The 55,238-nt window shown below is 45.0% G+C and overlaps 3 protein-coding genes and 1 pseudogene across 8 annotated transcripts; 2 read left to right on the forward strand and 2 right to left on the reverse strand.

Annotated features, from left to right (window-relative positions):
• The first annotated feature begins 3,401 nt into the window (after window positions 1-3,401).
• On the forward strand, window positions 3,402-11,370 carry MPI (mannose phosphate isomerase). Its single transcript, XM_006087889.3, has 8 exons — window positions 3,402-3,496; window positions 3,981-4,108; window positions 5,479-5,679; window positions 6,612-6,753; window positions 7,097-7,279; window positions 9,295-9,468; window positions 10,138-10,346; window positions 10,653-11,370. The coding sequence occupies exons 1-8, from the start codon at window positions 3,481-3,483 to the stop codon at window positions 10,869-10,871; spliced, it is 1,272 nt and encodes a 423-aa protein (XP_006087951.1). The 5' UTR covers window positions 3,402-3,480; the 3' UTR covers window positions 10,872-11,370.
• A 1,343-nt stretch (window positions 11,371-12,713) lies between these two features.
• FAM219B (family with sequence similarity 219 member B) lies at window positions 12,714-18,544 on the reverse strand. Of its 6 annotated transcripts, none has more exons than XR_002828999.1 (6): window positions 18,307-18,544; window positions 18,031-18,115; window positions 17,417-17,494; window positions 16,922-16,970; window positions 16,605-16,772; window positions 15,197-15,332 (listed from the first exon to the last, which is right to left on the reverse strand). XR_002828999.1 is itself a non-coding variant. In XM_014455035.2 (6 exons), the coding sequence occupies exons 1-5, from the start codon at window positions 18,461-18,463 to the stop codon at window positions 16,968-16,970; spliced, it is 540 nt and encodes a 179-aa protein (XP_014310521.1). In that variant the 5' UTR covers window positions 18,464-18,544; the 3' UTR covers window positions 15,260-15,332; window positions 16,922-16,967. The 6 variants fall into 6 exon arrangements, 4 of the variants coding, with proteins under 4 accessions (XP_006087950.1, XP_006087949.1, XP_014310521.1 ...); XR_002828998.1 differs by having other exon boundaries at window positions 16,605-16,775; XM_014455035.2 differs by lacking the exon at window positions 16,605-16,772 and adding an exon at window positions 17,087-17,303 and having other exon boundaries at window positions 15,260-15,332.
• Window positions 18,545-28,289: 9,745 nt separating this feature from the next.
• On the forward strand, window positions 28,290-33,352 carry LOC102438393 (annotated as a pseudogene).
• Window positions 33,353-35,880: 2,528 nt separating this feature from the next.
• On the reverse strand, window positions 35,881-52,645 carry LOC102442031 (cytochrome c oxidase subunit 5A, mitochondrial). The gene is made up of 5 exons (XM_006087890.3): window positions 52,454-52,645; window positions 44,045-44,161; window positions 40,907-41,028; window positions 39,558-39,680; window positions 35,881-36,047 (listed from the first exon to the last, which is right to left on the reverse strand). The coding sequence occupies exons 1-4, from the start codon at window positions 52,557-52,559 to the stop codon at window positions 39,567-39,569; spliced, it is 459 nt and encodes a 152-aa protein (XP_006087952.1). The 5' UTR covers window positions 52,560-52,645; the 3' UTR covers window positions 35,881-36,047; window positions 39,558-39,566.
• Between the last annotated feature and the right edge of the window lie 2,593 nt (window positions 52,646-55,238).

Raw genomic sequence — 55,238 nt, forward strand, 5'->3', positions numbered from 1 at the left:
AAACATCCACAACCTTAAATTTTTAAGTCAATGGGCAATTCAGAGTTCAAATCATCATGGACCTACCTCACAACTGTCCTGCAGGCCCTGATCAACCTGAGATCCCTCCACATAACCTCCTCCAGACTGGCAAGACCCGATTGCCCCAGCCCTGATCAGCCCTGCTCACCAGCCAGGCCTAGGGCCCCCACCTGTGCATGAAATTCATGCACTGGGCCTCTAGTATATAGATAATATCATAGGAGATATACAGAGATATTTGCTGTCTGCAGCCTGAGAAAACAGTCTATACAGCATGAGGCTGTCCTGCCTCCTCCTTGTCTGACCAACCTAGTAAAATGGTGGACTGGTGAAGAAAGAATGGAACTTGTTATTATCAGTGTAGAGCTGGCCCACTTATCTGTCTTTGAAGTCTCCTGGGATCTGTCCACATTTCCTGTGAAAGATACATCATGCATTTATTTATTCACTCACATATTCAACAAGGGAGGAGGTATAGTAGACCAGAACTCTATGTTCTTGGACCAGTTACTTCATCTCTCCAAGATCCATTTTTCTCATCTCTAAAATGGGGCTCATGACAGTACCTATCCCATAGGGTTATCTTGAGAATGAAGTGAGAGAATTCTTGAGAGAGGCTTAGTACAGGATTTAGTAGAAAATAAATGATAGCTGGCCCTAGCTGGTTTTGCTCAGTGGATAGAGCGTTGGCCTTTGGATTGAAGGGTCACAGGTTCGATTCCAGTCAAGGGCATATGCCCAGGTTTCGGGCTCTATCCCCAGTAGGGGGCATGCAGGAGGCTCTGATCAATGGTTCTCTCTCATCATTCATGTTTCTATCTCTCTCTCTCTCCCTCTCCCTTCTTCTCTGAAATCAATAAAAAAAATTTTTTTAAAAAGGAAATGAAAATAAATGTTAGCTGCTATTATAGCTTAAGCCTCAGCTGGGCACTGGCAGATATGTGATGGCGAATTAGACACATGGTCTAGTTGAGAAGAGAGAGGAAAACAGATCATCACTGGATAATAAAGTGTGATCAGTTCCGCTAGAGATAGACAAGCAAGAGGTAAGGGTGAAAGGCTCTACGTTCTCTGAACACCTCAGTTTTCCTTATAGATATGTTTTTCGGTATGTAGGGAGGGTAGCATGGGGTGGAGGCTCTGTCCCAGCAATCTAAGTTCTTCCCTCCCATAGAAATACTATGAGAAAGTGACTCTGTCATCTGTGGTGGTCATAGTGGGAGGTGCTCTAAGAACCCTCAGTACCTAATCTAATCCCTCTTTTTTGTTTTGTTTTTTAATCCTCACCTGAGGATATTTTTCCATTGATTTTTAGAGAGAGTGGACGAGAGAGGGAAAGTCAGAGAGAAATATCAATCTGAGGGAAACACATCCATTGGTTGCCTCCTGCATGTGCCCCAACCAGGGCCCAGGCCAGGGAGGAGCCTGCAACCAATGTATGTGCCCTTGACCAGAATCGAACCCAGGACCCTCCAGTCCGCAGGCCGATGCTCTAACCACTGAGCAAAAAAAGGCTAGGGGGAGATATGCTGTTAGTATGATTCTTTTTTAAAAATATATTTTTATTGATTTCAGAGAGGAAGGGAAAGGGAGAGAGAGATAGAAACATCAATGATGAAAGAGAATCATTGATCGGCTGCCTCCTGCACGCCCCCCACGAGGGATCAAGTCCACAACCCGGGCACGTGCCCTTGACTGGAATCGAACCTAGGATCCTTCAGTCCCCAGGCCGATGCTCTATCCACTGAGCCAAACCAGCTAGGACTGTTTGTATGATTCTTATTTTTCTGTTTTATTATTCCTTAGTATATGGCGAAGCTTCCTTTGAAATGCAGGCTGATTTATCTGAGCCAGGGGACCCCAGGGAAGGTTGATGTTTACAGATGGACATAACATAACAGAGAAAACAGTACCCCTCTTTTCCTGGGCATGTGTGGTAGAGGCTGTGGGAATCAGTGTAGGGGAGGCAGAGTCAGATTGTAGCCCCCTCACACAAGGTTCCCTGGAGCTTTGGCTACTGTGTTCTTGGACCCCTCCAGCTGGCTGCCCACCTCCTGGGCTGTTGACTGTGGAGGTCCAGATGTCAGAGCCTTTCTCCACAGGATATATATAGTAAGATTATTCCACATCCAAGGCCCAGGCTAGCCTTTGCCATACAGGGCTCCTGGTGACTCTCCTTGACTTCTGTGTGTTGTGACTTGTGAGCAGTTCAGCCTGGAGGAGAGGCTGGGGTTCTGCGTGCTGTAGAACTTAGGGCAGGGAGGATGAGAGGAGACCCCAGAACTGACTGCCTTCCTGAATCCCACATCATCCCATCTGACCCTCCAACAAGCTTGTCAGTCCAGCATTATCCCATTTTACAGATTAAGAAAGAGAAGCTCAGGCAGGTTAAGGGCCTTGCATGTGATATTTGCCATCATGATCAAGCATCAATGAGTCCCTGCTTAGATCACAGTAATTCTTTGTTCAAACCTGCTAATGATTGTGATGCTCAGAGTAAAACCTGGTCTTCACAATGACCTCCAAAGTTCTGCTCACTGCCTTTCCCCTCTGACCACCCCTGTCCTGCTCACCAGCTCTCCCCACACTGGCCTCTTTGCTATTTACTCCAGAACACGGCAGGCACATTCCCACATTCCTACCTTAGGGCCTTCCCTCTAGCTGTTTCTTTTGCCCAGAACCCTCTCTTGTCCTCACCTCCAAGTTTGTGCTTAGATGTCAGCTTCTCAATGAGGCTTACTTAGACAACATTTTAAATTCTGCAGCCCTGGCTAGTTTGGTTCAGTGGATAGAGCGTCGGCCTGCGGACCAAAGGGTCCCGGGTCCCGGTCAAGGGCACATGCCCGGGGTTGCGGCTCGATCCCCAGTGGGAGGCGTGCAGGAGGCGGCCTATCAGTGATTCTCTCTCATCACTGATGTTTCTATCTCTCTCTCCCTCTCCCTTCCTCTCTGAAATCAATAAAAATATATTTAAAAATAAATAAATAAATAAATAAATAAATAAATAAATAAATTCTGCAAACTGCTACCCACCCCCTTTTTGTAGCACTTATTTTTCAACATACTATACGATTTATTTATTATTCTTGTTTGACTATTTTCCCTTCACAAGAATGTAAACTCTACAGAGACAGAGGGATCAGTATCTTGTCCTCCGATGTATCTCCAGCCCTTTGAACAGTCCTGGCATTTAGCAGGTTCTCAAAAAATGTGTCCAGTGGAGGACGAATGAACACTTAGATCTAAGGATTGCAGACTGGAAGCCTCAGAACTGGTGGAGGCTTCTGGTTACTTGAGAGCGGGAGAGCGATTGCAGGAATGGCCGCAGGGGGCTCCCGCGCCTCCCAGGCTCTCCCTCTCGAGGAACTACGTTTCCCATGAAGCTCTGGGCGCAGAGGGGCCGCGCGGTTGCTGCCGGGAAGGGCATACGTGCGAGAAGTCAGGTCCGGTGCTGCCGGGATGGCCTCTCAGCAAGGTGGGCTTTGCGTCGGGGTGCAGGCGAGCGAGGGTGTGGATCGCGTCCTGGGGACCCTTCCTGACTTGATATGGCAGGTCGAACCCACCCTCGGGACTTTGCGGAAAGATGGATGGGCGTCAGGAAGGGGAGGGGTACCTGCGATGGGGACTGAGTCGTTACTGCAGCCCTCAAGGAAGGTCGTTAGGGAAAAGGCCGCACGAGGGTCGCTTTGAGACCGCGTGCAGTGGAAAAGGTTCCTTCCTCTCCCTTCCCGTCATCTCGGTGCAGCCATCTGCCCCACGTCAGCAGAGGAGCCTCATTGCCCGTTTTATAAATAGGAACACTGGGGCCTGCAGAGGAGCAGGGTCTCAGCTAACAGCCTACAAACCCCTTATGTGACTTTGCCCCTCAGACAAAACCCGCAGCTGGTGTCAAGTTTCCCCGGGACAGTAGAGTCAGGCCTCGGGTGGAGTGGAAGCTGACCCTCTGTCTGTGCCCCCAGTGTTCCCACTTTCCTGTGTGGTGCAGCAGTATGCCTGGGGGAAGATGGGTTCAAACAGTGAAGTGGCTCGGCTACTGGCCAGCAGTGACCCACTGGCCCGGATCTCAGAGGACAAGCCATATGCAGAGGTGAGAGCCCGGCAGCCCACTTAGACTCCTCCGCTCAACAGGACCTGAGGCAAGGCACGTGGATCACCTGGGAGGGGGAAGCTGCACCCAAAGAAGAAAGGTTTTCTCATAATAGGCTGGGGCTTCCAGTATCTCCTTCCTCAAAGAACTCTTAGCACTTACTGAATTTTATTCAGTCTTCTTTGACAATTAAAATTTTTACTTTGACTTTTACATTTTTATTTTATTTAAAAAAATTATTTATTGCCCTGCCAGTGTTTCTAAGTGGTTAGTCTTGATCCCCACCGGCACTGAAGGGTCGAAAGGTCGTGGGTTCTAGTTCCTGTCAAGGGTGGGTACCTGGGTTGCAGGTTCAATCCTCTGCTTGCAGGAGGCAACCAAGCCATGTATTTCTCACACTGATGTCTGTCTATCTCCCTTCCTCTCTCCCTCCCTTCCACTCTCTCTAAAAAATGAATGGGGGAAAAATATCCTCTGGTGAGGATTAACAAAATAAAAGTATTTATTGATTAGAGAGACATTGATTTGTTCCACTTGTTTATGCATTAATTGGTCGCTTCTATTTTTTATTTATGTATTTTATTTTTATTTTTAATTTCAGAGAGGAAAGGAGAGGGAGAGAGACAGACATCAATGATGAGAGAGAATGGCTCATCAGCTGCCTACTGTATACCCCATACTAGGGATGGAGCCCGCATCCCGGGCATATGCCAACTGGGAATGGAACTGTGAACTCCTGATTCATAGGTCGACGCTCAATCAATGAGCCATGCCGGCAAGGCATTGGTTACTTCTTGTATGTGCCTTGACTGGGGATCAAACCCACAACCTTGGAGAACTGGGATGATGCTCTAACTAACTGAGCTACCCGGCCAGGGCACTAACTTTTACATTTTTAAACCTAAAATTATAGGTTTAAGTTATATTTCTGCCCATTTAGTAGAGAAAAAGCCAAAAGCATAGGGAGGCTTTAGCCTCTAAATCTGAGACTGGCATAAATGAATGCTAACACCTCATGGAGCTATTTGAGCTTCAGAGATTTCTAGTGACCGTGACAGTGCAGGTGTTATTCTCCTTGTTGGGCAGATGAGAAAACTGAGACCCAGAGACAGGAAATAAGTAGTCTAAGCCTCCACAGCTGGTTAGAGGCAGAACCTGGACTAGACCCTGGGTCTCCTGACTCCTGGTATTCTGGGGTCCGCTGCTTTACTTTAGGTCCATGATTGCATGAGGATTTATACCCAGTGCTGGGAGGCCTGTCTTGGGATTCAACTGCCCTATGGGGAACACAGGGTAACTCTGGCATTGGGGCAGGCAAACTGGTGGTGTATGTTTTTCTCTCTTTCCTCCCAAATTTCCTGTTTTTCCAGCTGTGGATGGGGACTCACCCCCGGGGAGATGCCAAGATTCTTGACAGTCGAATCTCTCAGAGGACCTTAGGGCAGTGGATTGCTGAGAACCAGGACTGCTTAGGCTCAAAGGTCAAGGACACCTTTAGTGGCAAGCTGCCCTTCCTCTTCAAAGTGCTCTCGGTTGAAACAGCCCTCTCCATCCAGGCACACCCTAACAAGGTATAGGATCAGAATGGGGTACAATCAGGGTAGAGAAGAGCTTACTTTTAAGGCCCTCTAACGATTTTTTTTAAAAATATATTTTTTATTGATTTCAGAGAAGGGAGAGGGAGAGATAGAAACATTAATTATGAGACAGAATCATTCCCCACACTGGGAATTGAGCTCGCAATACGGGCATGTGCCCTGACCAGGAATGGAACCGTGACCTCCTGGTTCATATGTCGATGCTCAACCACTGAGCATGCCAGTCTGGCCCTTTTGACAACTTTTACTGCTGCTTTTACCCTACCTATACTAGGCTTCAGCTCAAAGCTAAATCCAGGCCTGACAACTCGGCAAGGCCAGATGATGGTGACACATGCTGGCAGCTAAGTCTAAGTGAACAGCTGACCAGCCTGTGCCAGGGGAGTTTCTCTCACTTTACCCAGCCCAGGACTATTCATATCTGACATTTTCCTATTTGGTTCTTTTAGAGAATTCACCTTTTAGGGCAGGGCAGGTACCCTAGCTGTTGCCTCAGCTCCACCCCCGGGAGTCTTCCTGCAACAAGCCCATGAGTAACATCATAAGTATTTGCCTATCCAAACTCATTTCTAGATGAGCAAAGTAAGACCCAGAGAAGTGAGGGATTTACCCAAAGTCACACAGCTTGTGTCAGAGTGTGGCTTGGTGTTTGGGTTTCCTGATTCGCAGTCCAGGCCTCTTAAAGACTGCCCCAGTTCTCCTCCAGCTTTGGCCCATGTCTCTGCCCTGGGTTGGCTGAACCTGGAATTTCTGCATTATGCCTTGACTGGGCTTGTTGCTAGAAGTAGGAAGCTACTGCTTTCTGGGGCCTGGGAGGGTAGGGAGCAAGGCCTGGGTGGGACTGGTATCCTGCTAGGTGATGGCTGCACCTTGACCTTCCTCCTCTTCCCCTGGCCATCCCACAGGAATTGGCAGAGAAGCTGCACCTCCAGGCTCCACAGCACTACCCTGATTCCAACCATAAGCCAGAAATGGCCATTGCCCTCACCTCCTTTCAGGGCTTATGTGGCTTCCGGCCAGTTGAGGAAATTGTGACCTTTCTGACAAGTAAGGTTGAGCAAAATTCGGACAGCATGCATATTGGGGCTAGAATACACGGGCAACCCAGGGCTGAGCTAGAACAGTGGCCAAGAACAGAGGTTGGATGTCACAGGAACTGAAAGGCTGGTTAGCCTCATGAATTCTTGAAGCCACTGGGATAATCCCATGAGACCAGGCTTAGGTGTGGTTGCTGAGGGCTGGTGGTGAGCAGTCGGTTTTCACTGCAGTTTGCTTAGCACCGCCTGACTTCTTGGTTAGGGATGGGATGGATAGGCCTCCTGCAACTTCCCACTTCTGTGGGTTCCATCTTGCCATTCCTGATATGGGCCCTGGCCTGGCCTTCCTGCAGAAGTGCCTGAGTTCCAGTTCCTAGTTGGAGATAATGCAACAACCCAGCTGAAGCAGAGCCTAAGCCAGGACTCCCAAGCCATGGCCTCTGCTCTGCAGAGCGGTTTCTCCCACCTGATGGAGAGCAAGAAGCAGCTGGTGGTGGAGCAGCTCAACCTGCTGGTGAAGCGGATCTCCCAGCAAGGTGGGTGTCACCATGGGCTGGGGCCAGCATCCTGTCCTAGGTCCCCGGCACACACACTGGGCTGTGGGGACAGGGTTCTCAACCGGAACACTAAAACAGGCCCAGCTTAGGTGGCCTGTTGGTGACTTGGCATTTCTTTCTTAACCTTTGTGGAGCAGGGCCCTAACTGGCCATCTTCTCTAGATGGCTGGAGACTGATTGGCCTGGAAGACAATAAGGATGTTTTTCACCCAGGCATTCTGAGATTTCCACAGCCATACAGCTGCCCCCTATGGATGGATTTGCACTTTGGAGCTAGATAGCAGGAAGAAGGAAGGGAATTTTCTCTCTCCTCCATAAGCCTGATGCTCAGAGCTCTCAATTAGTATATCTTAAATACCTGCCCTGTGCCCAACCTTGTGCTAATTAAGGAGAGTTCAGGAAATGACTGTGGTGGGTGTGGTCATCTTTGGGTTAGAGAATCAATAGTGAAAAACAAGGCAGAATGGACTCTCACCTATGAGCTAATATGACACACATGAGGCCCCAGCTCCTTCTCCAGGTAACCCCAGAACTCTCCTGATTCTGTCTCTACACATTTCCCCTGCTACTTTTGAGCCACAAGTAACTGTTTTACCTAAGTCTACCAATTGTTTTGTTTTTTTGGTGTTTTCTCTGCTTGTATGCCTGTCCCTTTAGGGATTTTTGCACTCACAGCAGAAGTGATTCCTTCTACCTGGAAATCCCACAGCACCCTGTTCATATGTCAGGTATAGCCCTTGACACCTGTGAGTCTATATCCTGTGCACACACAGGCCATAGACCTGTCTCCTTGACCTTTCTGTGTCCCAAGTGCTTAGCCCAGAGTAGGCATTCAGCTGTATGAACTCAGAACCCTCCAATGTAGACCAGCTGGTTTCTTCATGTGACACTGACACACCCTGCTTTTACTTACAAATACCCTCCCCTCCAGTACATTTAAGACAACTCAGCTGCTATCCCCCACTCCCTGCCCATTTCTAAAAACCTTCCCTCACCACTCTAGCCCAAGCTGAACTCACATTTTGGGCCTTGGTGCATTCTGTCTCATGCTATCTGTGGTGACCAACCTGGGACTGAGTAATTTTCTGAGATGCAGTACTTTCAGTGCTAAAAAAGGGAAAGGCTGAATTCTTGTGTTATCTCTTAATTAGATTTTGAGCTCCTAGAACAGTGGTTCTCAACTAGGGGACATTGGCAATTACCTGGAGACATTTTTCCTTGTCAAAACCTGGGTTGAGCCCTAACCAGTTTGGCTCAGTGGATAGAGCATCGGCCTGCGGACTGAAAGGTCCCAGGTTCGATTCCGGTCTAGGGCACATGCCCAGGTTGTGGGCTCGATCCCCAGTGGGGGCATGCAGGAGGCAGCAGATCAATGATTCTCTCATGGTTGATGTTTCTATCTCTCTCTCCCTCTCTGATTAAAAAAATAATTAAAAAAACACACAAAAAAAACCTGGGTTGAGGTGCTAGTGGTATCTTGTGGGTAGAACTTAGGGATGCTGCTAAACATCCTACAATGCACAGAACAGCCCCCATAACAAAGAATCACCTGGCCCAAATTGTCAATAGTGCTGAGGGTGAGAAACAAACACTCTAGCTTTAAAAAAAACACACACACACAATGTTTTTATTGACTTTTTAGAGAGGGAGGGAGGGAAACGTGATGAGAAACATCCATTGGTTGCCTCCTGCAAGCCCCCTCCTGGGGATCAAGCCCCCAACCCGTGCATGTGCCCTGACTGGGAATCGAACAGGCATGGGATGAGGTTCAACCAATTGAGCCACACTCTAGCTCTTTTAATGCCTAGTGTAGTGCTAGGCATACAGAAAAATTGCCATCTGTGCAAGCTGGAATATCAAGGAAGGCTGGTCTCCAAGAGGTTGAGCATGTGGCTGGTTTAGATTCTTGTGGGCAGGCACTTGACTCTCTAAGGTGGGGCTGTGAATACCACTGAGTGTCCGTAAATGCTCTTGGGGTGCTCTGTGATTCTCAGTGGCTGCCGGAAACAATGTGGAAGACATCTGTGGGGAGCTCCTACTGCAGCTGCACCAGCAGTATCCAGGTGATATTGGATGCTTTGCCATCTACTTCCTGAACCTGCTTACCCTGAAGCCAGGGGAAGCCATGTTTCTTGAGGCCAATGTGCCCCATGCCTACCTGAAAGGAGGTGAGCCACATTTTAGCAGTGAGCCCCACTGCCATTTCCCTTGGGCCCTGTTTCCCCATCCAGACAAATGACAGAGAGGGTGGTTGAGGGGACCTTTAAGGTCCCATCCAGCTCCCAGGGTTCCAGAGTTCCTGAGTCAGCAGGGAAGATGAATACTAAGACGATGTCAGACACTGCTTGAATCATCACACCAACTCCTTGAGGTCATGATACTCATGTTAAACCCTGTCAATGTGTGGGGACCAACCACAATTTGAACCTAGGCTATATTGGATCAAGTCTGCTGTTCTCTCCCCTGCATCACACTGCCTTCATTTTCGTCCTATTAACCTAAGGATTTTACATTAAAATACATGTTGCCACGGAAGGGTGCTCCATTTTGATTGCTGGCCCTATATCCATTCTTGGACAGGAATTTCTGGGAGAATTAAGAGTCTGAGGAGGGTTGGGGCTCCCCAAAGGTGAACATGACTACCCCTAACAACAGTGGGTGAACTGTCACCTGTTTTTGGTGTCCAATGTTTTAACTTATTCTCCCCGAGAATGCAATTCACACATTTTTACCTAGCTGCTGTGGATTTGTAGTGCTCAAGTTTGAAGGACCAGCCTTGGAGAGCCAAACACCAAGGCATCCTTCATCAGCTTAGCATGACAATTCTCTGTCCTCAGACTGTGTGGAGTGCATGGCGTGTTCAGACAACACAGTACGTGCTGGCCTGACATCAAAGTTCATCGATGTGCCAACTCTGTGTGAAATGCTCAGCTATACCCCCAGCCCCAGTAAGGACAGGCTCTTTCCTCCAAAATGGAGTCAGGAAGACCCCTACCTTTCTCTCTATGCACCCCCTGTACCAGACTTCGCTGTTATGAAGATGGAGGTGAGTAGGGGGCCATGGTGGGTGTCCTTTTTGTGTGTGTGTGTGGGGGGCGGGGCATGATAAACCTGGCAAGATACACATTGTGGGCTATACTTGGGGCTGGGTTTCCTTTTCTTGTTAAGTTCATTTGGTGAGAGATGGCCCAGGGCCTGCCCACTCCTCTCTGTACCAGGGTCCAGATGTAGGCCTCCATGCTGACAAGAGCCTGAGCAGTGGGAGAGAAGGCGGTCCTTGGGGTTGTCCTGTGCCTGTGAACTGTAGGAGCAGAGTCTGAACTACATCATTCTTTTGTTTCTTCCCACCCAGGTCCCTGGTTCAGTCACTGAGTATAAAGTCTCAGCATTGGACTCTGCCAGCATCCTCTTAATGGTGCAGGGTACAGTGACAGCCAGCACTCCCACAGCCCAGGCAGAAATCCCCCTGAAGCGTGGTGGAGTGCTCTTCATTGGGGCCAATGAGAGTGTCTCACTGAAGCTCACTGTGCCTGAGGACCTGCTGATATTTCGTGCTTGCTGTCTGTTGTAGAGGGCATAGCCATCCTGGCTCTCCTGCCCAGTCATCTTAAATCCTGGCCAGTCTTAACTCCTCAGGTCCAGCCCAAACTCCTTCCCTGCTCTGGACTCTGAGTACTTCCTAGAAGAGCTGGTATAGAGCAGTGAACTCAAAAGGTAGTGACTCCTAAGCAAGCCTTGGCTGAACCATCTTCCTGGGAGGAGGGGCTCGTGTGAGGAGTAAGGGCCAATACTCCACTTGTATTCTCACCACACCTGAGACAGACTCAATGCAGGATAGAGCAGCTATTTCACCTACAGTATTAGACAGGTTGGTGAAATCTATGGTTAGCTCAGTATCAGTTATAGCAAAAGGGTAGTAACTAATTTCTAAGAACAGGGTTCTGGCCCTGGGAGTGCCCATTTCTTCAGTGGCAGAGGAGTGAAAGGTTAGGCCTGTGGACCAGTATTGCTCCTCGTCACTCTCTTGCTTTGTCAAAGCAATTAAAGATCACTTGTATTAAGGCACTGAATCTTTGGTATTTCAGTCTCTGAAGTGGGTAGGCTGGACTCTCGAGCACTTTTATAGGAAGGTGTGGCCAGCTTCAGCCTCAGATGCAGAGCCTACAGGCAGGCCTTGGGCCCTTCAGCCCTGCAGACAGTGGAAAGTGGGTATAAAAGAGCAAGATTCTTAAGCAGTGGTTCTCAACCTGTGGGTCGCGACCATCGGAAAACATACATAGCATATCAGATATTTACATTACGATTCATAACAGTAGCAAAATTACAGTTATGAAGTAGCAACAAAAATAATTTTATGGTTGGGTCACAACATGAGGAACTGTATTTAAAGGGTCGCGGCATTAGGAAGGTTGAGAACCACTGTTTAAGGATGTGATCTGGCCTTTGGGCTGAGATTAGCTTGCTAAAACCAGCAGGCTAGGTTTGGCCACACCTACTCATTTACATACTTCTTTGCCTGCTCTCAGGTTACAAAGTTGAGTAGATATGTCAGACTGTATAGCCTGCAAAGTACTGACTGGCCCTTCACAGAGAAAGTTTGTTAGCCACTTCTCTGGAGCACAGTCAGTCATTACAGAGACAGGGACAAGATAATAAAATTTGTCTTGTGAAGAGCAACCTAGGTACTTTTTCTAAACTGGCAGGAAGTACCTTGGAGGGCATATAATTTTCCCTGTGCCTACCATCTCAGGGGACACACTTCTGCAGGAGGCTGCACAGTTGTTTTACCACTGAAGATTCTGACCAACAGTCTTAGAGCTTATCACTCCAGACTAAGCAGAAACCCAGGCTATTGGTTCCTTCCTGTGGGATAAGGGTTGGGACTCTCACAAAAGGATCTTTCTGGGCTACTGCCCACACCAGACTCCCTGTTCAAGTGAATTCTAGGAAACTACTTTCAAAAAAAGTTCTGGTCAATCTGTTCTGGGTTTTCTTGGCCCCCAAATGTCCTTGGCTTAAAAAACAAACAAAAAACCTGGGAAGAAAGTGTCTGTTAAAGGGAGCTTATTCTAAAGAGAAGTGATGTGCAAAGGCTAATTCCATCCATGGTCTCCAGTGAAGCGGGTCTGAAAATAAAGCCTACTGGGAAGAGTAGAGAGGAGCTCCTAGGAGGAATGGTCACAGTTGGGGCTATTACGCTATTTCTTTTCTATATTTTTATTAATTTCAGAGAGGATGGGAGGGAGAGAGAGACAGAAACATCAATGATGAGAGAATTATTGATCAGCTGCCTCCTGCATGCCCCACACTGGGGATTAAGCCCGAAACCCAGGCATGTGCCCTGACTGGGAATCAAATCGTGACCTCCTCGTTCACAGGTTGACACTCAACCACTGAGCCACACTGGCCAGGCTATTTGGATATTTCTTTATTTCAGAATTTAGAAGTAGCAATGACTGTGGCCTGGACCTTTCTTAAAAATCCTATTGCAACAGAAAGCTCAATTAGCATGACTATTTATTATAAACTTACAGAGCTGTGGAAACCTAAGCCAAGAGTTCTGTAGAGTACTCTGTAAACACCATAGAGCACCACTCCCATCAGTCAAGTAAAGCCTGAATACACCCGTCCCCAGGGTACTGTCACCTACAGAATACCCAGCACTCTCAATAAGGCAGTTTGGTTCTGGGCATCTTGGTGCCTTTTGGTGATACGTTAGCTTCTGGCCCCAAACAAATGACCATACCTATCCTGCCTCACTACACACTGTCCCCTATTTCAGGTTCCTGCAACTTTCCCCACAAAGATAATGCCTCCCACTCAGGGTCAACCAGCTCTGGAACATCCTCTTCAGGAACAGCTGCAGCCAAATATACTAGTGTTAACAGCAACAATGATCCAGAGGGCCTTGGTCTTGGGTTCCTGTAGCCACCTTCAGCACACACCAGCAGTTTCCACTGTCCTAACCACCTCCCCCACAGAAAATTGTCCCACATTTGGCTGTCACAGCCACTTTCTGGCCCCCACTGGGTTTCCTGTTACCACTGTCTTCCTTTACACTGTCCTACATCTGACACCCTTTGTGTACATTTTGCCACCTCTGCAGAAGCCAGAAAGGCCTGGATATATCTGTGGGTGGGCAAGGGGGTCAGAATGGAGATGTCCTCACTCCCTGCAAGCATTTTCAAAGTGCTCAGAAAGTGGGCACCTATGTAGAGTTGCAGAGCCCCATTCCAGAAAAGAATGACCATGTGCCTCCCTTATCCCAGAAGTGCCTCTGGTCCCTGTCCCCTCTCTGTCTTGCTGTGTGCACTGTGAGATCATATAATAAGTTAGCCACGGCCCCCTGGATATTGTATTTCTCTCAGCTTTCTGAGATTTGAGAAAAGCACCAATATAGATGCCAATCAAGCTAATAGGATTACCCTCATGAGGCTAGTCCTCTGACAAATATGGCCTTTTAATCTGACATTCTCAGTCTTTCAATCACCTCATGTAGTAGTAGAGCAAAAAAAAGAGTCCATGCCTTCCCTCATATACCCCTAGTAGTTGTAGGGCATCAAATAAGTCAAGAGACCAGGCACTTTCCCTGTGGGGCCCACATCCAATCCTGGCTATCATACCCCTTGGGCTAGGAACCCTGCCCACTCCCATTCAGTTCTCACCACGGTTCCAGGTAAGGCAAAACACACAAAAACACTAAAACTAAATTCTAGGGAGACGTGTGGTTTAGCAAGGTATGCTGTCTAGTAGGGGTCATGGAGGGGATTATGTGTCTGCTGTGTTCACAATGGGGGCTGAGAGGCTGTGTTGCACACAAAGGTTTATTGTAAAAAGTCCAATCCTGAGTATCCACTGTGAGGCCCATGCTGTGGTCAGAAGAATCTCGACAGCTGGACACAATGGAATGGTCCACATTGGGTTGAAGGGAGGCCCTCTGCCTCAGGCAGAGGCCTTGGGAGCTGGCACAGGTCCCTAATCCCCATTCTGTCTGTGAGTCTCTGTCTGTCAGAGCCCACACACAGCTCAGCCAGTATACTTCTCACCCATTGCTACTTCTCAAGTTTACAAGGCTATTAAATAGAAAGACATTTGAATGCTCCCTGTAGCTCCCTCTCCTGGTAACCAAAATCTGCAGGCTTCTGGGCCAACATTTAGCTCCAAGACTGGATGGAGAAACTAGCTAAGACCAAGGTGGAGAATGGCAACCAAGGAACGACAAATAAACCTACTCATACAGATCATTTGGGGATGCTCTGGGTCCAGGGATTCTGGAACCTGCTGTGTCATCAAGCAAGCTGCTATCCTCCCTGCAACAGTCAGACAGGCACAACCAGAAGAGGGCCAAAGCTTTATCCTTTCTTGAAGGGCAAACCCGTCTTGGAGCTAGAAAGGAGAGCTTAAGGAATTTCTTGAACTGGTCCCACATAAATTCTTTTTCAAAGATTCCCAGCTGCAAGCCACAAATTTTCTGCCTCCACACAACACCGTCCAGCACAATCTGGGCACAAAAGCTCTTTTTCCATCCAAAGAGCATGACAACAAATACCAGTCAAGCTGTTTTCAAGTGTTTTTCTTAGCCAGCATTATCACTCACCCTAAGAAACAGAATTCCTCTATTCCCCCCCTTATTAAATGGTTTCAAACTCTGCTCCAACAGCAGAGGAAAACTGCAGAATTCCATATATCACCCTATCACCCAGATGGGGGCCTCCTGCCTGAGAAGCACCAGGTAAGGGGTAACTACAGGTCACTGACTTCCCAGAAGGCCAGTACCTCAAGTGATTCTGGGAATGCAGTCTGACCTATGAAGAGCCAAAAGGGATCTGCAGGCATGGCAAGCAGGGCCCATTTTAGGGGCTTATGTCTACTGGATGGTACAAGAGAAAGAGTCCCCAAGACAGCACCAGCAGCAGGAGCACGTTGAAGCCATAGGCTTGGGGGGAATGAGGTCCAAGTCCTCATCATCTGGAATCTCATCTAGGTGATACCCATCCTGGAGCAGCTGGCGGCTCACATCCTGGTTCACCTGCTAAGAGCAGGAGAGAAAACTATAAGCCAGCCTGCAAAGCAGAAACAACTGCTGCCCAAAATGCAGACTCACATTCCCTTTACAGAGCTTCCTGTCCATTCTCCACCCTCAGGTCAACCCCATACATTCCTGGACTGCAGGTGGAAATGCCAGCTTTTTCTACCTGTGCTTCAGCCAGCAGTGAGGGGCACCCAGGAGCTTGAGCCAGTACTGTCCAGACTGCACTGTCACAAACCCCCAGGGGAGCTGCTCTCACTAAAGAATATGGAGGAATCTGATGTAAATACCAGATTCTAGAATATGTTTGAAAATCAATGCTCTGACCATTCCCACTGGGAACCCAGACTGGTCCCTATGAAGGCTGAAAAATATGGGACAATGACACCAGAATGGTGGGGTAAAATAGTAAAGGAATATAAGTTATACAACAGGGTAGAGAGCCACTTTGTCAGCACTACCATTAGACATACTGTTCTTTGATGCCTGCAGAGCTTGTCTCCTGCAAAGTGGAACCTGTCAGTCTGGTTTTACCAGTTGCTCTGAGCAGAAGGAAAGTCAGACTGGGAACAGTGTAGGACTTTCTCTGGCTCTTGGCTAATTTTTCTTAGTTTTAACAATCTTAGGCACCCAGATATACAAGGAGGCAGCAATTTAAAAACTGCCTCTATTCTCTTTGGCAGAAACTTGGGGGTAGTCAACGGTTTCCAAGAGTATAAGAATACCAGTGGTATACAGTCATGTCCCCAGCACTCACTTCTGTTGAAAGCACATGCTAGAACTTTACATCCCTTGTTTCTGTCTGGGACAATCACTCTGGAAACGCATCCAAAAGACCAGCCCGAGTATCTCAGTCTGAGTTCCCATAGATGGAACAGTTGTATGGCCTGGAAGCAAGCAAGCTTGGTGGAGGATGGCCAGGGGAGGGACAGGAAGGCTGATGTCAGATAAAAGACTATCATAAAAAGGAGACTAGAATTACTGTGTGACACTGGAGGGCAGGCTTAGGACCATTGAGTCCAGCTGCAGGAGACATTTCAAATTAATAAGGAAGACTTAGCTCTAAGCTGCATGAAGAAGGAATTGTGCATATGTGCTAGAGCAGTGGTTCTCAACCTTGGCTGCACATTAGAATCACCTGGGAATCCTGGAGGATGAGGCCCAGAAATCAGGATTTTAAAAAGATTCCCAGGTGATTCTAATGTGCAGCCAAGGTTGAGAACCACTGTGCTGGAGGGAGGACAGGCAACAAAGTTTCTTGGAGGTAGTGAGTACCTGATTACAAGAAGCAACCAAGCAGAGGCTGGTAAACACTTGGCTGGGATTTATCTGGAGGATTCCTTTTCTCAGTGGTGGCCTGGATTAGATTTGTAAGGCCATTTCCAGCCCCAAGAGTCTATGGTCTCCTGAATTTTCAACAGCCCTCCTCAGACACCTCTACCTCTGCTGTGGGAAGAGGACAGAGTAGATTGGAGAACCAACTGGAAGCCTGGCATAGTGCTGTGCATACAGCAGGCACTAGACAAGCACTTGGCAGTGGTGGTAACACTGCCTGACGCCTGGCCCCATGCAAGAAGGCACTCTGCACTTGCCTCTGCAGAGGAATACCCGGAGGAGTATCTGGATTCCAGCTCCCCATCACTAGGAGAAGAGGAAGACAGTTAATTCAGGGGGATGCCTGTGGAGCACAGCTGCAAATGACAAGGTGAAGAGCATGCAAGAGGGTCTGCAGTACTCGTGAGGTAAAGACCACACACCATAGGATTCAAGCCCAGAATTTGCTTTGAGTGTACAAATGGTTCCTTTAATGGCTCCGGCAGGGACAAGGTCACTGTCACTAACAGTGCAAGACACAATAGGGAAGGATGGTTTCTCCAGACAAGGCTGGTGCTCCAAATCCAAGAGCAGCATGAATCCTCTGAGTCCTCTAAGCAAGCCATCTTGGGATGGAATAGTGCTCCAAAGAAGACAGCCCTGGAACATGCAGGAAGGGTTTTGGAAGAGATAGGGGACTAGCGAAGGCACCAAGCGATCTGCAGTTTTACCCAAGTCACTCCCCAAGGGGCACTGCCAAGGAGAGCACTCACCTGTCAGAGTTGAGGGACACCAGGTTTTCATCTGGACTCTGACTAAGAGCAGTATAGCCCTTGTTAAACTTCACTGACCTGAGGGAAGATGGGAGAAGAGATCAAGCATAGATGAAGCACCAGCATCTACAGGGAGAGCCAGAATCCTTCCCTTACGGAAAGAGAACGGCTCTACTCCTGACTTGCCCTCTACCTGTCACACGGCCGCCGCCGCCGGCTATGTATCTGGCTACACAGCCCTCAGAACAGGCACTGCCCACCCACGCCCCCACTGCTACCCAGGAAACGCCACACTGGCAGCCCTCAGGGCGGCGCTGGCTCCTCCCAGCTGCTGTCCGTCTTCACTCCCGGGGACCTAGCCATCGTGCTCCTCCCTAATTTAAGACAGCGAGTGAGTCTATGCCCTGACAAAACTGATTCCAAAGCCCTTGCCCTGACACCATCACATTCTTAAAGAAATAAAAGAGAAAAAGGTCGTTTTTCCTTCCTGTTTTAAAATAGTGAACCTGACAGGCTGGCGTCAGCGGAATCCCTAGCTGGGCCTTAAACGGGAGTCCAGGGTCGCCCAGCCTCGTCAGAAAACCGCTGGCAGGAGGGGCGGCGCCTGCGGACACCTTTTCCCTGAAGAGTCGGGGCGGCGCGCGGCCCCCAGCATGCCTTTTCTCCGCAGGGCGGCCTTGGCCAGGTCCCGGGGCTTCTCTGGAAGTCAAAGGGTCCGGGTTAGCGGGGTCTTCCCCGCTCGGCCGTTTCTCCCAGACGCCAGGAACCTGCTCTTGTCGAACAGAGTATGGGGACGGGAGCGGGCTGCAGGTGCCTCTCGGGGGTCGCCCCAGCGGGGCTCCGGGGCCCGCGGCAGCCCGCCCAGGCAGACCCCCTCGGGCCGCACTCACGCAGCTTGGCCTGAATGGAAGGCGCGCGCATCATCATGTACGGCCCTCGCTTCTCCACAGCCGCCGGGGTCTGCTCCCCCAGCCGGGGGACTCCGCAGCCACTTCGCCCGGAGGCCGGCCCCGCAGGCCGTGCCCCGCCGCGCTCCTCAGTCGCCATGGCCTCGCCAAGTCCCGCCTAAAGGCTAAGGAACGAAGGGAGGTGCTCTCTTTGAACAAGATGGCGGCGAGCAGGCGCGGATTGTAGCCGCAGGCTTCCGGCCCCGCCCACGGAGGGCGTGGCCATCCGGTCCGCTCTTCCGGGGCGGGGTAATTTCGGTCGCTCCTTTCCTTCGCGTTTCGGTACTTGTAGTAGGTCTGAATTTGGGATTGTCGTGGCTGGTTCTGTCTCTAGTAACAATCAAATGTTGATGTTTATGGAGAGTTGGGGTGTGCCCCTGCGCGCACGTGGTCTCCGCATGTGTCGCGGATCATATTGCCACAGCCGGACCCCTCAAGGACCGGCGGAGAGAGCCTGGGTTGAATGGAAAAGAACTGTTTGAGAAAGGTATTAGCGCTTTTCTCCATAAAAGGAAACAGTTCGGAGAGAGATTCAAGGACCTTGCGGAGGTCATAACTAGAGGCAGTGCCTGGGCTGATTTAATGCCAAAATCACGTTACTTCCAACACCAGGGGTTGTCTGAGACCTTGGACGAGGCCAGACCCTCTTTAGGCCTCAGTTTCTACATTTGAAAATGGAACCAACCTCACTAACCCTACAGCAGCGACAAACAAGGGTAAAATAGGCTGTAAACAGAAGGGTGCACTGAGTCTGTGTGTGGTAGGTAAGGCATGGAGCTGTCATGGTGTTAAGGGTCAGCCCTCTGAGTGGGAGAGAGAAGGATATCCTGTTCTGGGCTGTAAGAAAGATTTCAAAGGAGTGACAGACATCACTGTTGAAGCAAAGCAAGCACATTTATTAAGGAAGCAAGGCAAGCAACTCTATTAAAGACTAGAGGCCTGGTGCACGAAAATTGTGCACAGGTAGGGTCCCTAGGCCTGGCCATCGATCAGGGCGGATGGGAGCCTTCTTCCTCCTGGCTGCTGGCTGGGGCCTTCTTTCCTCCCGCATCACCCCCTGGTGATCAGCACACCTCATAGTGAGCTGGCAACTCCAGGTCCGTTGAACTCCAGAGGAGACAATTTGCATATTAGCCTTTTATTATATAGGATAAACTTGGCATATAGCTCAAGCAGTCACTCGGCTAAACTGAGCACACTGCCCCGTGGGGTTCAAGCGGTTTTTGCCCTTCTATAGGTTCCTGCCTGGATATTTTGGGCAACAGACTAAATTTTAAGGTCCCCCTTTTACTTTGTTGTAGCTTTTCCCAGAATTTATGAGAACATCTGGTTATTTTATCTTGTGACTTCTCTGTTCAGTGGGTGAGATATGCACCCCCCCCCCCCCCCCCCCCGCCGCCTTTCCTGTATTCTTTGGTTTGGGAGGAGAGGTATTAACCATTTGCTCTCAAGTGTCCTTTGGGGAAGGTAAGGTCTTGCTACAAGCTGGCTGCAAGCTGCACAAACTTGTTTGGCCTTGTTTAATTTTCTCAGTTTCCCCTTCTACTTGCCCAGAAATTTTCCTAGCTTCTTACTATTGTGCCACAATGGCTCTTGACTTCTCTGGCCCCCAAGGGATGTGCTTGTAGTTAGTTGGAAAGAAGTCCCAGATCCTTGTAGGAATTAATGAGTCTCCTAAGGCTGTTGGGAGTCAAATGCAACTTCTGGGCCCTAAGGGTGATACAAACAGTTGAGCTAGACCAGTGATGGCGAACCTATGACACGCGTGTCAGAGGTGACACGTGAACTCATTTTTTTTGGTTGATTTTTCTTTGTTAAATGGCATTTAAATATATAAAATAAATATCAAAAATATAAGTCTTTGTTTTACTATGGTTGCAAATATCAAAAAATTTCTAGCCGAAACCGGTTTGGCTCAGTGGATAGAGTGTCGGCCTGCGGACTGAAGGGTCCCAGGTTCGATTCCGGTCAAGGGCATGTGCCTGGGTTGCGGGCACATCCCCAGTGGGAGATGTGCAGGAGGCAGCTGATCGATGTTTCTCTCTCATCGATGTTTCTAACTCTCTATCCCTCTCCCTTCCTCTCTGTAAAAAATCAATAAAATATATTTAAAAAAAAATTTCTATATGTGACACGGCACTAGAGTTAAGTTAGGGTTTTTCAAAATGCTGACACGCTGAGCTCAAAAGGTTCGCCATCAATGAGCTAGACTATACCTTAGGCAGCATAGGAGAAAAGAATTTAGAGCTGGAGTTTTTTAAAAATTAGAGGCACAAAGGAATGCTAACTATTTTGTTAGATTCCACCTCTGTTTTGACTTCCAGAAACAGCAATTTCATATGGTTTAACTTAATTTTTAAAAATATTTTTATTGATTTCAGAGAGGAAGGGAGAGGGAGAGAGAAACACACCCGCTACTGGAGATGGAGCCTGCAACCCGAGCATATGCTCTGACCAGGAATTGAACTGTGACCTCCTGTTTCATAGGTCACAGGCTGGGCAATTTAATATTTAACTTTTCTGACCTCCCAATGAAGTGGTTGTTACTCCTGTTATGCAATAAGGCTTAGATTTGGTCAATTTCACTAGTTAAGTGGTAAACCTGGAATTTGAATCCAGCTCCCTGTAGACTCCAAAGAAATGGCTTTTCTCGTGGCTATACTGCCTTTTAAACTGATGGGGACCTCATCAAAGGCCAAAGAAAATGTGATCAAAACCTATTTGATGTTAGAAAATCTTCAGGAACTTTTAGCAAAAAAGAGTGAGTGCCCTCATTCATGCCCCTCCTCAATCTCCCATTGTTAGTGCTCAGTTCATTGCTATGTGATTGAACATGGACCCTGACTCCAGATTATTTGCTCTATCACTTACTATCAAATTATTTAACCTCCTTACGTCTCCGTTCCTTTAGCTGAGAAATGGGGATGATTATATAACTGTCTAATCTATTATGAGGTTAAATTGTCAAGTGCTTGGACTGGCACCAAGAAATTTAACTTTACAAATAATAGGAGAGAGACCAAGATGGCGGCATAGGTAAACACCTGAGATTGCTGCCGCAAACAACCACTTCAAAAATACAACTAAAAGACGGAACGGACATCACCCAGAACCACAGGAAGGCTGGCTGAGGAGAGACTCTTCAACTAGAAGGAAAGACAAGAGCATACCGAGGCCCAGAGGAGGCACAGTGTGGAAAATACAAAGGTACCGAGGTGCGCGCGCAAAGCAGGCTGGTGGCTGAGGGCGCGGTTGTCGTTTTCAATCAGGAGGGAGTCTCAGACTCTGAGCTCCAGATCCGGGCGAGTCTCTAGGGACTCAGACTCAAACGGGAGAGGCGGGATTGTCTGGCATCAGTTGGAACATGAGGGCAGCTTTCTCTCCGAGGTTTGCAGCAGTTGCTGGGGTTCTGAGAAGCAGAGCCTCTGGGAACGGGACTGAGAGCAGCCATAACTGCTCCCTCTGCCCGCCCTGTTGATCCCGCCCCGCCCAAGCCCTGCGCAGAGCCATTTGCCGGATCGCCTCAGGCAAAGGCTAGATTAGCACCTCTCCAGAGGACAGAAGTTTTCCCGCGGCAGACACAGCTGATTCTCACAGCCAGTCAGCCTGGTGGTCAAATCCCTCTAGTATTAACTACAACAATCAAGGCTTAACTAGAACAAGACTGCGCACAAAGACCACAAGGGGGTGCACCAAGAAAGCATAAAAAATGCGGAGACAAAAAAAATGACAGAAATGGAGGATATAGAGCTAAAAAATGCAATTTTGAGGGCTTGCAATAATGTGCTAGAAGCTGCCAATAAACTTGATGAGAGCCTCACGAAAACTAATAAGACCCTCGATGCTATGATAAAGAACCAACTAGAAATTAAGCATACACGGACTGAAATAAAGAATATTATACAGACACCCAATAGCAGACCAGAGGAGCGCAAGAATCAAGTCAAAGATTTGAAATGCGAAGAAGCAAAAAACACCCAACCGGAAAAGCAAAATGAAAAAAGAATCCGAAAATACGAAGATAGTGTAAGGAGCCTCTGGGACAGCTTCAAGCGCACCAATATCAGAATTATAGGGGTGCCAGAAGATGAGAGACAGCAAGATATTGAAAACCTATTTGAAGAAATAATGGCAGAAAACTTCCCCCACCTGGTGAAAGAAATGGACTTACAGGTCCAAGAAGCGCAGAGAACCCCAAACAAAAGGAATCCAAAGAGGACCACACCAAGACACATCATAATTAAAATGCCAAGAGCAAAAGACAAAGAGAGAATCTTAAAAGCAGCAAGAGAAAGAGACTCAATTACCTACAAGGGAATACCCATACGACTGTCAGCTGATTTCTCAACAGAAACTGCAGGCCAGAAGGGAATGGCAAGAAATATTCAAAGTGATGAATACCAAGAACCTACAACCAAGATTACTTTATCCAGCAAAGCTATCATTCAGAATTGAAGGTCAGATAAAGAGCTTCACAGATAAGGAAAAGCTAAAGGAGTTCATCACCACTAAACCAGTATTATACGAAATGCTGAACGGTATCCTTTAAGAAGAGGAAGAAGAAAAAGGTAAAGATACAAATTGTGAACAACAAACATGCATCTATCAACAAGTGAATCTAAGAATCAAGTGAATAAATAATATGATGTACAGAATGAACGGGTGATTATAACGAATCAGGGACATAGAAAGGGAATGGACTGACTATTCTTGGGGGGGAAAGGGGAATGGGAGATGCGGGAGGAGACTGGACAAAAATCGTGCACCTATGGATGAGGACAGTGGGTGGGGAGTGAGGGCGGAGGGTGGGGTGGGAACTGGGAGGAGGGGAGTTATGGGGGGGAAAAAAGAGGAACAAATGTAATCTGAACAATAAAGATTTAATAATAAAAAAAGATCAATAATTAAAAAAAAAGAAAAGAAATTTAACTTTACACAGCTTACATGGTATTCCAAGTACTTCATGTTTATTCTCTCACTTGTCTGGACAGCTCTCTTTTCTGTTTAAGATATGATGATCACTAGGAATTGAAGAAAAAATAAATTACTCCCAACTCCCCAAAACAAACAACAAAGAATAAAGCCTAGGCTCAAGGGGATAAGTCTCCAGGACAAGAACTGCCACAGTACACGGCACAAAGCCCCTCTTCCTCACCTCATCTACTCAGACCTTAACCCAGAATGACTGTGCTGGCACCCCTGCTGGATTGGAGAGCCTTAGCTCCTCCATTCAGCAAAGTTTTATTCATCTAAGGTGGGGCAGGTGCTGTGTGAGACCCTACAGATCTAATGATGAACAGGACAGAGAAGGTGCCTCCTACTTTTTGATTCCCAGTCTTCTTTTATTCTTGTTGTTGGAGGTAGGGTAGGATGGAGTGGAGGGAAATTCCCACCCTGGCTTCCAGGCCCTTCTGTTCCCATTGGGCAGTCACATCCTTTACCTTTGGCTTCAGATCATGGGCATCCCATCCATTCCCTAACCTTCCTCTAGTTCTGGGACAGATGAATCTTCATTATCAGTTGAGAATTCTTGTTCTGCTGTCCACTGGTAAGAACCTGTGATTAAGCAAAAGAAGTGATGGGGAATAGTGGTGAAATATTTTTTAATTGAGGTACTAGAGGCCCAGTGCACGGGATTTGTGCACTGGTGGGGGGCATGGCCTGTGGGGATCGGCCCGCTGTGGGAGTACCACTCATCCCGGTCAGCTGAGTGGCTGTGGATCCACCCTCTGAGCAGCTGCTCCGGCTGCGGTAGCAGCTGCTTATCGCGGTCAGCTGAGCGGCGCTCCCACTGTCGGAGTGCACTGACCACCAGGGGGCAGCTCCTGTGTTAAGCGTCTGCCCCCTAGTGGTCAGTGCACATCATAGCCACTGGTCGACTGGTTTTTCTGGTCATTCCAAGTTCGGTCACTGGGCTTTTATTATATGGGATAGCATAATATAACATTATATTAGTTTCAGATGTACAACAGAATGACTCAGTATTTGTATACATTGCAAAATGATCACCACAGTAAGTCTAGTTAACATCCATAATCATACATAGTTACAAAATTCTTTTTCTTTTTTTTTCTCATGATAACGACTTTTAAAAATATATATATTTTATTGTTTACAGAGAGGAAGGGAGAGGGATAGAGAGTTAGAACATCGATGAGAGAGAAACACTGATCAGCTGCCTCCTGCACACCCCCACACTGGGGATGTGCCCGAAACCAATGTACATGCCCCTGACCAGAATCGAACCTGGGACCCTTAAGCCCGCAGGCTGACGCTCTATCCACTGAGCCAAACCGGCCAGGGCAGATAACGACTTTTAAGATCTACTCTTTTAGTAACTTTCAAATATGAAGTATAGTATTATTAACTATAGTCATAATGTTGTACATTTACATCCCATGGTAATTATTTTATATCTGAAATTTTATATCTTTTGCCTGGCCGGCATGGCTCAATGGTTGAGCGTCAACCTATGAACCCGAAGAACAGAGTTCAAATCCCGATCAGGGCACATGCCCAGGTTGCAGGCTTGATCCCCACTGGGTGGTGTGCAGGGATGATTCTCTCTCATTATTCATGTTTCTATCTCTCTCCCTCTCTATTTCTCTCTGAAATCAATAAAAATATATTTAAAAATTTTTTGTATCTTTTGATTCCCTTTATCCATTCCTCCTTCCCGCAACCACCAATCTGTTCTTTGGATCTATGAATTTATTTTGTGTTTTACATTACATATATAAGTGAGATCATATGATATTTGTCTTTCTCTATATGACTTATTTCACTTTGTATAATGCCTCAGGTTTCATCCATGTTGTTACAGATTGGAAAACTTAATTCTTTTTTATGGCTAAATAAGAATAATTCATGTTACTTTATTGACTGAGTTGTATATTATATATACAAATTTCCCCCCATTTATCCATAAATCAACATTTAGGTTGTTTCTATATTGTAAACAATGCTGCAGAAAACACAGCGATGGGTATCTTTTTGAGTCAGTATTTCCTTGTCTTTGGTTAAATACCCAGAAGTGGAATTGCTGGGTCATACAGTAGTTCTATACTGTTTTCTATAGTGGCTGCACCAAAGTACATTCCCACCAACAGTTCACGAGAGTTCCTTTTTCTCCATATTCTTGCCAACACATATTTCTTGTATTTTTTAAAAAAATTATTTTTTTTTGATTTCACAGAGGGAGAGGGAGAGAGAGAAACATCAATGATGAGAGAGAATCATTGATTGGCTGCCTCTTGCACGTCCCCTACTGGGGGTTGAGACTGAAACCCCAGCAAGTGCTCTGACCAGGAATCAATTTGGGACCTCATGGTTCATAGGTCAATGCAAAACTACTGAGCCACACTAGCTGGGCTATTTCTTATCTTTTTAATTTTTAAAAATCTTTATTGTTGAGATTATTACAGATGTCCCCTTCCACCTGTTTCCCGCCCCACCCCAGGTCTTCACCACCTAACTGTGTCCATAGGTAAGATCTTTGGTTAATCTCTTCCCACCCCTTCTCCCCACTTCCCTCTAAGATTTGTCAGTCTGCTCCATGCTTCCATGCTTCTGGTTTTCTTTCTTTTTTTTTTTTTTTGGCTAGTCAAGTGAAGCAGTGGGAGTGGAGAAGGAACAAAGAAATCTGTAACTGGCTGTGATCAATCAAAGAAATCTGTAACTGGCTGTGATCAATTAGTTGTAAGACACCACTGCACTCGGACCAGCCTCATTACATTTCTTGTTGATAGACATGTATTTGTTGCCATTTTTATTCTTTGTATTTTTTGTTTCTTCTTCTTCTTCTTCTTCTTCTTCTTCTTCTTCTTCTTCTTCTTCTTCTTCTTCTTCTTCTTCTTCTTCTTCTTCTTCTTCTTCTTCTTCAAGAATACCCTTCAACATTTCATATAATACTGGTTTGGTGGTGATGAAATCCTTTAGCTTTTTCTTGTTTGTGAAACTCTTTATCTGACCCTCAATTCTAAATGATAGCTTTGCTGGGTAGAATAATCTTGGTTGTAGGTCTTTGCTATTCATCACTTGGAATATTTCTTGCCATTCCCTTCTGGCCTGCAAAATTTCTGTTGATAAATCAGCTGACAGTTGTATGAGCACTCCCTTGTAGGTAACTAACTGCTTTTCTCTTGCTGCTTTCAAGATTCTCTCTTTGTCTTTAACCCTTGGCATTTTAATTATGATGTGTCTTGGTGTGGGCCTCTTTGGGTTCCTCTTGTTTGGGACTGTCTGTACTTCCTGGACTTGTAAGTCTATTTCTTTTACCAGGTAGGTAAAATCAATAAAAATATATATTAAAAAAATAATAAAAATTACCTTTTAGCCCTGGCTGGTGTGGTTTGTTGGTTGAGCATCATACCGTGCATGCACCAAGAGGTCACTGGTTCAATTCTCAGTCAGGGCACAGGCCTGGATTGTGGGCTTGATCCCCAGTAGCAGGAGTGCAGGAGGCAGCCGATCATTTCTCATCTATGTTTCTCTCTCTTCATCTCCCTCCTCTCTAAAAATTAGTAAAAACATATTTAAAAAATAAAATTACCTTTTAATGGACCTGAAGAGCATTATGCTAAGTGAAATAAGCCAATTCAGAGAAAGACAAGTACCATATGATTTCACTTATATTTGAAATCTAATGAACGCAATGAACTAACAAGCAAAATAAAAAGAGACTCATGCGGCCTGCAGACTGAAGGGTCCCAGGTTCGATTCCGGTCAAGGGCATGTACCTGGGTTACGGGCACATCCCCAGCGGGAGATGTGCAGGAGGCAGCTGATCGATGTTTCTCTCTCATCGATGTTTCTAGCTCTCTATCTCTCTCCCTTCCTCTCTGTAAAAAATCAATAAAATATATTTAAAAAAATAATAATAAAAAAATAAAAAGAGACTCATGGAGAGCAGGTTGACAGCTCTCAGGGGAGGAGAGGTGGGGTAGGGGGTGAGTAGAGGGATAGAACCAAAAAGAAACAAAAAGAAAAAAATCAATGGATGTTGGGGTCCAGCCCCAGCAGGTCCAGGGGTTCCCAAAGGTGTGGACGGAGTCGGGAAAAGGGAATGACACGGAGACAGCGTTCAGTCGATCATCATAGCAAGGTTCTCCAGCCAGGTTCTGTAGCCAGGTTCTCCAGCCAAGTTCTATGTTTTATTGTCTTGTTACATCTGTATTTATACCAGTTGATTTTAATCCTATCAATTTCTATTCCAAAGGTTAGGGCATTTCTTATCTCCATTCCAGGGAGTAAAGATTATGTCGCTTAAGTGTGATTGTTTGTAGTTAAAGTGATTAACTACACGCCTGGCACTTAGTTAAGGGGTTTTATTCCCTCCCTAACTTCAGGGAAAAATCCCCACCTGGGGAAACAACCTTTCTCGGAGAGGTGACCTTGGTTAAACACATAGCGCCAAGAAGGGGAGCAAACATATTAAGAACAGTATGCCATATATGCCAGGTCCCTTGAAACATATGCTGTGCAGATGTTTCTTCCCTGCAGCAACTGTGTCAAGCAGCAAGGATGGACCGGCTTCTGGCAAATGGACACAGAAAACAGTGTGGTGATTGTGGGGATGGGGAGGAGAGGTGGGGGAAGGTGGAGGAAGGTACAGGGGACATAAATGGTGATGGACCAAGACTTGGGGTGGTGAACACACAATACAGTGTACTGATGATGTGTTGTAGAATTGTGCACTTGAAACCTGTATAATAATGTCACCCCAATAAATTTAATAGAAAAATAAAATAAAATTACCTTTTAGAGGCAGACCCTGTGGCCACTGTCAGGGAAGCACAAGCAGCCAATGGAACCTGGAGCAACTACACTGCCACTAAGGTGGCAGTGTTGGCAGCACGACCCAAACCACCAGCATCTGCTCAACGGGGGTCCTGTGGAGTTTTTAAGCTCAAAGTCTGGCTGTGGCTATGGGAGATATGGTAGTGGAGCCTGCCCCCTGAGGCCAACTTCTGAGCCCACGCCTGGCCCACAAGGGAATAATGGGGGCTCCTTGCTAAACGTCATCATGGAGAGGGGCGGAGACCTATCAGTAATTGAACCCGAAGTGGCCCAAAAGGCCTGCCAGGAGGTGCTGGAGAAGGTCAAGCTTTTGCATGGAGGTATGGCTATCTCTAGCAGAGGCATCCCACTGGAGTTGGTTAATGCAGATGGTGTGCACAGTGAGATCCGCTGCCTGGATGATCCATCTGCCCAGATAAGAGAGGAGGAAGAGAGATGGGGGCCATTGTGGCCTCCAGCACAGCCAAGAGAGCAAGAAGGCAGTGGCAAAACAACATCTTGGCTGCTGAGACTGAGTAAAAACTCTGAGATGTCCATGACCGTTTTATAGCTGTATAACTCCAAGGAGCCTAGACTACAAGCCTACATCAACAACTGGCTCTTCTGCTTTCACAATGAGAATGTGGACTTTTTTTTTTCAATTACAATTTACTTTCACAATTTTGTATTGGTTCCCGGTGAACAGAATAGTGGTTAGACAATCATATACTTTACAAAGTGTTTCTTCCCCAATATTTCAATTACCCACGTGGCACAATAGTTTTCACAATATTATTGACTATATTCCCCATGCTATACTTTATATACCTATGACTATTTTGCAACTACCAATTTGTACCTCTTAATCCCTTCACCTCTTTCACCCAGTTCCCCAATTCCCCTCCCCTCTGGCAACTGTTAGTCTACTCCTTGTGCTATGAGTGTTTCAACTTTATTTTGTCCACATATAAGTGAAATCACATGATACTTGTCTTTTTCTGACTTATTTCTCTTAGCATAATACTTTCTTGGTCCACCCATGCTGTCACAAATGGTAAGATTTCTTTTTTTTTTATGGCCAAGTAATATTTCATTGTATATATATGTACCACCTGTTCTATATTCACTTGTCTATTGATGGGCCATTGATCTATTGATGGACACTTGGGATGCTTCCATATCTTGGCTATCCTATATAATAAAACCCTAATATGCAAATCGACCAAACGGCAGAATGACTGGCAGAACAACCGGTCGCTATGTGCGCACTGACCACCAGGGGGCAGATAATGCAGGAGCTCCTGCATTGAGTGTCTTCCCCCCCGAGGGAGGCGACTGGCGGAGGTGATCGGGGGGGCAGGGCCGGCCAGTGGGCAGCACCAGGCCGCCAGCCAAGGCATGTGCCAGTGCGGGGCGGGGTCCCCGATTGCCCTGCCCATGAATCACCCCACAGATCGGCCCTGATCGCCGGCCAGACCTAGGGACCTTACACTATATATTGGAAACAGTCTCTTAGATTTAAAAATTAAAACCTGGCAAGGCTACTCTAACACTGAAAAAAAACAGGATGATGCAGCAATGACATGCTGGACTCTGGCTTGCACATTTTGTGGTCAGCCCTGATTCTGACACTTATAACTGTGTGACAAAGCCAATTACTTAACTTCTCTCTGCTTCAGTTTTTCCACCCATTAGATGGGGGAAATGGTATTACTGCCTCAGAAGGATCATGTTATGTACTACTTTTTATAATCAGGGCAAAAAAATGTAGCTGCCCTTACAACAGCAAGATGCCTTTCACCGGTATGAAAAGTATGGTCACTGGTGCATGCAGCATCCTGGATTGCGAGAGGGATGTCCGACTGCCAGTTTAGGCCCAACATCCCCTGAGGGGTCCTGGATTGCAAGAGGACGCAGGTTGGGCTGAGGGACTCCCCCACCCCCATGCACGAATTTTGTGCACCAGGCCTCTAGTTGTAAATAACGCTACAATGAACATAGGGGTGCATATACTCTTAAATTCGTGTTTTGGGTTTCTTCAGATATATACCCACAAATGGAATCACTGGGTCATAAGGCAGTTCCATTTTTAACTTTTTTGAGAACCCTCCATACTGTTTTCCATAGTGGCTGCACCAATCTGCATTCCCACAAACAGTACACAAGGGTTCCCTTTTCTCCACATCCTCACCAACATTTGCCCGTTGTAGATTTATTGATGGTGTGAAGTGATATCTCATTGTGGTTTTAATTTGCATCTCTCTGATGATGAGTGATGTTGAAGGGACATGGACTTCCATTTGCCCCAGTTGTTTACCATGTACATCCACATGGATGAGGACATGGATAATCCTATCAAGCCCTACATAGCCCGCCATTGCTGCTGGAGCATTAATATTTCCCTCTAGTGTGCCTGTTGCTTGGGGCCTACTCTTCAGATATGCACATTTTCATTCAACAACAATCCTGTGGGACCAAGCTACGGGAGATGATCTCAGATGAGCTGAAGCCAGCTCACTGAAAGAGGGAGCCGCCTTCCTTGAGTCCAGTCCCTGACATAGGCAGGGCTGTCTCCCTCTAAAAGAGCTCACCAGTGTCCTAAGTCAGATGCCACCACCAGCATAAGTCTCAGCAGCAATCTGAAACGAATGCCAGCAACCCCAAAGTGGAGAATGAGGTGAGCCTTTCAGACTGGCTCCTTATTGAGAATTCATCAAATTCCTGACGGCAATTGCCACCCCTAACCCCACCCCTTCCTCCAAAGAGCAGAAAACACAGTGGCTGATCTCAGAGCTCTCCCTGTTCAACTGTGAGCTCCCTGAGTCTCACTGCCCACTACTGGCTTTGGCCACCACATGGTCCATATCCTGTCCTCAACTCCAAGGACAAGACTCCCTACCTGATCTATGTGGAAGTCCTTGAATGCAAAAACTTCGACACCACCAATGTTCCCACCAATTCCTGAGAATTGAATCCGGGACACACATTCTGTAGAAAACTTGCCCAATTCAGTATCTCCCATGAGCAGGAGGCAGGCAGTTTCAATACTGTTTCCCACTATGACAAGAATGATGAGGCCTGCTCTAACCAGTTGCTCAGTGGTTAGAGTGTTGGCCTTCAGACAGAAGGGTCACGGGTTTGATTCCAGTTAAGGGCACGTACCTGGGTTGCAGGGTCAATCCCCAACCGGGGCACGTGCAGGAGGCAACCAATCAATGTCTCTCTCACATTAACATTTCTCTCTCTCCCCCTCCCTTCCACTCTCTCTAAATATCAATGGGGGAAATATATCCTCAGGTGAAGATTAACAACAACAAAAAAAAGAATGATGAGCCCCGGCAGTGTGTGTGGCTTGGTGTTTGAGTGTAGACCTACGAATGCCCGCATGGTTAGATTCTCGGTCAGGGAACATTCCCAGGATTTGGGCTTGATCCCCAGTAGGGGGTGTGCAGGAGGCAGCTGATCAATGATTCTCATCATTGATGTTTCTGTCTCTCCCTTCCTCTCTGAAATCAATAAAAACATATTTAAAAAAAGAAAAAGAATAATGAGGCCTGGTTAGTGAACAACATAGGGGAGCTGCAGGTGGAGCTCCCTGAATGCACACCAACAGCTGAGACAGTATGTTTTCCGTGTACAATAACATCCAATAGAGCAAGGAGCCTGTGTTCATTGCAGCAGGGTACATACGACAGTGCCTTTCAGAGCAGCTGGTTCACAACCCCCACCTTCAAATGAGACCCATAAGACCCTTCTATAGTTGCTCTCAAAGAACCCTGGCAGAAAAAAGTGAGGTGATCAGAGAGGGCGTCTGTTATGGCCATCTCCCTAATTGGGAGTTCTATCAGTCACTGTCAAGTATGGGAGATGATCTTTGGGAAGGAACTGTTGACCTTCCAGCTGTTGAAGCAACTGCAGTCCATTTGGGAACAGGGACAAGTGCCCCTGTGGATCAAGCCACACAGATTCTTGTGATTTCTGTGGACAGTAGCGTGATTGGACCAGTGGTCAACACTGTTCATCTACCAGGGAAAGAAACAGACAGCCCTCCTTGCCCGATTACTTCCTGCAGGAGCATGGCAGTTACACCAGAGGAATTCCTTAGTGCCCAGCACAATTTCATGCAAAGTTGAGCTGACTACCTGCTGCAAGTCAAAGAGACACAATGGGAACATCCTTTTGGACGCAGAAGGCCACATCATTCACATCAACTTTGGCTTCATCCTGTCCAGCACTCCCTGAAACCTGAGCTTTGTGATGTCAGCCTTTAAGCTGACCACAGAGTTTAGACATAGGCAGCCTGAATGGTGACATATTCACTACTACAAGATGTGGATGCTGCAGGGGCTGATTGCTGCTTGGAAACACAACGACAAAGTGGTACAAATCATGGAGATCATGCAGCGAAGTTCTCAGCTTCCTTGCTTCCAGGGCTCCAGCACCATCCATAACCTCAGAGAGCTTCCACATGAGCATGACAGGAGCAGCTATCAGCGCCAAACATCATGTGACACCGTCCTTTCTCAGGCCCTGGATTGATGGGCATTCAGGGGACCCTCCTGGAGGGCCCTTATTCAAGAAACCTAATTTATCCACCCATCCACCCAAGGGAAATGGAAGGCAAGAAATACAAAGGATCACAGGTGAGTGCAGACTTTTCCAGAGGGTGGGAGAGTCAGCCTTAGGGTCCAGACTTGCTGGGGTTTCCCTGCCTCCATTGGTGCCAGTACTACCACCTGAGAGACTCCAGGATTTAGTGCCCTCCTAGAACAGAGGTGATAAATGTGAGGACATTGGGTCTTTCTTCTCACCAGGATCTGAGAGGTTCTCTCCACAGGCCATCTCTTTTGTTGTTGTTAATCCTCACCTGAGGATATTTTTTTCATTGATTTTTAGAGAAAGAGTGGGAGGGAGGGGGGAGGGGAGAGAGAGATACACACACATGGATTGGTCATCTCCCACACATGCCTCAACCAGGTCTGGGGATTGAACCTGCAACAGAGATGCATGCCCTTAACCAGAAATTGAACCCAAGACCCTTTGGTCCCTGGGACAACACTCTAACCACTGAGAAAACCAGCCAGAGCTCCAAAGGCCATCTTCTTAATCTGTTCTGGGTTCTAGGAAGGGGGAAAAGAGTGGGTTCCTAGTACTTAGGACTTGATCTTGTGGTTTGCCTTTGGCCATGCTCTTTCCAGATACTGACTCCTAGCTTGAGTTCCCCTTGGTGGGTGAGCTATGGCATAGGGTCCTGCACTTGCTGAGATTCTCAATCACAGGGGCCAGGAAGAGTTACACAACCCCTCCAGTAAATGAGGGTATTGGCCTAGCCACGGGGAATTCCTTGCCCTAATCCCTTCCCCACACCCAGGGAAATAGCTCTCAATTTTTTGTTTGAAATAAAGTCTTTAGTATAAACAAACAAATGAAATTACCTTTTAGCTAAAGCCCTGTATAAACAAACACTCCCAATCCTTTAGGCTTCAACTTAAATATCATTCCCTTTCTCACAGTACCCATATGTATATTCACACAACTTTTAAAATCTGCCATGACATTTTTATATCTCTGATTATTCTGTTTAACATCCCCCCCACCCCCCCATGCCTCCCAGTCTCTAGGATTTATGAGGGCAGGACTATGTTGATATTCATCATGGGAGGAATCTGGAGGAAAAATAGAGCAGGAGAGACTGGGACATTATGAGAGGAAAAGAACTGCCCCGCAGAGGTATCAAACCCAACTATGGCTTACTAACTACACATTAAATAGATGCATGACGCTGTTTTACTTTATTTCACATTTATACTTCTTAAAGTAGGGGAAAGGGAGCTTTTTGGTAGGGAGTCAGCCTTTTATAAAAGGTTATTTGTTAAAATCTTACCCAAACATTTACTAACATTCCCTTACAACGGTTTTAGGAGAAAAGACATCAAAATTTCAACTGTTAGAAAACTATGGTACACCTATACAATGGAATACTATGCTGCTGTAAAAAAGGAATTCTTATCATTTGCAACAGCATGGATGGAACTGGAGAGTATTATACTAAGCGAAATAAGCCAGTCAGAGAAAGATACGTATCACATGATCTCACTCACTTGTGGAATATAATGAACAACATAAACTGATGAACAAAAATAGAACCAGAGTCAAAGAAGCATCAAACAGACTGTCCAACCTACTAGTATGAGGAAAGGTGGGGGGTGAGGGGGTAAGAGATCAACCAAAGGACTTGTATGCATGCATATGAGCATAACCAATGGACATAGATGGGGGGGCGGGGAGGGGGAAGGGCATGTGCTGGGGGGTGGGGGCGGCCAGGGAGAGGTCAATGGGGGAAAAAGGAGACTTATGTAATACTTTAAAGAATAAAGAATTTAATTTTTTTTTAAAAATGGAAAAAAATTAACATTTACAGGTGTGATTATGGGTTTTCTCCCCATTTTTACACTTTCCACACAGTGTATCAGCATATTCTGTGATAATGAGATTGGGGCATAAACTTGAACATGCTGAAAGAAAAATCTTATTTTCACTTTTCCAGATTAAAAAAAATTATATAGTAAAATAAAAGTGTAAAGATACAAATGATAAAAAAAAAAAAATTTCACCTGAACATTAACCTTATTCCCTGGACACTGCAGTCTGAACTGGCTGTAGTAGAAGTCACTCAGTCCTAGAACCTCTCTATTCAGCAGTGGATATCCAGTATTATGGGGCTTCTAAAGACAGGATTTGTTTATTTTATTAATTCTCTCAAGAAGTAAACCCATGTACTCAGTTCTTCGTTTTCTTTTTTCTTTTTTTTTTTTTAAATATAAATGTACTCAGTTCTTTAAGGAGAAAGCCTCCAAATCTACAACAGCAAATTCTTTGATGTCTAAAGTTAATACTGCACTGTCAGGGAAGACCAGGCAGGGAAGGAAAGGGGCACTAAGAGAGGGCTGGCAACCCTACAGCACATCCTCAAGACTATCTCAATGACCACTTTTAAACTTTATTTCACCTGTTTTGGGAAGGTACACAATTTGATCCAGACAACCAATTCCCTAAGCCCAGGGTTTGCTGGCCCTATCAACAAGGAAATCTTATATAATAAAGAGTTAATATGCAAATTGACCCTCATGCCCTCACATCATCACAAGATGGTCGCACCCACGTTGCCACAAGATGGCCTCCCCACATCATCACAAGATGGCTGCACCCACACTGTCACAAGATGGTCGGCAGGGGAGGGCAGTTAGGGGTGAGATTAGGCTGGCAGGGGAGGGCAGTTGGGGGCGATCGGGCCGGCAGGGGAGCAGTTAGGCATCAATCAGGCTGGCAGGGGAGCGGTTAGGGGGTGATCAGGCTGGCAGGCAGAAGTGGTTAGGGGCAATCAGGCAGGTAAGCAGGTGAGTGGTTAGGAGCAAGCAGTCCCAGATTGTGAGAGGGATGTCCCAGCAGTTGGACATCCCCCGAGGGGTCCCAGATTGGAGAGGGTGCAGGCTGGGCTGAGGGACACCCCGCCCCCCAGTGCATGAATTTCATGCACCAGGCTTCTAGTTCTATACAAATGACTTTTAGCCTTTAGCTATTTTACCAGTCAGTGTACCCAAATATGTTTATATAGCAATGACTTCCAGAAAATTAAATTTCTCTCAGCACATAAGGGGATAACAAAACTGTGACACAATGGACCTATAATAAATAGTTCATTTTCTACTCTTCAATGCAAACACATGGAACAATACCTAATTTCAGTTCAAACTCATTTCCTTTTTATTAAAATTCAAGTTACCATTACATGGTTTGGTACTCAATAAAGGAAAACTTGTTCAAATAAGGTAATATGTTATCATCAGTATTTCCAGGTGATTGTTTACACTCAAGTAGTATTATCAGTAAATCCTTGGGAATCCTATCTGTAAGAGAAAACATGAAGAATTAGCCAGGTAATAAAGTAAAGATAGAAATCTTTAAAGAAACATGTTACTGTAGCAAGAATACATCCTCTATAACAAAGATCTTCTGGATTTCTTGCAGGAATCTATCTATATATAGATATATAAAAGCCTAAGCAACCGTTGGACTGTTCGACTGGTAGCTATGATGTGCACTGACCACCAGGAGGCAGACGCTCAATGCACAGGCATGGAAACATGGAACAGACTGATGAATCTCAGAGGGAAGGGGGGAGGGCAGGAAGAGATTAACCAAAGATTTTATATGCATACTAGAGGCCCAGTACATGGATTCATGCACCGGTTGGGTGCCTCAGACTGGCCTGTGGGGATCAGGCTGAAACTTGGCAGTCCGACATCCCCCAAGGAGTCCCAGATTGTAAGAGGAAACAGGCCAGGCTGAGGGACTCCACTGGGGTCCATGCACCGGGCCTCTAGTATTTGATAAAATAAAAATTAAGCCCAAGTGTTTAGACAACCTTTTAAGAATCCATTGTGAAATATGAACCACAGATAAGAGCTTTGAAAATGTAACTAGGGCTCTAGCCGGTCTGTTCAGTGGTTAGAGCGTTGGCCCAAGGATTTGATTACGATCATGGGCATATACCTCATTGCAGGCTCCATCCCCAGCCCCAGTCGGGGCCTGTGCGGTAGGCAACCAATCAATGTGTCTCTCTCACATCAATGTTTATCTCTGTCTCTACCCCTCCCTTCCATTCACTAAAAAACAATGGGAAAAAATATCCATTAAAAAAAAAAGATTTAAAAAAAAAAATATATATATATATATATAACTACGAAATCCTCTGTTCTAAATACCTAATTTTTTCCAAGTACTCACAGAAATGTTTAATACCATACAAAAACTTTCCATATATTATAAAGATGAGCTACCTGAATTCAGGGAGGTGGTGTTTGTGGACAAAAACAAAAATTAAGACGTATGCTCCAAAAAACAAGCCCCAAAGTGGATTACATTTTCTGCTTAGTCTGTCAGTAGGATATTTAATAGCTCCTAAAATAACTTTGGGTCTACTTTTATTTAAGTCTCATTTTTTACCTCTGAGAAGACTATGGCCTTAGTAAATGCTTATACAGAACATGTGGCATAGTGGGTGCAATGAACTCTGAAACCAGTCTGCCTGGGTTTAAATGTAGACTTTGGACAAGGTGCCTCAGTTTGCTCATCAATAAATAATAAAATAAATAGTTGCCCTAACCGGTTTGGCTCAGTGGATAGAGCGTCAGCCTGTGGACTCAAGGGTCCCAGGTTCGATTCCGGTCAAGGGCATGTACCTTGGTTGCAGGCACATACCCAGTAGGGAGTGTGCAGGAGGCAGCTGATCGATGTTTCTCTCTCATCGATGTTTCTAACTCTCTATCCCTCTCCCTTCCTCTCTATAAAAAATCAATAAAATATATATTTCTAAAAAAAAAAAAAAAAATAATAAAATAGGAATAATTACAGTGGGGCCTTGACTTACGAGTTTAATTCGTTGCGTGACGGAGCTCGTAACTCAAATTACTCGTATGTCAAATCAAAAAGTGAACGAGTGAGACACGTGATGCTGGGCTGATGTTGTGGCGTTCACTGTGACATTCGCTGCGCCAACTAGCGGTGGGGTATCTGAAACTGGCTCGTAACCCGAATTTTAGCTCGCAACTCAAAGCAAAAAATCGGCCAAGAGACGGCTCGTATCTCGAAAAACTCGTTAGTCGGGACACTCGTAAGTCAAGGCCCCACTGTATAATAATAGTAACCACCTCACAGGATTGTTTATAAGGATTAAATGAGCTACTCTTTATATAGCATTTAAAACTATGCCTGAGCCCAGCGGGTGTGACTCAGTGGTTGAGCATCCACCTCTGAACTAGGAGGTCATGGTTCAATTCCTGGTCAGGACACATGCTTGGGGTTGCAGGCTCGATCCAGTAAGGGGCATGTAGGAGATGGCTGATCAATGATTCTCACCCATTACTGATGTTTCTACTTCTCTCTCCCTTCCTCTCTGAAATCAATTTAATATATATAAATTGTGCCTGACACACGTCAAGAATTATATACACCGCCCTGGCCAGTGTGCTCAGTGGTTAGTTTCTGTCAGCACACCAAAGGGTCTTGGGTTCCACTCCCCTTCAAAGGCACCTACCTGGGTTGCAGGTTCAATCCCCAGATTTGGGCACCTGCAGGAGGCAACCAGTAGATGTGTCCCCCCACTCTCTTTAAAAAGTCAATGGGAAAAATATCCTCGGGTGAGGATTAGCAAAAAAGAATTATATACACTATACATGTTTGTTAAATAAAATTAAAATATGAATTACTGCTTTTTATATTTTCTGTTTTACAAAGGATTTTCTGCACACTGCTCATTACCTAGACAACCTTGTGGCTGGTTTTATTACCTAATCTGTTTTCCATAGAGAATAAGTTTTTATTATTGATGAAAATTTACTTGACTATTAAATTCTAACCTGGGCACACACAAAAAAGCATCAAATTAATAAAACCCTACTGTTAAAAAAACAACAACACAAAACAACAACACACGTTGCCCAGCTGGTATGGCTCAGGTGTTGAGCGTCAACCTATGAACCAGGAGGTCATGGTTTGATTCCTGGTCAGGGCACATGCCCAAGTTTCAGGCTTGGTCCCCAATAGGGAATGTGCAGGAGGCAGCTGATCAATGATTCTCTCATCGTTGATACTTCTATCTCTCCCTCTCCCTTCCTCTCTGAAATCAATAAAAATATAAAAACAACAATAACAAACCACATGTTAAAAAGCATACATGATAAACATTTTGAATGCAGTGAACTATCTTTAGTTTTTTGGAGGTTAATGGGCTGGAATGAGGGAAGGGTACCCAGAGGGCTTGAATTCTAGGTGAAACCAATAATTTCTTGGTGGGATAGAGGGGAGGAGATTAAAGCAAATATGGCAAAATAATAATATCCGAAAATCTGGGTGTGATTACATTTATTCTCTACGCTATTTATGCTTAAAATATTTTATATAGATTTTTTTGTAGCCGAAACCGGTTTGGCTCAGTGGATGGAGCGTCGGCCTGTGGACTGAGAGGTCCCAGGTTCGATTCCGGTCAAGGGCATGTACCTGGGTTGCGGGCACATTCCCAGTGGGAGATGTGCAGGAGGCAGCTGATCGATGTTTCTCTCTCATCGATGTTTCTAACTCTCTATCTCTCTCCCTTCCTCTCTGTAAAAAATCAATAAAATGTATTAAAAAAAAAAAAAAAGATTTTTTTGTAAAGGAGGTCTCTACTTGCCTTTATACCAGTAAGAGAACAATTATAACAACTAAAAAATAACAATCCTATCTCCTTAAAGTTATCATTGGTACTCTAAATCTCTATGCTTACAGCCTCTAACAAGACATTTCTGAGAACACTGAAATGTCACTCATTCACATGTCCCTGGATTTTTTCCTGCTTTATTCAGTGGTATGTTGCTTACCGATGGGATTTATACTTTGTCAAGGCCCAGTTCCTCTGGAGTGGAGATTCCCAGTTCATTTAAAGTTGGTCTAAGTTCCTGGATGACATAAGGGTAGATTTCCTTATGCGGTCCTGCTTTGTCCTGATGGCAAAAAAAAAAAGAAGAAAATTCACATTTAGCTCTCTGAGAAGCCTTATCTATTTACAAAATGAACTTGAAAATGCTTTTAATCACATATGCAGAAGCTACTTTTAAGTTAACATATTTGTTCAATAAAGAGAGCAACTTTGTGGGCAGTAGTCAAGGTAGGTTTTTAAAAACACTTTGAAAATAACTAAAATAATTAGACTAAATCCAGAAATATTTTTTTTCAAAGCCTGAGTTACTGGAAAACAAGGTGGTGATGACAGAATTTTGTGAATGTAATTAAACATGCCCAGCAGGCAATAGGAATAATTAAGTTAACAGAGGAAAAGTTTTTACATTTGCTTCTAATTTGAGACCCTAACTGAATTAACTACTGGTGCTGAATGAATTGACAGCCTACAGAACCCTAAATTATCTTATCCATTGTAGATAAAGTAATCTCACACTTTCTTTTTTTACAGACCTTGAATTTCTTTCTTATATTCCATATTCTTTCATGGAGAGATACACTTAGAGAATACTTATTTTCAGGGTAAGAGAGTTTTCATGAATATTCACCATAACATATATTAAAAAGTCAAATGGACTAAGATACTGCCAAACTGCTATTCTCCTGCCTTTAACAAATTCTAAGTCTCCTTAGTTATATTTTTTAAATTATAAAGTTCTTACTTAAAATGTAATGTATTTAATTTGCAATTATAAAAAAACAAAAACTATAATTAAACAACAGGGAGAATATGTCCACCTACATTTTCATCTATATGTATTTTAATAAAACGGGGTCACACCACTAAAATTATCTCATAATTTTCTTCAGGTAATATGCAATAAATATGTTTAATGTAAATATGTTTAACGTTAAACACATTTGTGTAATAACCACTTCTGGAAAGTCTCATCTTAAGAAACTACTAACAGCATTTAATTTCCTATCACAAATAGCACAAAGATAAATTATAGTTAAACCGTTGTACATATTTAAGATAAATTCTTAAATGGAAGTGCTGAACAAAAGAGTATCAAGCACAATTTTTCAGGCCTGGGATAAATTCTGTCAAACTTTATTCCAGAAAAATTATTAACTGTACTGTAAATTCCCTCTAGTTATATAAGAACTAATTTTAGGTTATCTTAACAAATTAAAAAATAAAGAATATACTGATACCTAGTCAATAGACCACATACTTCCAGAACAAGTTTAATACTATTTCACTGACCTTAACAACCTCTAGGATGCGAACAGCACTAGCAAAATCATTTAACCGTCTGCATGCCCGCAAAGCAGCATCAATGATTTTGGGTTCTGGAACCAGATCATAGCCAACAAGCGTGTTCATCCCTGTCAAATTAAAAAGAGGGGCCATATCAACCTGAAATATTCTCACTTAAACTATAATTTAGTTATCTATATTTTTATTGAAACATAGACATATGATCTTGTGATTTATAATATATATTTGGTCTGTTTCTGACACAGAACCGCCAACCTTCCTTGGAATTTTCTAAGTGATGGGAGCACAGTGGTGCCTCTTGTTATATTAAGGAGATAACTTTTGGACTCCCAAGAGTGGGTGTTGGATGCCAGCAGAGACCAATGCTGTGGACAGAAGATTGAAATTTTCACTCCCATTTCCTGATTTGCAGGGAGGAGAGAGGGGCTTGAGGTTAAATTAATTGCCAATGGCCAAAGACTTAATCAATCATGACTAAGTATGAAGCCTCCATAAAAACCATAGGACAGTCCCTTGGTCCTTTTTTAGAGAGCTTCCACACTGGGGTACTAGAATGCTTCCATGAGCCACTGTGCCGGGCTCCAAGCTCCGTGAGGATAGAAGCTCCTTCATTTGGGACCTTACCTTATGCATCTCTTCATCTGGCTGTTGATTTGTATCTTTTAATAATCTTTGTATAAATTGTTAATCTAGTAAACATGTTTTCTTGAGTTTTCTGAGTCATTGGAACCTGAGAAGGGGGTGGTGGGAACTTCTGATTTGTAGCCAGTAGGTCAGAAGCACAGATGAACAATCTAGGCTTGTAACCAGCCTCTAAAGTGCAGGGTAGTCTTGTGAGACTGATTTCTTTACCTGTGGAATCTGATTCTACTTCTGGGTAGGGTAGATACTAGTAATGCCACACTGAACTGAATTCTTGGACAGCCTACTGGCGTCCAGACTTGTTTGTTGATGTAGGGAAGCCTACATATACACATTGGAATTGGGTCCTGGAACCTATTAGGCCTCTATTCTCTTATCTATACAATGAGAGAATCTACTTTTAACAAATTTACTTTTAACAGATGGTAAAGATCATAATGACTCTTCCACAATAAATTAGTGGAAAGAACTATGCACTACCCTACAGATTAAAGGAAAACAATAAAATACAAAAAGAAATAAAAAAGACCCAAAAAAACCAACCAAAGAATTCCTTAAATGCAAACACTATTTTCATAATAATTTGCTGGTTTCATTTCAATTAAGAAGGTCATTTTAAACTCGTATCTTTAACTCGTAGCACAACGTATGCACGTTGGTTCCTTTAAAATAGATTTGATTGGAAAATAATCTAAAAACAACCAGAGAAATGCGAAAGGAGAGTTAATGAAGCCCAAATGAAGACATTAAAGAGATATAGAGCCTGGTAGGTGTGGCTCAGTGGCTGAGTGTCAAGCTATAAACTAGGAGGTCACAGTTCGATTCCCAGTCAGGGCACATGCCCAGGTTGTGGGCTCTATCCCCATTAGAGGGCATGTAGGAAAGAGCCAATCAATGATTCTCTCTCATCATTGATGTTTCTATCTCTTTCTCAATCTCCCTTCCTCTCTGAAATCAATAAAAATATATTTTTAAAAAGAGAGAGAGAAACATTAGTGTGCAGACTCAAACATTCAACCAGAAAATAATTGGGCGTGATTACTTTGAGCTTTGAACAAAATAACACAATATTTAAACAAAGGACACCAGTGACTATAATGCTAGACTATAGTCACAGAGGCTGAACTCTTGGTCTCAGATAAACTGCCTACACTTAAAGCTATTTACATCTAACTATTAAGACTAGTTATCACCTGGCCGGCGTGCCTCAGTGGCTGACCATTGACCTACAAACCAGGGGGCTGTGAATTGATTCCAGGTCAGGGCATATGTCTGGGTTGCTGATCAAGTATTCTCTCTCATCATTGATGTTTTTTTCCTCTCTCTCTCTCTCTCTCTCTCTCTCTCTCTCTCTCTCTCTCCCCCTCTCTGAAATAAATAAAAATACATTTAAAAAAAGAAAAAGAGCCCTAGCTGGTTTGGCTCAGTGGATGGAGCGTCAGCCTGCGGACTGAAGGGTCCTGGGTTCGATTCTGGCCAAGGGCACATACCTGGGTTGCGGGCTCGATCCCCAGTGGGGGGGCATGTAGGAGGCAGCCGATCGGTGATTCTCTCTCATCACTGATGTTTCTCTCTCTCTCTCCCTCTCCCTTCCTCTCTGAAATCAATGAAGAAATATATTTTTAAAAAAAGAAAAAGAAAGATTAGTTATCATTAATGCTACTTACTCATGTTAAATGCACATCTGCAAATTTAGGAAAAATAAGTTCTAGCTTATTTAGACTGGACACTTATTCAGGGCAAGACAAATCATAACGGAGAATAAAAATAACAAAAAACCAAAACTATAACTAAGAGGGGAGAAGAACCAAATAACTACTTGTATAAATTATCTAAAAGATACAAAATTTAACTCTTGCTCACCTTGACATTATAGCAGTGGTTTCAATCAGAGGTGATTTTGTCCCCCAGGAAACATATTTGGTTGTCATAATTGGGGGTGGAGGGCATGGGAGTGGATGGCACCTAGTGGGTAGAAGCCAAGGATGCTGCTAAACATGTTACAATGCAAAGGACAGCCCTTGCAACAAACAATTATTTGGCCCTAAATACCATTATTCCTGCTTTAAAACCTTGCTTTACAGGAAACACTATGGAAGCTATACTATTTTCTTTTCTTTTTTAAAATATATTTTTATTGATTTTGGAGAGAAAGGGAGAGGGAGAGAGAGATAGAAACATCAATGATGAAATAGAATCATTGATCAGCTGCCTCCTGCATGCCCCTGACTGGGGATCAAGCCCGCAACCTGGGCATATGCCCTTGACCGGAATCAAACCAGGGACCCTTCGGTCCACAGGCCAATACTCTATCTACTGAGCCAAACCAGTTAGGGCTATAATATTTTCTAACTGCAAGTTGCATGAGAGGACTCGGTTAACATGAAGCATGTTTTGCTTTTAACACAGTAGTAGAAGACTACAAAACAGTTCATAATTCTATGTCAAAATAGACTGTTTAGCAATCTATATTACAATTACCTTTACGCAATTCCCAGGCATCAATATCTGGCTTGTTGAAGTATGTCACCCAGCGAGCATCAAATTCCTCATCTGTCTCATGTGACCCATGGGAGTAGCAGCGAACTGACTGGATACCTACAATGGAGAAATAATAACTTCAATGTACAGAAGTACTTAATATATCCTGTTAATACAATTAAGTTATATTTTTTTGTTTGCATTTCCCATTAAAACACATCCTATATAATAAAAGGCTAATATGCAAATTGTCCTTGCTGCAGGAGTTTGACTGACTGGGAGTTACACATGTGCTGACCACCAGGGGGTGGTGTGGAACATGGTGGGTGTCAGCAATGTGGCGCTGGCAGCGGGCGGCAGTGGAGGCACTGCCAGCCCGATGGGCCCTGAAGAGTGGGACCGCGGCGGGATGGTGGAGCAGGTGAGTGGGCAGCGCAAGGCTAAGGCGGGTTCGAAGGGAGGTCCCGGCTGGCAGCCGCTAGAGACCCTACCCGTGCATGAATTTCATGCACTGGGCCTCTAGGATAACATAAAATCTACCATCTTAACTATTTTTAAGTGTACAGTTCAGTAGCATTTAAATACATTCAGTGCATTAAGTTTTGAATCAACTGTATGTCACAGTAGGAAAATTACTCAGCAGGTCAAATGAAACAAATTTTATGTATTGATATGAAAAAAATCTTTAAAAAAAATTAAACAAAGAAAAGCAGAACAAAGAGTATTATAGGTGTATGTTTATGCTCCCCTTCCCTCCCAATGTGTAATGCTAACTTGCAATTGTTAACATTGGTTATCTTTGGAAGGAAAAACTTTATTTATTTATAAAGACAGTCCTCGGGTTACGTAGGACTTGATGTATGTCGTTTCATGGTTACGATGCCATCTCCCATTTATTTATAAAAAAAAAAGTCCCATCATTTCGACGTATGTACATATGTGCTTTATGTTTTCTATTATTTATTTATTTATTTTAATTTCTTTATTAAGATATTACATATGTGTCCTTATCCCCCCATTACGCCCCCCGTTTTTTATTATTTATTTACCACAAGGTCAGGAATTGTTATCTTTCTTTTAATTTTATTTTTACTGTTTCACTTCATTACTGCTGTGTATGTGCTCCCTGTGAGTGACGTAGGTGCTTATGTAGGTGGGTTCCGAATTATGGCGAAAATTGTGTTACATCACGCCGTAGGAACAGATCTCCGACGTAACCTGAGGACCCACTGGACACTTCCAAAATGTCTGAATTTTTACAATAAGCAGAGTATTAATTCTTAATTCAAAATAATGTTCATTCTAGTTTTTTTTTAATATTTAAAAACATTTATTGATTTTAGGGAAAGAGAAAGAGGAAAGGAGAGATGGGGAAGAGAAACATTGATTTGTTCAACTTATTAATGGATTCATTCGTTGATTCTTCTATGTGCCCTGACTGGGGATCGAACTTGTAACCTTGGTATTCGATCTAACCAGCTGAGCTACCTGGCCAGAGCTTCATTCTAGTTCTTAAATTAATTTATAAGATATATTTTTCATAAATTAAAAAAAATTGTATGCTTTCTATTCTATATAATAAAAGCCTAATATGCTAAATGTCTGACCGTTCGACCAGTCACTATGACGTGCACTGACCACCAGGGGGCAGACGCTCCGAGCAGTAGGTTAGCTTGCTGCTGGGGTCCGGCCGATTGGGACTGGGCGAGATGGGCTGGACATGCCCTAGAGCCTTTCCTGGCTTTAATGGCCCTGATCTAGATGAGCTGGATATGCCCTGGAGCCAACCTCCCGTGGTCCTTCCCTGGCCTCTAAAGTATTTCTTCTAATTAATTTCCTTTCAATGTGCATGAATTCGTGCACCGGGCCTCTAGTTAAATTATATTCCAAAATAAATTATACATCCTGACAAAGCAATAGTAATTTTTAAAAAAACACTATAAAATTTCTAAGTGAGATACTAAAATATGTAAGTGTCAAGAAAACAAGACTTACTTAGCATTCTGCTCCCAATCATTATACCCTTTGTAGTACATATGAAAAGCCTTTCCATTTTAGTTACTGCCTTTCAAATGGACACTGAATTAGGAGTTAGGAAATGTAGAATCTTTCTAAACAGCCTCTGTATGGTAAGGGATGGAGGAGAAGGAAATTTTACTTTTGGGTTTTAGGAAACAGCAAGTTTTATCTTCCTTATTTGTAAAATGCAGATACCATTACCTTATCAGATTATGATGATTAAAAATGAAAGCCATCAGGGGGCAGATGCTCAGTGGTTGACTTATGAACCAGAAAGTCACGGTTCAATTACTGGTCTGGGGACACGCCCTGGGTTGCGGGTTCGATCCCCAGTAGGGGCATGCCGGAGGCAGTCCATGTGTGATTCTCTCTCATCATTGATGTTTCTATCTCCCTCTGTCTCCCTCTTTCTGAAAATCAATAAAAACATATTAAAAAAATAAAAATAAAAATGAAGGCCAGGTAACACTGTCTAGGACTTGGCACTTTGTAGAAGGTAGTAAATAAATGACAACTATAAATTGATCCTTGTCTAAAAATGTCTTAACTGACCTCTATTAATGGAGATCATAATTTATAGAAATAAAACATTCTTCAAATTGTATTTTCTATTAGATGAATTAGACAAGCTTGGTATAGCGTCTAGTTATTTTTAAAGGCTTATCAAATAAAACAACCCCCCCCCCCCCACACACACACGCATGCACACATGTGTGCGCCCTGGCCAGGTAGGATAGTTGGTTGGAGTGTTGTCCTGATATGTCAAGGTTGTGGGTTTGATCCCCAGTCAGGGTACACACAAGAACCAACCAATCCTATATAATAAAAGGCTAATATGCAAATCAACTGAATGGCGGGACGACCGGTTGCTATGATGCACACTGACCACCAGCGGGCAGCATGCTCAACGCAGGAACTGCCCCCCCGGTGGTCAGTGTGCTCCCACGGGGAGAGCGCTGCTCAGCCAGAAGCCAAGCTCACAGCTTGCGAGCGCAGCGGTGGTGGCGGAAGCCTCTCCCACCTCTGTGGCAGTGCTAAGGAGCAGTGAGCTGAGCGGTAAGGAGCAGTGAGCAGGCAGGTGGTAAGGAGCAAGGGGTCTGGACTGCAAGAGGGCGCAGGCCAGGCTGAGGGGACCCTCCCCCCCCACGAGTGCATGAATTTCATGCACTGGGCCTCTAGTGAATGTATAAATAAGTGGAACAACAAATTGATGCTTATCTCTCTCAAAAGATTAAAAAAGAACAATTGCCCTAGTCAGCTTGGCTCAGTGGATAGAGCATCAGCCCTTGGACTGAAGGTTCCAGGGTTCAATTCCGGTCAAGGGCACATAACCTCGGTTGCAGGCTCAATCCCTGGCCCTGGTTGGGGCATGTGCAGGAGGCAACCAGTCAATGTGACTCTTTTACATTGATGTTTCTCTCTCTGTCTCCTTCCTAACCACTCTCTCTAAAATAAATGGAAAAATATCCTTGGGTGAGGATTAAAAAAACAAAAAATTGAGCAAAACAGAAAAAAAGGAGAGAAAACTCATGGACATAGACACCACGGTGATTGCGGGGGTTGAGGGTGGAGGTGGAAGAGGACATAGAGGGGATAAGGGGTGATGGAAAAAATATATATATATATATAAAACTACACAGAAACCTTGGGGCTCTACATATATTCTGAAATTTAAATGTCAAATATATCTGATACACCTTTACTGCTGTAACAGGGAAGAGAAAGTGCAAAAAATAGAAAGAAAATAAGAAAAAAAAGAAACCAGAAAAAGGTGAAAAGATGGAATACTTGCCAGTTCTTCAGATGGAATGTCACTGCTAGATCAAGCAAAAGGATTCTCACTTAAATCACCATTTGATCCTATTGCAAAATACCTGCCATCAGTCACAGAAGACCCCCGCACAAGTCCAAATCTTACCAGAGACCTACATTTCCATCACAATCTGAGCCCAGAATGAAGTGAGACATGTATATAAATGGGCTGGAATTGGATACTCTTTAATTTCTATGACAAGAAAAAAGAATGAATCTATAGACCTAAGTATTTGGCAAGTACAAACATTTAGTCAAAACTATACAGGACTAATATTCACATTTAATATATCAGAAAGCATAGATCACAATGCTTCTACCTGCTGTTACCCAAAATTTACAAGCTACTTTTTTCAAAAACTAAAGTTATCCTTACTAAATACTTAAAGCACAAGTGTAAAATGGTACAACCACTTTGGAAGACGGTTTAGCAATTTCTTATCAAGTTAAACACACACCTACCATATCATCCAGTAATTGCACTTCTAAATATTTACCCAAGAAAAATGAAATATATGTATTTCCTCCCCAGAGGTAATTATTAATTAAGTGTATCTTTCTTACCATAAAGTGTTTCATGATAACCAATTCTTTTCCTCACTGCTGGGCATGGATTTCATCAGATGACTGGTAGCTTTGTATTATTTTCTAACTGTGAAAAAGATGACCAGCAGCTGCAAATCCCAGTCAAGGAGATCAATGGATCACCTTTAATATTTGTTTACCTTCCTTCTGGGGAGTTCCAAATTACAAACTGGTTGTACAGTGAAACTTTATTTGTTCCAGAAGGCTGTTTGAGAAGTGATTTGTTGGAAAACCGAATGATCCCTCTTCCACCCCGTTAGAAATAATGTAAATTAATTCGTTCTAGACTCCCAAGTGATTGTTTTAAGCTTTTTTATATACAGTACATATTTAATATATTGTTTAATCTATAAACAAACATTTATTTTCTTAAACTTATCGAACCACCCCCTTCTAGCCTTAAACTAATCACTTTCACTACTCGTTCCAGGGGTATCTTTCAGGAAGTCAGTGTGCAGCATCTTCACTTTTTCATGTATCACTGTTTCCAAAATGCTGTGTTGGGCTGTTTTCATTTATACAAATCAACAACAGTTCTTCTACCTCTTCAATTGCCTGTGATCATTGTTTCTTACATACCCTTAGCAACGTTAGCATTAAAAATATATTGTTATTGATTTCAGAGAGGAAGGGAGAGGGAGAGAGAGAGATAGAAAAATCAATGATGAGAGAGAATCACTGATCAGCAGCCTCCTGCACGCCCCCCACTGGGGATCGAGCACACAACCCTGGCATATGCCCTGACCATTGGGAATTGAACCTTGACCTTCTGGTTCATAGGTCAATGCTCAACCACCAAGCCACACCCCATTGGGCAATGTTAGCATTCTTGATGGCCTCTTTATGTTTTAAAATTGTGCTAACTGTCCATTTCACCAGCAACAAAAACATAAAAATATTCACAGTACAATTTCCTAAGATGTTAACAAAGAGGTTCAGCGGTAAACTGACTCTAAACTGAGTCTCATTCTCTCCTTTGTGTGTGGCCTACGAGGAGCTTTTTGTCATCTCTAGAGGCTTTTTGTCACCTTGCAGAACTGAAGTTTTGTTCCACAATGGAGACATTTTTCCTGTTAACTTAGTCGAGCACCAAATTGTTCAAGATATATATATATATATATATATATATATATATATATATATATATATAGTGGGAAGGTGATAAAAAGTACCACTTAGCCTTGGCTGGCATGATTCAATGGTTGAGCATCGACCTATGAACCAGGAGGTGACATCACGTTCAATTCCTGGTCGGGACATGTGCTTGGGTTGTGGGCTGGATCCCCAGTGTGGGGTATGTAGGAGGCAGCTGATCAGTGATTCTCTCTCATCATTGATGTTTCTATTTCTTTCTCCCTCTCCCTTCCTCTCTGAAATCAATAAAAAATTTTTTTTTTAAAAAAAGGTACCTCTTAAATTCAGCCCTGCACCAAGAAAGGAAAAAAAGAAAACTCCTCCCACCCTTCCCAAATTATCAAGGTAAGGATACAGGAACCAGGACTGTGTAAGTTTTAAGGGTTGACTAGAGAATCTAGTAGTTGTTTAAAACATTTTAATGATCTAATTCAGCAGTTCCTGGAAAACAACTGTTTCAAAATTGGAGACTTCTTCATGGACCAAATATAGTATTTGGGTTCTACTTAACGGGAGCAAACTTGAGGCCCCCTCAGGTTAACCTTTTCAGAACTACTTCAAGTATACTCTCATTTCGTCTTGGAGCACCTCATGCAACAACCTTAATTTAAAAAATTTTTTTTTCAGAGAGGAAGGGAGAGGGATAGATAGAAACATCAATGATGAGAGAGAATCATTGATTGGTTGCCTCCTGCACGCCCTCTACTGGGGATCGAGCCCACAACCTGGGCTTGTGCTGTGGACCAGAATCAAACCCAGGACCCTTCAGTCCACAGGCTGATGCTCTATCCACTGAGCCAAACTGGTAGGGCCAAGAACCTTCATTTTTTCTAACTTTCAATTGCATAAAAACCTCTTCAGTCTCTACTGATAAACCCCAACCTATAATATGCAAAAATGAAATGCAGTATAATAAAGCAAATATGTATTAAGCGTTAGTGCCAGACAAGGTGCTAAGACAGTGATGGCGAACCTATGACATGCGTGTCAGAGGTGACACGTGAACTCATTTTTTTGGTTGATTTTTCTTTGTTAAATGGCATTTAAATGTATAAAATAAATATCAAAAATATAAGTCTTTGTTTTACTATGGTTGCAAATATCAAAAAATTTCTATATGTGACACGGCACCAGAGTTAAGTTAGGGTTTTTCAAAATGCTGACACGCCGAGCTCAAAAGGTTCGCCATCACTGTGCTAAGAGTTACTTTATCTCACTTAAAACATCACAACCAAATATCCTGATTTTAGCCAAGAGGCAACTGAGTCTTAAGGTTAACTAATGTGTCCAAGGTCACACAGCTAGAAAGCAGCTGACACAACCGTAAACAATACTGACTCCTTGTGGCAAATATTTAGGTCTAAGGGACAAATATCTAAAATACAACTTTCTGTTTATGAATTAAACTCTAAGAGTGGGAATAGAATACTTAGGAGATAAACTACTATGTCCAAAGGTACTAAGAAAAAAAGAATCCCCTTAATTTACAGTTTGCCAGAAACCTCTGGCCTTTTCCTTTACCTGCCACAAAATATAGTAATTCTTTTGAAGGTCATAAAAACCTCCCCAAATGTGTCTATATGAAAAAATTATAGTATTTGCTACTTTCACATTTAGATAAGGAAAGAATAAAGAACTATAAAACTTGATAAACATCAGATGGGCCAAAAATAACACAAAACAGAAAATTGTTCTACCACTAAAAACGAGAAAATTGTTTTACCACTAGTTAAGGAGTCAGTTTCCCAAGATGGGCTTTGGTTTCTTCTTCTATAATATAAGATGGTCTCCATGATCTGATGTGCATGCCAGCCTTACCATTCTATGATAAATGATAAAATCTTAAATTGAATGAAGGGAAACATATTCCTTAGGTGTGTAAATGTCTACTTAAAACACTCAAAATAGCCAAGCAAACCTTATTAGTTTTGAGTTTGTGAGTTTATATGTTAAAACATGTATGGTTAGGGGCTAAATGATGTAGCATATACATCCATCATGGACCAAGATCAAACTGTGGTTATAATAATTAAAATTCTAGTGCTGGGCAGTCACTGGGAACACATATATTAGGAGAAGGAAAAATAAGAGACAGGAATCAGCAAAGCATTTCATACTCCAACAAACAGGCTTTAACCTGAAGCAAACAATAAAGCCTCCCCACATCTGTAGATCCCAGTATTCCTGGTCCGTGGTACCCCATTTTCGAAACAGTAATGGCCTCTTTCAGACCTCAGGAAACAACCACACACGTGGAAGAATTAGATCGTGGCAGAGCAGTTTCTAAAATTTAACAGAACGGTCTGTGAAGGTAACCCACAAAACGCCAACCGAGAAAATGCCTGATTAAAAAAAAGTATACTGTGTCCCACCAAGGAAGCATATTGTGTTCCCGAAAGACTCCGGGGCGGCGGTGCCCGGGTACACTAAGGGACCTCCCCCGCCCCTACACTGAGCGGCGCGTCCGGCGGCTCAATGTCACCTTCGCCAAAGCGCTGATGGCGGCGGACACTCCCAATCAGGTTGGCCCCTGGGGTCAGCGCAGGGGTATGACGGTCACGTCCCGGGGACCGCAGGGGTCGGGTTGACGCGGGAAGTGCGCTGGGACCCCTCTTTGGCGCCCACGGCAGGTCCACACCTGACCCGTCCGCGGTGGCCGCACAAGAAGTCGCTGAGGTAGGCCCCGGGGGCGCGTCCTCGAGTCCTCCAGGCCGGAAGGCGGCGGGGAGGGCGGCCAGTGGCCACTGGGTTCAGCCGCCCGCCGGCAGGGCAGCCTAGGCCGCGGGGCGAGCCTGTTCTCGCGTGGCGGCGGGGGCCCAGGTCACCGCAAGGACACACGGGCGCAGGAGCGGACCTTACCCGCGGCGGGGCCGGGGGCCGGTGCGGGGTGCAGGAGGCCTCGAGAGCTGGCTCGGGAGGCTGCGGCCGCTGCTACAGCGCAGCGGCGGAGAGCGGCACCCAGCATAACGGCGATGGCGGCGCGCAGGCTGAAGCTGAAGAGAAGCCGGCTGTGAGCTCACCGGCCGTTCCGGAGCTCCCGGGGCCGGACTCACGCACTGACGCACAGTGGGCGGAGCATGAGACCCCACCCACTGCGGCGCTGCACCGCGGCCGGAGGGAGCCGCACGCAGCGGGGCGGGCGGGCTACGGCGGCGGGTTGTGGACAAACTGGGCGCTGGGTCCCGCCGCCGCCATCATGAAGCGAAGATGGAGGGAAGAGCAGCGAGTGGTGGATGGTGTAGGTTCAAGTCCTGCTTGGGGCTACTCCATCACCTCGAAATAGGAATAACAATACCAACAAGGACAAATTATAATAAAAATACCTTTGCTTCCCCCTATCCCGGGTTTGAGCCTAAAATAAGAGAACGAATGGGGGGAAAAAGCAACTGCTTACATATAAGGGACCTTGTTAGCAACTATTCTTATCCACAAATCCGCAAGCATTAAAAAATGAATTCAGGTGGCCCAGCGGAGGGCGGGGCTGGCCCGCCTTCCAGACCCGCTGGTGGGGACGTCCGCTGAGCGCGGGAGGCAGCCGGTGCTTTTCCGAGTCGCTCTTCTGGGCTCGTGGAAATCAACGAGAACTTGCCCGCCAGAAAAACATGAAGAAATCCCAGGAAATTAGCAAGGGAAAAAGAAAAGACGATAGCTTTACTGCCTCTCAGAGAAAACAGAGAGACTCTGAGATCATGCAACAAAAGCAGAAAGCAGCTAATGAGAAGAAGTCTATGCAGACAAGAGAAAAATGATGACTGACAATTTGGAAAACCTGGGTACTACTGCCAACTAGGTGTATTATAAGCTCTATGATCAAGATTTTGTAGAGTGAACAGTCATTACATGTTACAACATATCTTTATAAAAACTATTTTAAACTTTACCTTTCAGTCTGACTTAGTGTAATGTTTCAGAACCGTTCTTCAAAGAATAAAACACTAACCATGCATGTGAAGAAAAAAAAATGAGTTCACACACGCTGGCATGGCTCAGTGGTTGAGTGTCGACCTATGAACCAGGAGGTCATGATTTGATTCCCGGTCAGGGCACAGGCCCTGGTTGCAGGCTGGATCCCCAGTGTGGGGCATGCAAGAGGCAGCCGATCAATGATTCTCTCTCATTAATGTTCCTATATCTCTCTCCCTCTCTCTTCCTCTCTGAAATAAATTTTTTTTAAAAAAATGAGTTCAGCCCTGGCTGGTTTGGCTCAGTGGATAGAGTGTCAGCCTGCGGACTGAAGGGTCCCAGGTTTGAATCTGGTCAAGGACACATGCCTGGGTTGCGGGTTTGATCCCCAGTGGGGAGTGTGCAGAAGGCAGCTGATGAATGTTTCTCTCATCATTGATGTTTCTCTCTCTCTATCTCCCTCTCCCTTCCTCTCTGAAATCAATAAAAATATATTTTTAAAAAATGAGTTCAGCCCTGGCCACTGTTGCTCAGTGGTAGAGCTCCTCCATGCACCAAGAGGTTGCCCCTGTTTGATTCCCCAGGACACAGGCCCAAGTTGCAGTTCCGTCCCTGGTAGGGGGCCAGCAGGAGGCAGCCAATGGATGTTTCTCTGTCACCCAGGTTTCTCTCTCTTGTGGAGGCAAAGGGGCCACATGCTAACCTGACAGGTAACCTTGCAAACTCAGAGACATAAAGTAACTGAAACGGAATTTTGGACTGGAACCCGGATTCTTTGTCGGCCAGAGTCGAAGAATGAATCCACGGGCAGAGGTGGTATAACAAAGGTCAAAATTTATTGAAGAAGAAGTAAATACTCCCATGTGGGGAGAGGGAAATTGACCCACAGAATGGACTCCCACGTGGGGAGGGGGAAAGGGTCCCACTGACTTCCTGTTTTCATGGTTTATAAAGGCTGCAAGTCCCTGTGTCCTGATATCCCCTCTGATTGGTCACTATAGCAACTCCTGAACTCAAAGGTCAAACACCACATGGGACATGTGATGCCCTCCTCCCTCATTGTTCTTTTCTTTCTGGGCTTTCTTCCTTCTTCTTTATTTTGTAAACTAGTGGCCCGGTGCATGAAATTCGTGCATGGGGGAGGGGGTGTCCCTCAGCCCGGACTGCACCCTCTCCAATCTGGGACCACTCTGGCGTGTCTGACTGCTGGTTTAGGTCCGATCCCTGCTGGCCCCCAACTGCCCCTCCATGCCAGCCTGCTCACCCCCAACTGCCCCCCCCACCAGCCTGCTCGCCCCCAAATGCCACCCCTGCCAACCTGATTGCCCCAAACTGCCCCTCTCCCCTGCTGGCCTGATCACCTTCAACTGCCCCCCCACCTCCCTGCTGGCCTGATTGCCCTTAACCGCCTCTGCCTCAGCCCCACCACCATGCCTTTGTCCAGGAGGATATCCAGAAGGTCTCCCGGTCTAATTAGCATATTACTCTTTTATTAGTAGAGACTAGTGGCCCAGTGCACAAAATTCATGCACGGGGGAGGGGGGTGTCCCTCAGCCCGGCCTGCACCCTCTCCAACCTGGGACCCCTCAGGGGATGTCCGATCGGGCCTAAACCGGCAGTCGGACATTCATCTCACAATCCGGGACTGCTGGCTCCTAACCACTCTGCCTGCCAGCCTGCTCGCCCCCAACTGCCCCTCCCAACAGCCTGCATTGCACCCAACTGCCCCCCTCTGCCGGCC

This window comes from Myotis lucifugus, unplaced genomic scaffold (genome assembly GCF_000147115.1).
Source record: "Myotis lucifugus unplaced genomic scaffold, Myoluc2.0 scaffold_41, whole genome shotgun sequence".
NCBI classification, from domain to species: domain Eukaryota; kingdom Metazoa; phylum Chordata; class Mammalia; order Chiroptera; family Vespertilionidae; genus Myotis; species Myotis lucifugus.

What these genes read in the sequence shown, in the direction of transcription:
- LOC102442031 (XM_006087890.3), bottom strand. Translation starts at nt 52,559, where the DNA reads ATGCTGGGTGCCGCTCTCCGCCGCTGCGCTGTAGCAGCGGCCGCAGCC. An exon ending in GGCCCCCGGCCCCGCCGCGG is followed by an intron (nt 44,162 to 52,453) that starts GTAAGGTCCGCT and finishes TCTCCATTGTAG; the next exon opens with GTATCCAGTCAGTTCGCTGC. An exon ending in GCATCCTAGAGGTTGTTAAG is followed by an intron (nt 39,681 to 40,906) that starts GTCAGTGAAATA and finishes TTTTGCCATCAG; the next exon opens with GACAAAGCAGGACCGCATAA.
- MPI (XM_006087889.3), top strand. An exon ending in AGGACAAGCCATATGCAGAG is followed by an intron (nt 4,109 to 5,478) that starts GTGAGAGCCCGG and finishes CTGTTTTTCCAG; the next exon opens with CTGTGGATGGGGACTCACCC. An exon ending in TCCAGGCACACCCTAACAAG is followed by an intron (nt 5,680 to 6,611) that starts GTATAGGATCAG and finishes GCCATCCCACAG; the next exon opens with GAATTGGCAGAGAAGCTGCA.
- FAM219B (XM_014455035.2), bottom strand. Translation starts at nt 18,463, where the DNA reads ATGGCGACTGAGGAGCGCGGCGGGGCACGGCCTGCGGGGCCGGCCTCC. An exon ending in TTCCATTCAGGCCAAGCTGC is followed by an intron (nt 18,116 to 18,306) that starts GTGAGTGCGGCC and finishes TTTGACTTCCAG; the next exon opens with AGAAGCCCCGGGACCTGGCC. An exon ending in CCCGACTCTTCAGGGAAAAG is followed by an intron (nt 17,495 to 18,030) that starts GTGTCCGCAGGC and finishes ATCTTCCCTCAG; the next exon opens with GTCAGTGAAGTTTAACAAGG.